The sequence below is a fragment of the Lathamus discolor genome, chromosome 6 (assembly GCF_037157495.1).
Source record: "Lathamus discolor isolate bLatDis1 chromosome 6, bLatDis1.hap1, whole genome shotgun sequence".
Taxonomy (NCBI): Eukaryota; Metazoa; Chordata; class Aves; order Psittaciformes; family Psittacidae; genus Lathamus; species Lathamus discolor.
In genome coordinates this window covers 25,133,326-25,188,970 of record NC_088889.1, presented here as the reverse complement: position 1 = coordinate 25,188,970, position 55,645 = coordinate 25,133,326, and the positions used below count along the sequence as shown (strand labels likewise).

At 41.4% G+C, this 55,645-nt stretch overlaps 2 protein-coding genes across 8 annotated transcripts; one reads left to right on the top strand and one right to left on the bottom strand.

Annotated features, from left to right (window-relative positions):
- The first annotated feature begins 204 nt into the window (after positions 1-204).
- DYNC1H1 (dynein cytoplasmic 1 heavy chain 1) lies at positions 205-48,068 on the top strand. The gene is made up of 78 exons (XM_065685226.1): positions 205-505; positions 3,112-3,199; positions 3,798-3,971; positions 4,209-4,464; positions 5,097-5,283; positions 5,467-5,738; positions 5,856-6,083; positions 6,588-7,664; positions 7,952-8,131; positions 8,719-8,868; positions 9,113-9,259; positions 9,406-9,546; positions 9,683-9,859; positions 9,972-10,082; positions 10,164-10,283; positions 10,490-10,729; positions 11,265-11,420; positions 11,793-11,906; positions 12,476-12,586; positions 12,669-12,878; positions 13,258-13,404; positions 13,617-13,783; positions 14,560-14,733; positions 15,451-15,616; positions 15,695-15,883; positions 15,967-16,158; positions 16,827-17,109; positions 17,357-17,457; positions 18,696-18,855; positions 19,132-19,375; positions 19,557-19,740; positions 20,182-20,394; positions 20,573-20,811; positions 20,918-21,074; positions 21,476-21,703; positions 21,931-22,161; positions 22,293-22,433; positions 22,696-22,929; positions 23,493-23,699; positions 23,794-23,915; positions 24,291-24,456; positions 24,684-24,847; positions 25,117-25,246; positions 25,975-26,108; positions 26,395-26,509; positions 26,636-26,797; positions 26,876-27,090; positions 27,178-27,382; positions 27,522-27,695; positions 27,795-27,914; positions 28,032-28,152; positions 28,774-28,969; positions 29,619-29,736; positions 30,706-30,921; positions 31,477-31,689; positions 31,890-32,017; positions 32,405-32,558; positions 33,342-33,488; positions 33,570-33,720; positions 33,927-34,180; positions 34,352-34,486; positions 34,581-34,675; positions 34,768-34,942; positions 39,324-39,399; positions 40,376-40,536; positions 40,805-40,916; positions 40,999-41,059; positions 41,451-41,574; positions 42,327-42,440; positions 42,723-42,893; positions 43,097-43,314; positions 43,507-43,610; positions 43,915-44,126; positions 44,970-45,123; positions 45,863-46,005; positions 46,622-46,790; positions 47,121-47,248; positions 47,698-48,068. The coding sequence occupies exons 1-78, from the start codon at positions 235-237 to the stop codon at positions 47,824-47,826; spliced, it is 13,953 nt and encodes a 4,650-aa protein (XP_065541298.1). The 5' UTR covers positions 205-234; the 3' UTR covers positions 47,827-48,068.
- A 383-nt stretch (positions 48,069-48,451) lies between these two features.
- On the bottom strand, positions 48,452-55,371 carry LOC136017172 (uncharacterized). Of its 7 annotated transcripts, none has more exons than XM_065685234.1 (5): positions 55,225-55,371; positions 53,510-53,580; positions 52,819-52,872; positions 51,229-51,288; positions 48,452-51,028 (listed from the first exon to the last, which is right to left on the bottom strand). In XM_065685234.1, the coding sequence occupies exons 2-5, from the start codon at positions 53,564-53,566 to the stop codon at positions 50,489-50,491; spliced, it is 711 nt and encodes a 236-aa protein (XP_065541306.1). In that variant the 5' UTR covers positions 53,567-53,580; positions 55,225-55,371; the 3' UTR covers positions 48,452-50,488. The 7 variants fall into 7 exon arrangements, with proteins under 7 accessions (XP_065541306.1, XP_065541310.1, XP_065541308.1 ...); XM_065685238.1 differs by having other exon boundaries at positions 52,819-52,869; XM_065685236.1 differs by lacking the exon at positions 55,225-55,371 and adding an exon at positions 54,902-54,975.
- Between the last annotated feature and the right edge of the window lie 274 nt (positions 55,372-55,645).

The following is a 55,645-nucleotide window of genomic DNA, read 5'->3' as shown; positions in this document are numbered from 1 at the left end:
GAGGGCGGAGTGGGGGCTCCTGCTTTCCCCGGGCAGCCCAGCCACCGCGCTGCGCTTGCGGGAGAAGCTACTGGAACGCCGCCTCCGCCAACAGGGGCTGCGCCGAGGGCGGCCCCGGCCCCGGCCGGGGAGGCGTGGCGGGCTGCCTTTCCCAGGCTCCCCGGCGGCGGGGCGTTGCTTGCCGCACCGCGGGCGGGCGGAGCGTGGCGTGCCTGTCTCTGCTCCTGCCTCAGCATGTCCGACTCAGGCGGCGGCGGGGGCGGCGGCCCCGGCGGCGAGGAAGGCGGCATGGAGGTGTCGGGCTCGGCGGTGCAGAATGTGGCCGACGTGTCGGTGCTGCAGAAGCACCTGCGAAAGCTGGTGCCGCTGCTGCTGGAGGATGGCGGCGAAGCCCCAGCGGTGCTGGAGGCGGCACTGGAGGAGAAGGGCGCCGTGGAGCATATGCGCAAGTTCCTCTCCGACCCTCAAGTCCACACGGTCCTGGTGGAGCGCTCCACCCTCAAAGGTGAGACGAGAGCCGGGCGGATGCCGCGCTCTCAAAATGGCGGCGGCGGCTGTCTGGAGCCGCCGCCCTGCCGCGGAGCGGGAGGGGCGCGGGGGCTGCGGGGTCCCCGGCCCCGGCGCGGCCCCGGTGCGGTAGGCGCTGACCTGCCGCCCGGCGGGCACCGCCCGGAGAGCCGGGTCGAGGCGCTGCCGCCGCGCCTCGCGCGAGGGCCGGCATCGGCGGGCGGGGCCCGAGCTGTCAGCCGCCGCCGGGCCCGGCCTCGCCCGGTCTTTGTTCTCCATGTCTGGGGTTTGGGCTGGAGCTGCTCGAGGCAGGTACGCGGCGGGGCCGTGGGCGCAGGTGCTTTGTGTGCTGCGGCCGTAGCCCGTCCTGCTGGTGTAGCCGTCGAAAGTGCTTCGTCAGTGGGCTGTAGGCGCTTCCCGAGGCGGCCTCCTTGCTGCTGGGGAGCTGACCTGGGCAAGGCAGGTAGCCGGCCTGAAACAGAATAACGAAAGCAAACCAGCCCTTGAGAAACAAACAAAACCGTTCCGCCCACACCCCCGAAAAAGAAAAAACAGAAGAGTCACCTCAGCCTGTAAAAAGCGTTGTTCCATGGTAAACTAGCGAGACTCCAGTTCATAAATCAGGATGTAGACCCTGCAGTGTCCTTGTTTAATTAGCAAAGCCTGGCGGCCATGGTGCTTGTAAATGGCCCTCGGAAACGTCATCCAATGCTGCATTAAATGCTATAGCAAAGTTGACACTCTTGGCTTGAAAAACATCTTTGTTATTTACATGCAGCTGTCACTGGGTCATTTATTTTGCAAACTACTTTCTTTTGTCAAGAAATCAATTTCTAAATAAGCACTTAAATTGTGACAGAATCCAGCTTAATGAACAATAATAGACTAAAACAAAGCTTCGTTAATAACACAGACTTCTACTACTAAACAAGACTTACAGTTTGTATATGGCTACATGTCTGCCAGTTTGAGCATGCAGAATTTTAGTACTAAACTTCTGGATTTCTGCTGCTGTTATGCTGTTGATTCAGTCCCAGTTGATTTATATCAAATCTTAATGTAGTCACGCTTCATAGTACATTATTTAACATGTCAGCAGCCGCAGTGTAAGATACTGGACATAAGCCCAGTGTGCAGTGCTGCACACTGATGGAAAGATGAAGAAGATTCTTCCACTCACTGTGTCACTATGAATCCAAAATGTTGCTTAAAATACCGTCTTTATCTTACACCTGTTTCTACTTACTGATTATCCTCCTCCTCCTTTTCCTCCAAAGTCTGAGATTTTCTTTTTCAGCAGGAATAACAGTAGAATTTTCTAGAGGGGAAGAAAAGAACAACAATCATTATAAATTCATGACACAGTGTTTACCAATATTTAAGGAAAATCCATTGGATGTTAATATGATATGCAGATGATTTCTGAATCTTTCTTGTCTGGCTCATGGGATTGATTATCCTTAGTCTGGATTGGAAGTAGTGAAAGAGTAGTGATCAGTTAGCTCTAGGCTTGTTGCGTAGGTATTGTTATGTATGTATGGTTAAAAACCAAATTGGGACATTTAGATATTTCAGGAGCTAAATACTAATTTACTATGGGCAGAAGGAATTTCCATCGATGTCTTCTGGTTTAATAGCAGTTGTTTAGGGAGAGTGGATTTTGTGATTCACAGCCAGTCTTCAGATTTAACAGATTCAGTACCTCTAACAGCATATGGAGATCTTATTTTCTCTAACACTATTAAAAGCAGTATTGTTATTGAAACTTTTGTGTGGACTATTAGTCCACACAAAATCCAGATAGCACCAAGTAAATTGGTGATTACATATACAATAAAACAAAGCCATATTTCTGAGTAGTGAAAACTGCTGTGTGGCATCACGATCTACACCGCCTGCCAACAGCTTTCATACAGGTTACTGTGCAGTGTTCTGTGACCAGGCTTCTAGTGTTCAGGATCACAAATGTGACACCCTAGGGTGTATCTCCCACAAATGGCCAAATGAAACTGAGGGAGGATGAGAGTCCACTGTAATGCTCTGTCAGGCCCATGCATGTCCCCCAACAGGGAGTAGTCACCTTCTGCACTAAAATGACTGCATTGCAGCAAAACTGCCTGCATTCCCAGGGATTACATCATTTGTGATATATTGGCTTTGGTAATGCCTGAGTACTTCCCATGGCTTGGGTTTCTGCTTTGTCGGGAGGTTTCTTTGTTCAGAGACTTAATTTCCAAATATCTTTCAAAGGTCAAAAAATACAAAGCAACTTTTAAAAGAAGAAGGCGGCTGTTTTTTTCTACTGTACTGAAGTGTAGCATACCTCTACAAATAAATGTACATTTTGTATTGCAGAAGATTTCTCTGAGAATGCGATTTAGAATTTGCTTGTTGTAATGTTTTATCTTTTTTTTATAGCAACCTTTAAAAGCCAATAGTTTCGTTGAAGAACAATGAACCCATTCTGAAACTAAGTGACATTGCAAAGCTGAGTTTAACTTGATAAATTGATGTAGAAATTAAAGGTTAAAAAATAGTCTGGTAGAGAGAGTGTGGCAGATACCTTAGAAATAAAATATTTCTTACATAGCATGTTTTTTGCAGAGGATGTGGGAGATGAAGGAGAAGAGGAAAAAGAGTTCATTTCCTACAGTATCAGCACTGACATTCATTATGGAATAAAATCAAACAGGTGAGACAGTAAAATAGATCTTGGCATTTCTACCCTATGAATGCAAAGCCTTTACAAGCAGATTTACCTGCTTTACCTAGAAATTTACCTCTAGTTTGCCATGTGGTTCGTGCAGTGGTTTTGTTCAGGTGGAGGAATAGCTTTGTAAGGTGGAGGCTCTGATAAAACAAGGGTGTGTCATGAGGCTGACAGGAATGGACTTAGGACTTCTAGTTCTGAGGTTAAAGAGACAGTCTTACTAAATTGGCATACATGCAAAAATAGCATACACAGTAAGTAGTATGTTGATTAGGTTCAGTAATACTTGGTTATGTCTGACTCTTACATATTTGTCACTTACCTTAATGGATATTTGAGTCTGAAGCTTCCTAAGTTGTAAGCCTCTTTAATATGCCCACACTTCTTACTGATACCTACGTTTGGCTGTTTACTGATTAAGTATAAAGATGTAGTTATTAGAAGACTTGTGTTCAGGTCTTTTAGAAGAAAGATTATATACAGTATGATGATGCAGGTTAGCATTTGACTCCTGTGACCTAAACTTGCAGTAGATTTTAAGTTTCAAATGTTTAGTTGGTAACTTTTCTCTTTTCTGCAGCCTGGCATTCATTAAGCGTACACCAGTGATCGATGCCGACAAACCAGTGTCTTCCCAGCTGAGAGTCCTCACTCTCAGTGAAGATTCTCCATATGAAACATTACATTCTTTCATCAGCAATGCTGTTGCTCCCTTTTTCAAGTCCTATATCAGGGAATCTGGCAAAGCAGACAGGTAATTCAGTATAAATGGTGCATTTCTCTGCAGGTGAGAGGTGTTTAATGGAAAAAAAGTAGGTGTTTAATGGAAAAAAGAAAAAGCAACTGTGCAAGGCAAGTCATGTGAAATTGTTTAAGCACACAGTTGCATCTGATGCTACTGCTGACTCCAGGGAAGTAGTTCATATGGCTTTAATGTATTGTGTGTCATTTATGTTTGGCCTCTTACATGGAAACATCTGCCCTTTTACAGGGATGGAGATAAGATGGCTCCTTCAGTTGAGAAAAAGATCGCGGAACTTGAAATGGGCCTCTTGCATCTGCAGCAAAATATTGAAATTCCGGAGATTAGTCTGCCAATTCATGCAACTATTACTAATGTTGCCAAGCAGTGTTACGAACGTGGAGAGAAACCAAAGGTTACAGATTTTGGTGAGAAGGCTGAGGATCCATTATTCCTCAATCAGCTACAATCTGGAGTCAACCGCTGGATTAGAGAGATACAAAAGGTAAAAAAAACCCAACCAACCAACAGAACAGCGCTCATCTTCACAGTAAATTGAGAGAAGGGGGTCTTGTTCGTTTGGCTTGTTATTTATGCAGGTGCATTCAGAACAGTTGCTCCAGTACTGTCCTGTAATCTCTTCTATGTCTGCTTTTTAATTTTCAAAAGAGCTCTGCTATTCTGCTGTTAACTCGGAAATAGCATCTCAGATACTACTCTGGCTTTTTTTCTTCCATGGGCACATTAAACGCCTGTTGCGTATGGAAGAGTGGTGCCTTTTCCTACTCCAGAGCATAAAACATTTGTTTTTTTTGCCTGGCTCTTCTGTCATTAACCAGAATACAAACAGCGATCAAGGAAGTAGACAGGTGGCTTTTTTAGACCATGCTGAAGATGCCACGTGATGTGCTAAAACCAACTTCCTGGGCCACTGTAATTAAACTTTGACTCTTGTTGCACTGCAGTTCCTACACTTATCAGAGAATGAGTGCCAAAACTGTCTAAGGTTCAGTTATTAAAACCTAGGAGATATTATGTGTTTCGACTCCACTTAGTAATAGAACAAGTTTTTACAGTTGACGCATATGAATTAAAAGCTTCTCTCCTTCCCTTCTCTTTCTCTCTATTACTTTTAAGGTGACCAAACTAGATCGAGATCCTGCATCAGGCACTGCATTGCAGGAGATAAGCTTCTGGTTAAATTTGGAACGGGCTCTGTATCGCATTCAGGAAAAACGTGAAAGTCCAGAAGTTCTTCTGACTCTGGATATCCTGAAACATGGCAAACGTTTTCATGCAACTGTGAGCTTCGATACAGACACAGGTAAAATGTCTGTTCAATAATTATTTTTTTTTTTACAAATGTTCTACAGAAACTTGCTATTTTGAACTTGAACATTGTGGTACAAAGAACAATGCTGTTTAGAGTAACCTTGGTCTAGTTAAAGCTACAGATGTGATTAATGAAATTAAAAGTTGTATTAAAGATATTTCCTCTTACATTTAGGTCTGAAACAGGCTCTGGAGACAGTGAATGACTATAACCCACTGATGAAAGACTTTCCACTGAATGACTTGCTGTCTGCTACTGAGTTGGACAAAATAAGGCAGGCTCTTGTTGCAATATTTACCCATTTGAGAAAAATCAGAAACACAAAATACCCAATCCAAAGGGCATTGCGTTTAGTGGAGGCTATTTCAAGAGATCTGAGCTCTCAGCTACTTAAAGTGTTGGGAACCAGAAAGCTGATGCATGTTGCCTATGAAGAGTTTGAAAAGGTATGTTACAGTTTTGTGATACAGGATATAGGGTATGGCTGTATTTTGCATTGAATAGTGACTTTTGGGAAGAATTTCATTTGAGAGCTAAAGTTCCTGTTGTAAAACTCTCTTCAGGTAATGGTTGCATGCTTTGAAGTATTCCAAACCTGGGATGATGAATATGAGAAGCTGCAAGTTCTGTTGAGAGATATTGTGAAAAGAAAAAGGGAGGAGAACCTGAAGATGGTTTGGCGTATCAATCCAGCTCATAGGAAACTCCAGGGTCGTCTTGATCAAATGAGGAAATTCAGGCGTCAGCATGAGCAGCTGAGGGCAGTTATTGTGAGAGTCTTGCGACCTCAGGTAATGTTCTTGGTTGTTATCAGACAGGAAATCTGTATGGCTTCTTCAAGAATGTTCACTGTTGCTTTAGAAAATGACCAGCGCAAAGCTAATCTAACAGTTTCACTATCTGCTTCCAAAACCGGTCTAGTTTTGAACCCTTTTTGATAGGCTTATCTTTTATTCTGACTTACATCACATACTACATGGCCATGCACCTGTTAACAAAAACAGCAGGTCCAAACATAACAGAAATTAGAGTGTAAATTCTTGAGCCTGGCTAATTCACAGTGGAAAATGAGATTATGCTGCACAGTGGTGGAAGTTTGTAAAGTAACTGTTGCCCTGTTCATAATGGAACTTAAATTAAAACATGACTGCAAGTTTGTTAAGGATTTGGTACAAATTTGTTTACCTATTTGTAAACGAATAGGGTTTTTTTCAGTGCTTGTTATAACAGACTTTTTGACTCTTTGTAGGTAAATTTTGAAGCATCCAACTCACTTAAATGTGATTCTAATGCAGGTGACGGCTGTTGCCCAGCAAAATCAAGGAGAGGTACCTGAACCACAGGATATGAAAGTAGCAGAAGTCCTTTTTGATGCTGCAGATGCTAATGCAATTGAAGAAGTCAATCTTGCTTATGAGAATGTTAAGGAAGTAGATGGGTTAGATGTTTCCAAAGAAGGCACAGAAGCATGGGAGGCAGCAATGAAACGGTATGATGAAAGAATTGATAGAGTTGAAACAAGAATAACTGCCCGTTTGAGAGACCAGCTTGGTACAGCGAAGAATGCCAATGAGATGTTCAGAATCTTCTCCAGGTTTAATGCCTTATTTGTCAGACCTCACATTCGCGGTGCCATTCGTGAATATCAAACGCAATTGATCCAGCGTGTAAAAGATGATATTGAGTCTCTTCATGACAAATTTAAAGTACAATACCCCCAGAGTCAAGCCTGTAAAATGAGTCATGTTCGTGACTTGCCTCCTGTGTCTGGGTCTATAATTTGGGCAAAACAGATTGACAGACAGCTCACCGCTTACATGAAGCGTGTTGAGGATGTCCTTGGCAAAGGCTGGGAGAACCATGTAGAAGGTCAGAAGCTAAAGCAGGATGGAGATAGCTTTCGCATGAAGCTCAACACACAGGAGATCTTTGATGACTGGGCAAGAAAAGTTCAGCAACGCAATCTTGGTGTGTCTGGTCGTATTTTCACCATTGAAAGCACTCGTGTTAGAGGTCGAAGTGGAAATGTCCTGAAACTGAAAGTCAACTTCCTCCCAGAAATAATTACACTTTCAAAAGAAGTCCGAAACCTGAAGTGGCTTGGTTTCCGTGTTCCCCTAGCAATTGTCAACAAAGCTCATCAAGCAAACCAGTTGTACCCATTTGCTATTTCTCTGATTGAAAGTGTCCGTACATATGAGCGAACATGTGAGAAAGTAGAAGAGCGTAATACTATCTCACTTCTGGTTGCTGGCTTGAAGAAGGAGGTGCAGGCTTTGATTGCAGAAGGAATCGCCCTTGTGTGGGAATCGTACAAACTTGATCCGTATGTACAGCGCCTAGCTGAGACTGTCTTCAGTTTCCAAGAAAAGGTTGGTTTTATCTTGCAAATTCTGCAAAATTTTTACATTGATACTTCAGCAACTTGGTTAACCAAAAGTGGAATGGGATAGCTGATGTGCTGTTCTATAGCTCTTTGGTTAAGTAGCTGATAGGGTTGTAACAAGTCGGCCAGCTAAATGGCTCTTTTAGTACTACTAAAATTGGTAGACAAACTGAATCCAAATTCTCTTTAGAAGTGACTAACCATTACTGCACAATATTGCTGCCTCTATCTAACTGTCAAACTGAACATCCCATTTTTCCTAAACCATTTTAGGTGGATGATCTACTCATTATTGAAGAGAAAATAGACTTGGAAGTGAGATCATTGGAAACATGCATGTATGATCACAGGACTTTCTCTGAAATCTTGAACAGGGTTCAGAAAGCTGTGGATGACTTAAATCTTCATTCATACTCAAATTTGCCAATCTGGGTCAATAAGTTGGATATAGAGGTAGGTTTGAGCTAAGGAGTTTGTATGTATTTACAAAAAAAAATCTTCATTGGGTAGAAATGTTTTTTTTTATTGTATTCTTCAGTCACCCAAGGAAAATTCTGTCTCTTAATCCTCTGCAAATTTTGTGTGCATTTCGTATGCAGAAGGTGCAAGACTTGTTTATTTTCTGCTGTTGACTTTTGGGATCAACTAGTTCAAGGGGAGTTTTGTCTTTTGAAGACAAAAAGTTTGATACAGCTTGACTGCCTAGAAGGTGCCCGGTGAGCAAGCAGGTCACCAGCTTTTATTTTTTTGAAGGGTGGTGTATTATTTGGTTTTGCTGTTGAGTAAAGTTTTAGGTTTCAGCCAACTTCAGAGCAGTTGAAATTGTTAAATTTCTTTAAAGTCCATGAGGACAGAAGAAGCTTTGAACTTTTATTCAGTGAAAATTTACCGAAACTCCTAAACTTCTTTAGTGACTTAGTAAAAGAGCACATGGTTCTTTGAGACACCATAGTATGTGTGGTGTCAGAATATATCAGTAGTGGGGATCCTTGTGCAGTGAATATACAGCTGTTTCCTCCAATGTGTTTTATGTTCTTTAGATTGAAAGAATCCTGGGTGTTCGTTTGCAAGCAGGACTGAGGGCCTGGACACAAGTTCTTCTTGGACAAGCAGATGACAAAGCAGAAGTTGACATGGATACAGATGCTCCTCAAGTGAGCCATAAGCCTGGTGGTGAACCCAAGATCAAAGTAAGTTTTGCTGTTGAAGTTTTCTGCTGAATTACTTTTTTTTTTAACCTTGTTGTCAGTTAATCCAAGGATTATATCTGAGGCTTATATGAGAGACAGATATTTTTTCTGCATGTGTTTTTGGAGGAGTACTTGCCTCCCCTTTAACTGCAAGTTGATTTTTCAGCAGTGTTTGCTGCTTCTTGAAGTCCAGAATTATTGTCTATGTGTATCTGTCAATAAAATTTGTTTACTGTTTCTGCAGAACATCGTACATGAACTAAGAATAACTAACCAGGTGATATACTTGAATCCACCAATTGAAGAGTGTAGGTACAAACTTTATCAAGAAATGTTTTTTTGGAAGACGGTAATCTTGTCTCTACCAAGAATTCAGAGTCAGAGATACCAGGTAAGTATAATGAAGCTGTATGTAAATCTAAGCAAGTATTTTCACTTTGCAGTTAGTTGTGCTTGATATCTTAATGTGTTGGTCTAGGGGTGAACCTGAGTGGTCTAGAAATTCACATATATCACACGTATAATTGTGTTTCTTAGGTTGGAGTGCATTATGAGCTCTCTGAGGAAGAGAAATTCTATCGTAATGCATTGACAAGGATGCCTGATGGCCCTGCGGCTCTGGAGGAGACATACTCTGCTATCATGGGAATTGTGACTGAAGTGGAGCAGTATGTCAAGGTAGGAGGCTGACACCACATAATGCTACAGCTAAAATGGAAGTGGACCCTTCTCTCAGTTTTCCTGAGGGTTGGGACACACACATCTTTTGGAATGTGCTGGAGAAATTCTGAACATTGTGAAATACCTCAATCAGGTTTGGCTGCAGTACCAGTGTCTGTGGGACATGCAGGCTGAAAACATATACAACCGTCTTGGAGAAGATCTGAATAAGTGGCAAGCCCTTTTAGTTCAGATAAGAAAGGCAAGAGGAACATTTGACAATGCAGAAACCAGGAAGGAATTTGGACCTGTTGTCATAGACTATGGCAAGGTAAAAAATTGTAGTTGGTCTATATGATAAACGGATTCAATTTCAGATTGAGTGTATAGCAGAAAATAGCAAGGCTGACAAATTGCTATTATGTAACTTTATTCAATCATAGGTACAGTCAAAGGTGAACTTGAAGTATGACTCCTGGCACAAGGAAGTGCTCAGCAAATTTGGCCAAATGCTTGGCCAGAATATGACAGAGTTTCACTCACAAATTTCTAAGGTAAGACAAGTCCCAATTCCAGTTTTCACTTTGAAGTCAACTGTTCCAGACTTTTGAAATACTGATTTGTGCCCCAAACAGTCCCGTCAAGAACTGGAGCAGCATTCAGTGGACACTGCCAGCACATCAGATGCAGTGACTTTTATCACATATGTGCAGTCCTTGAAACGTAAAATCAAGCAGTTTGAAAAGCAAGTTGAGGTATGTTGTCTTGCTAATGATACTTTATTCTGGAAATGCCAGGCTTAGCTCTAAAAATAGAGCTTCATAATATTCAAGTTCTTAACAGATGTGAGCTTTATAACCTGTGAATTCTGTAGTGAGCACTTGTTAAAATACATTGCGTATTTAGCCTTGCAACTTAACTTAGTTTTGCCTTTTTAACTTACAACCACTGTCTCTTGTAGCTTTATCGCAATGGTCAGCGCTTGCTTGAGAAACAAAGGTTCCAGTTTCCATCCTCTTGGCTGTACATTGACAACATTGAAGGAGAATGGGGTGCCTTTAATGACATTATGCGTAGAAAGGATTCTGCCATTCAGCAACAAGTAGCAAATTTGCAGATGAAGATAGTTCAAGAGGATCGCGCAGTGGAGAGCCGAACAACTGACTTGCTAACAGACTGGGAGAAAACAAAGCCCGTAACAGTAAGTCATGATTAATACTCATTCAGCAAATGTGGTAGATTCTCTGTATTCTGTAAGAAGCAGGCAGTTTATGCTTTTTTTGCATGTTTTTATTTTAGATGATGGTAAGAGTCTGTTTGAGGGCTCTATAATAATTTGCCAATATGCTGATGGTGGGGGAGTGGCATCAGGAAATTTGCTCTTAAAACATAGGCCTCTATTAGATGCAAAAACCTAGGCAATTCAAGCAACTAAGAAGCTTTTGCTGAAACAAGGGCAATGTCAGAGGCCCGCATGTAGGGGGATTTAGAAACAAGCTGCCTTTTTTTTTTTTTTTTTTTAACTTTCTTCCCAAAATGCTTTTTAGGAAAGCCAGAAACTGCTTGTAAAAGTGGGATGAGACTTACTCTGCATCAGTATGTAACCTTATTGTCAGCAAACTGAAAATGGGAAAATAATGAGACAAGCAAACATTTAGTATTTACGTATTGCTTTTACCTTGGCTTCAACTTGGTTATAGGATTTTTTGGGTTAATGTGTCCCATGCAACCTTTAGGGAAACCTGCGTCCAGAAGAGGCTCTTCAAGCTCTTACCATTTACGAAGGAAAGTTCAGTAGGCTGAAGGATGATCGTGAGAAGTGTGCAAAGGCCAAGGAAGCTCTGGAACTAACAGATACAGGACTGCTCAGTGGCAGTGAAGAGCGTGTCCAGGTACAACCTGATCAAACAATATTTTGTCCATTTGAGATAAAAGCATTTCATTTCCATCTCTCTCTCCCTTAAGAGAGAGTGACTTGTAACCTGCAGTGTACTAGTGTCAAGACACAGCCTCCACACTTCTTCATTTCTTGCCTTCAGAGATTGTGATCTCTTCCTTGACTGTCTTGTTCTTGTGAAGCTAATATGGGACCTGAGGTGCAAATATCTCGTGGGTCACTTTCTACTGCATTTCTTGACAATATGAATTGGAAAGCTATCTGAAGATTTTTTACATATTCAGAGTTTTCTGTTTAACTTCCCCGCACTCATGACTTTGAAGAAATTAGGAATAACTGCTGATGTTTGGTATACTTTTTATTATAGGTTGCCCTTGAAGAGTTGCAGGATCTCAAAGGCGTCTGGTCTGAACTCTCTAAGGTCTGGGAACAGATTGATCAAATGAAAGAACAGCCCTGGGTTTCAGTACAGCCTCGCAAGGTACTTCTGTATACATAAACAACATTACTGCAAGTATATGCAATTTAGGAATTGGACCTCTTTAAGATGGACAAGCTCAGTTGCCACATTCCAGATTATTTTCAGTGCTTAGGTACCTTTTTCAGTATCTTTTTAGCTTATTTCTTCTCATGCTAAGCTAATAAAAAAAAAAAACCAAAAATAATTCACAGGGTTTGTCACAACTTCAGTAATTTTGATGGGGATTTATGTAATTCCAGTAGTTTTGAAGTTGAGATTGAACTGCATCGACAGAGAAGAAACTGCTGGTTTTTAAGTAGGCCGTTGGACCTTATTATGGAAACTTCTTTATATGGTTGAAAGAACAGGATCGGTTTTAGTTCAATATTCAGGAGGTAGAGAGCACTAAGGCGTAAACTGCCTGTGACAATATCATGTCATACTATGCAAACATGCCTAACGCTAAAAGAGCTGTACTGCCAGTATCTCATTAGTAAGAGGTTTTTGTAAAAATACACTGCTTGAAACTTGTACAACTGTGTATGCAGTGCTTGAAGAGAAAGATTTCATTGCTTTTATGTTACTGACAGCTTCGACAAAACTTAGATGCTCTGCTGAACCAACTGAAAAACTTCCCTGCCCGCTTGCGACAATATGCCTCCTATGAGTATGTCCAGAGACTCCTGAAGGGCTACATGAAGGTAACTTATGCTTATTTCTAAAATGCATGGGTTCAAGGGTTTTATAGTTGAAGGATGTAACTTGCTTTCTTGTCTTCTGTAGATAAACATGTTAGTTATTGAACTGAAATCCGAGGCACTTAAAGATCGTCACTGGAAACAGCTGATGAAAAGGCTTCATGTCAACTGGGTTGTCTCAGAATTGACCCTGGGTCAGATCTGGGATGTTGATTTACAAAGAAATGAAGCAATCGTCAAAGATGTGCTGCTGGTGGCTCAGGGAGAGATGGCTTTGGAAGAGTTCTTGAAACAGGCTAGTATCAACCGGCATGTATGCATTCTATAGCAAATCAAAGGCTTGCTGTAGGGTGGCTGACACTTGTGTATTAAACTTAATCAATCTAAGCTGTTGATAAAAGTGCTGAGACTCCATGAGTGCTTTGTTTTGGGGAATAGAGTAAAGCTATGTAAGCTTCTGATGAAACTTGCATCATTTGGGAAATGCAGTTCTTGGTCATGACTGCAGACACTCTGCCTGGTTTGTTTTATCTAAATGCATCACATTTTCAATATTTCAATCAAAAAAACAGGGTACAAAAGTAAAATATGATTACTGTAATATGTTTCTCCTTTGTAATACATTGAAGCAGAAATTATTGATGTCATATCTTAAACATTTTTTTTTTCTTCAGATTAGAGAAGTGTGGAACACTTATGAATTGGACTTGGTTAATTACCAGAACAAATGTCGTTTGATTCGTGGATGGGATGACCTTTTCAACAAAGTAAAAGAGCACATTAACAGCGTATCTGCTATGAAGCTGTCGCCATACTACAAGGTAAAATAGAGAACAGGGCTGAAGAACCTTCATTTAGTTCTGCCTTCCCCTCTTGTTCAGTTTATGTATTTGTCATCAGGGGCTGATTAAGCTGACAGTTAATTGCACATGCATATTCTGTAACTCTCAAGCAATTGTTTCTGTTAATAATAAGTAGTAGTCAAACTCCTGATACTGTTAAAATGAGTTTTAATGCAGCATTTAAACTTCAGGTGTTCGAGGAAGATGCACTTAGCTGGGAAGATAAGCTCAACCGGATCATGGCACTCTTTGATGTCTGGATAGATGTCCAAAGGCGATGGGTCTACCTGGAGGGTATCTTCACTGGTAGTGCAGACATCAAGCACTTGCTCCCTGTGGAGACCCAGCGGTTTCAGAGGTAACTTTTTAATTGCTTTGTTCTTTTCTTGCCTCTCTTGGGGCACCATGTGGGCAGGCCTGCAACTTCATTACTTCACTGTAGCACTCTCTAAATTGAAAAACTGTATTCTATACTAACTGGTCCATATGAAATATATGTATCTCATATACGTGTGTGTGTGTATATATATATGAGAAATGAAGATACTTCTCTGATCCAGGTGGATTACAGCCCTGTTGTATACATTAAGTTCATCAAACAGATACAGCAAAAGCTGCATGTAGATAACTATGACAGAAAAAGGTTTGTAATAAACAGGCTGATGTACAAGTTTTAGATGATTGGAATTCAGTCAGGTTTTCTTGCTAGTTCTGGTCAGCTACTTCTAGGATTTTTCTTGCATTGTAGCAGCAACAAGCAGGTTGATTTCTTTTGCCGCAGCCTTCAGTCTCAACCTTCAAATATCATTTTCTTCCTCTGCTTTAAGTTGCCCTGGTTATCCTTATTCATTCCATACACTTCCAGTCAGATCAGAGAATCATATTTATGCATCTCTTCAGGAAATGGAGAATAAGTAGACCTTCAGCAGTTGAACCAGTAAATTGAACAGTGCAAAGAAGTTAGGTCATGTTGTGCAGGTAGATGAAGAGCTATTTTGGGACTTTAGCCTTGTGTTCCCTAGGACTGCTGCAGCACTTAGAGAGGCAGTGGTCATTTAGAGACTGGTAACTGTGGTGTTCTGCAGGCTGTGATTACTGAGTTTTCTGTAATGTACTGTGTTATTTTACTTGCAGCATCAGCACTGAATTTTTGGCACTCATGAAAAAGGTGTCCAAATCTCCACTTGTGATGGATGTTCTTAACATCCAAGGTGTGCAGAGGTCATTAGAAAGACTGGCAGACTTGCTTGGGAAGATACAGAAGGCACTGGGAGAATACTTGGAAAGGGAGCGGTCCTCTTTTCCCCGGTATGAAGTTGACTTCAGTTGACTCTTGAAGTGATTTAATGTTTCTGTGTGGGAATTGGTGTACTGTTCTGTAAAGCATCTGTAAATTTTTGTTTTGCATGTATGTAAGATGTTATGACTATTTAAATCTGTGGTGTCTCAATACAGAATTTAGTTACAGCTGCTTCTCAGGAAGTTTAACTAAAATTTCTCTTACTTGTTGTAGGAGTCAGATGTTGCTTAAGGAACCATTGCAGCTGTTTTCTGTAAACCTACAGGTTCTATTTTGAATGGCCTAATTTTGGCATTTGACTGAAGGAACAGTGTCTGTACTACCACAATCTGTTATTTAACTCATTGGTTCTGACCTACCTGTAGTCCTTAACTGGATTGTCACTTTAGCATGAGAGGGTAATGGTGAGGGAGGTACTGAGTGGGAGTTCTCCCTGCCTCATAGACCTGACTGAGTCTCAAGCTCTACTGTGGGTGTTTCAGGGATGGATAGGTAAGGAAAAGATCACAGTGTGGAGCGTATATACACTTTTGTATGGTACAGACAACATGAACTGACAGTTAATCTTAGAACTGAAGTATAACTTCTGACAAATTTGTGGTTTGTGCACTCTTGCAGTATTGGGGAAGTAAATGTCAGTTACTCTCATATAGTGGCCATCTGTGAAGCATAAATAAATTGGTAGTTGGAGTTCTGATACAGATTTAAATTTATGTGATTTTTAGGTTTTATTTTGTTGGTGATGAAGACTTGCTTGAAATCATTGGAAACAGCAAAAATGTTGCTAAGCTGCAGAAACACTTCAAGAAGATGTTTGCTGGCGTTTCTAGCATTATTCTCAATGAAGATAATTCTGTGGTTCTTGGGATATCCTCACGTGAAGGAGAGGAGGTATGGCTGCAGTGTTTCTTTTTAAAAAAGATTCTGAAAATAACTGAACATGGGCTGACTTAAACCTAATTCTTTCAGGTGCTGTTCAAAACACCTGTCTCTATCACAGAACATCCCAAGATCAATGAGTGGCTCACTCTTGTTGAAAAAGAAATGAGAGTGACCCTTGCTAAATTGCTTGCAGAATCTGTCACTGAAGTGGAAATCTTTGGGAAAGCAACTTCAATTGATCCAGCAGTCTACATCTCCTGGATTGACAAGTACCAGGTATCAGTATGGAACACTTAAGCATACTCCAGCTTGGTTACTTCAGTGAGGAAAACTGTCTGATGAGAATTTTTGTTACACAGGCTCAGCTCGTTGTCCTGTCAGCCCAGATTGCATGGTCTGAGAATGTTGAGTCAGCCCTCAATACAGGTGGAGCTGGAGGCAACAGTCCTCTCCAGTCTGTGTTAGCTAATGTTGAGGTCACACTCAATGTCCTGGCAGACTCTGTGCTGATGGAGCAGCCACCTCTTCGCAGAAGGAAACTAGAGCACTTGGTAAGTAAAAACTTCATTCCTCTTCTGGGTTTGCAAGTGAGGATTTTTAAAAGTTTGATGAAAAGATTGATTAGTCCTACGATTTATTTTCCCTCTAGGAGAAAGGTCTGTGTGACTTAAGCAGCTACATCAAGCCCTGATCCTGTAGGTGGTGGTAGTTTTTCATTATAGTCAGCTTAATGTATGATGGCATATTACAGAACAGGATCACTGAATTGATTTTCAAACTAGCTTTTTCAGATATGAAAGTTACTGATTTCTGTATTCAAACATGAGATACCTCATAAAGCCATTTATTATTGTAATATGCTTTTCTTTATGGGTAAAAATTTGGGTGGGGGTGGGGAGAGAAGTTAAAATCATCCTGGATTTAGGAGTACTTGTCTTCATAGTTTCTGGCAAGGAAAATACATAGTTCAGTAGTGTGGTGGGTTAACAGACTGACTGCGCCAGAGTGCTTTGCTGAAAGCTATGGAAGTCCTTAACAAGAGCAGTCAACAATGTTAGTTCCATTTTTGTAGCAACAGATTTTAAGGGAGAGACCGTTGGTAGGTCATGATTTCTAGGTGATGGCAATTTACTGTGGTAATCCAAGAAGCTGTAGGATTCCTGGCTTTGTTAGCAATGGGTTATATTGCAGTGGTCTAAGGAGTTACTTCATTCTCCAGATCACTGAGTTGGTACACCAGAGAGATGTTACAAGATCACTGATCAAAAGCAAGGTCGACAACTCCAAATCCTTTGAGTGGCTCAGCCAAATGCGGTTCTACTTTGACCCAAAGCAGACAGACGTGTTGCAGCAGCTCTCCATTCAGATGGCTAATGCCAAATTCAACTATGGTTTTGAGTACCTTGGTGTTCAGGATAAGCTAGTACAGACTCCGCTTACTGACCGCTGTTACCTGACAATGACTCAAGCCCTGGAGGCAAGACTTGGAGGATCACCATTTGGTAAGTTTGAAGTACAATAAAAATTTGAGACAGGTATATAAAGTTATCTCTAATACATAGCTTTAATGTAAGCATGCAGCACACTTAGAACTAAATTTTTGAAGAGCAAAACAGTCTTTTGGGAGAAGATGTAACAGGTCTAGGTTTCACTGAACCCTCTTGGCAGGGACCATCAGAATCAGCATGCTGGTAGTGAGTACCTCAGATGATTAAATATTAAGACATGTCTGTCTCACTTCAAAAATAGGTCCTGCTGGTACTGGCAAAACTGAATCTGTTAAGGCTCTTGGACATCAGCTTGGCCGCTTTGTGTTGGTTTTCAACTGTGATGAAACATTTGACTTCCAGGTAAGCTGTTTGATACTAAAAAAATGTAATCTTTGCTAATAAGCTGTAAGAGTCTCTTCAAAACTCTGAAATAGCCAACAGTGTTTATTTTCAGGATGATAAGTCTTAACTGAGCTGGAATCTGTGGATCATACAGATGCTCTGTATCAAAAAATGCCTAAAGCAGAAGTAGAGAAAAATGTTGGAGGGGAAGGTTCTGGTTGTTTTTTTAGTTCAATAGCAGCACATGGAGGGGAAAAAAGAGGAAGTACAGGGTGGTGGTGTAAGACTGGCTTAAGGAAAGTAACTTAAACTGTTTGGTTTGCATAGATAGTACAGGTTTAATGGAGAACATTAAACTCTGAGACTGCTAAAATAGCTGTGTTATTACCAAACTGTCCTTTGCAACATAACTGTGGAGCATACCTCAGCATGTGAGGAACTCTTCAAAACTAAGAAAATTTACCCAGATATTTCAAAAATAATGACATCTTCCAGCTGAGAACCACATGCAGTGCCTCCATAAATTATAACACAGCAAATGTCTCAAAATAAAAACCTTGGTTGGGTGTATATATATAGAAGACAATATGAAACGTTGTCAAGGAATCACAGTACTCTGCCAGGTTGCCCATCTGTTTGGGTTTTTTTCTGAAGAGTTGTATTTTGACCAGGTGGGGTCCATTTAGTCAACATTTGGCCTGTAGTGGTGACTGTGAAGATATTTAGGGAGCAGTAACATCACAGATAGTGTTTGTTACTCCTTCCTTGCCCCCAGTCCCCTACCTACCTCTGACAGTTTAGAGGAACAGCAGGTCGCAGGCTGAAATGGGTTACTCTGTTCATGCTTCAGTGAACCTTCTCCCAGGTGCTCGTTTCTGCCCTTAAATCCACACCTTTTGAAATATTTTGTAGTTCTAGTATCCTTCTTGCAATAAAGGACTGGAACTAATCATACCAGCAAACAAAACATTATGCAGTGGATTTATATTGACTGTTTTATGAATACACTGCAATACAGTATGTACTAATAGAAAGTTGTGATCATTTTCTGTGACTCTATGAAGCTGCGAACATCTGAAAAGTCAGTTAGACCCATTTAATAGCTCTCACAGCACTACAGAGATGGTAACCTACATAGAAATACAGCTCCTTCCTACATTAGATGCATTGTATAATGTGCTTTTCTCTGCTGCCTTTGCCTATTCATAAGCAAGAATGATCATGCAACTTCAGTGACTTTTGCCCTCTACGTGCAGGCAATGGGACGCATCTTTGTGGGACTTTGCCAAGTAGGTGCATGGGGCTGCTTTGATGAGTTCAACAGACTGGAGGAGCGTATGCTCTCTGCTGTTTCCCAGCAAGTTCAGTGCATCCAGGAAGCTTTGCGAGAGCATTCCAACCCCAACTATGACAAGAGTGCGTAATTTTTAATTTGTAATAGTGTTATATAGCATCTCTAACGTCCTTCATGGTGTTTTGTTGCCTAGTTACATTTCTGCCAATTACAAAGGCACTTGCGACCAAAACTTAAAAACTTGAAGTCATCTTTCAGCTGGTAGAAACCTGTATTTCAGTTGCAGTATTAGTGGACCTACTGACCATTACTGTAGGAAAATTAAATAAAATAAAGTATGATTGCTGTTTTCAGGGTGATTGCTGACTCAGGTGTAACTAAATGCACTCTGTTTTCAGCTGCAACACCGATTACTTGCGAGCTGCTGAACAAACAAGTCAAAGTGAGCCCTGACATGGCTATCTTCATCACCATGAATCCTGGATATGCTGGCAGATCAAATTTGCCTGACAATTTGAAGAAGTTGTTCCGTAGCTTGGCAATGACAAAACCAGACCGCCAGTTGATCGCCCAGGTCATGCTGTATTCCCAGGGTTTCCGTACAGCTGAAGTGCTTGCCAACAAGATAGTACCATTCTTCAAGTAAGTAACAAGTTTGGCTCCAGTCAGTAAAAGTAGAGTTGTTGTTCAAAACTATAATGTTCTTTGTATCTCACTAAGCACATTGTGCAGCAGTGTCATTTCAAGAAAATAGTGACATTTACTGAGTCTTGTATTTGTCTCTATTCAGAATCAAACCATATTTTGTCTCTTTTGCTTCTAGGCTTTGTGATGAACAGCTGTCCTCCCAAAGTCACTATGATTTTGGCTTGAGAGCATTGAAGAGTGTGCTGGTTAGTGCAGGTAATGTGAAGAGAGAGAGGATTCAGAGGATAAAGCGGGAGAAAGAAGAGCGTGGTGAAGTTGTTGATGAAGGAGAAATCGCTGAGAACTTACCAGAGCAAGAGGTAATGTGTGTGATAAAGTACTGGATGCACACTAAACGAAGAAGTAACTTTACAGTGTTTAGTGTTAAGCCATGCAAGTGGAGTAAAGTTAGTTCCAGAAAGTGGTAATTTGATAACTTAGAAGCACCTAGTTAAATGTGTCTTAGGAGTCCCTGAATGATAGATTGTGCATTATGTTTACTGCTGCTCAGTTCCTCAGCAGTTAATACCAAAAGCATAGTGAAGGGAGAGGCGTAATAAACTACAGTTGTATAAACTAAAAATCAATAGGAATTCATTGTGTAGTTTCAAAGTTGAAACCCCATCAATGGCTGTTTTTACTAAGACCACTTTGGTCTAGTGCCTCATCAGTGAAGCATTTAGTTGAAGTATTCCTTGTCAAACACATCAGGTAAAGCAAAGTTAACAAAAACCTTAACCTAAACGTGACTTTCTCTGCAGATCCTGATCCAAAGTGTGTGTGAAACTATGGTACCAAAACTGGTTGCAGAAGACATTCCATTGCTGTTCAGTCTTCTTTCTGATGTGTTCCCTGGAGTACAGTATCATCGTGGGGAGATGACAGCCTTGCGAGAGGAGCTTAAGAAAGTGTGTCAGGAAATGTACCTTACCTATGGTGATGGAGAGGAAGTTGGTGGCATGTGGGTTGAAAAGGTAAAACATTAAACTGAAAATGTGGAATTGAAACTTCATGTATAAGACTAAACTTCCTGTTTTATTATGAAAGTTGGAAAGCTTTTTCCTTTCTCTTGTCTGAAGTGAGCAACACATTGAAGTTTAGATTGATTACTTAAGTTAAGACTTAATTGCTGCATCATTTCTTGTGTCGCAGGTTCTTCAGCTGTATCAGATTACACAGATAAATCATGGATTGATGATGGTTGGTCCCTCTGGGAGCGGAAAGAGCATGGCTTGGAGAGTACTTCTGAAAGCCCTCGAACGGCTGGAGGGTGTGGAAGGTGTTGCTCATATTATAGATCCAAAAGCAATCAGCAAAGATCACCTGTATGGTACTTTGGATCCAAACACCAGAGAATGGACAGATGGCTTGTTTACACATGTCCTGAGAAAGTGAGTCTTTAATAGCACAAATGAAAAATGGCTAGTACATTTGCGCCATGAATAAGCTGGCCTTATTCTTTGTTCCCTACTGCAATAACTATTTCCTTTAATGTAGAATCATAGACAATGTGAGAGGTGAACTGCAGAAACGTCAGTGGATCATCTTTGATGGTGATGTAGACCCTGAATGGGTTGAGAACTTGAACTCTGTTTTGGATGACAACAAGCTACTGACTCTGCCAAATGGAGAACGTCTCAGCCTTCCACCAAATGTAATGTTACTTTTTTTACCTGATGCTTATGTGATGTCCTATAAACTTGTTGCTTTTACCTTAATCCGTACTAGTGCTGTCCGTCTTTCTCATTACAAGCCAGAGTAGTACTGAACTCAGGTAGTAGTTTGCCAGAGTTAGGATCTTTTGTGGAAACAAACATCTCACATTATAGTCACTCTGACCTTGTGAGACAAACTCTGTGGGATATATAAAAAACTAGTGTAACAGTCAGTGATGGACTTACTTTAGGATATTTTAATGCTGCTGTTGATTATTCAGAGGCTAAACACAAATCAACTTATTTTGAAAGGTCTCTGGGTGGAGGGAGAGAGGTTTAGGTTTGGTTTGCTTTTTTGGTTGTTTAGTTCAAACTGTTGTTCTGAATCTCTGTTCTTCAGGTGCGTATCATGTTTGAAGTACAGGATCTAAAATATGCCACTTTGGCTACTGTGTCAAGGTGTGGCATGGTCTGGTTCAGTGAGGATGTTCTCAGTACAGACATGATATTCAATAACTTCCTGGCCAGACTAAGAAGCATTCCTCTGGATGAAGGTGAGGAGGAAGCTCAGCGAAGGCGAAAGGGCAAAGAAGATGAAGGAGAAGAAGCAGCATCCCCAATGTTGCAGGTATAAATTAGATTACATTTTGGGATAAGGTAGTAGGAATGCTTGTATTACAAGTAGTAGTACGGTGTACTTAGAATTTATGACAGCCTATCATAGAAAAGCTGACATCCTCTCTAACATACTTCTTTTCTTTTTAAAGAATATTAAAATGTGAAGTATTTCAAACCTGCTGCCTAGTAATCAAATGAGAAGCAAGCGCTTTGAGCATTGTTTGTCTCCCCGAACAGATTCAGAGAGATGCTGCAACAATAATGCAGCCATATTTCACATCTAATGGCCTGGTAACTAAAGCTCTTGAACATGCTTTCAAGTTGGAGCATATTATGGATCTTACCCGCTTGCGCTGTCTTGGTTCTCTGTTCTCCATGTTGCATCAAGCTTGCCGCAACGTAGCCCAGTACAATGCCAATCATCCAGACTTCCCAATGCAGATAGATCAACTAGAGCGCTACATCCAGGTAAATATAATATGCTGCTAAGTGACTGCTGTGTTTGATGTGTTGCTATAGCAGTTGGATTTTATTGATTGTTCCTTAGGGTTTGTTCCATTGCTGTTAAACCAATAGCTGCTTTTACTGCTTCTTTACAGAGGTACCTGGTCTATGCAATACTGTGGTCTCTTTCTGGAGACAGTCGTTTGAAAATGAGAACAGAACTGGGAGAATACATTAGGAGAATCACCACTGTGCCACTGCCGACTGCACCCAACATACCTATAATTGACTATGAGGTAAACCTTTCTTATGATAAAAGTGTTGCTCTTTTGTATTCTTGGGAGCTTGCTGCAGATTTTAGCGATTAAACTGGAAAACAAAGCACTAGGCTATTTTAAATTTTACAGTCTCACAGTTCAGCTATCAAGCTGCCTGTTTAAATAAACACATCAAATTTGATGACACAAACTATTCTGTGGTTTAAAAAAAACATATTTTAACTTAAGATTAAGCTATATTCCTATTGTAAATTGTCTGATCATGTTTTTGTGCTGCTAGGTGTCCATTACAGGTGAATGGGTGCCATGGCAATCGAAGGTTCCTCAAATTGAAGTTGAAACACACAAAGTTGCAGCTCCTGATGTTGTAGTACCAACCCTAGATACAGTTCGTCATGAAGCATTGCTGTATACTTGGCTGGCAGAACACAAACCTCTGGTCCTGTGTGGCCCACCAGGTTCTGGAAAGACCATGACCCTCTTCAGTGCTCTGAGAGCTCTGCCTGACATGGAGGTATGAGTGTGTATGAATACGTGTTAACTACAGAGTAGTAGCAAGTCTCTAATCTCCTTAAAGATTAAAGCAGTCTTGATTTATCAGGAAAACAATTTGCTAACCAGAATTTGGTGATACATCCACCTTAGTCAGTCACTTGTATACATAGCAAAAACAGAAAAATTTATTGAGCAGAATCTGTATTTCTGTCTCAAAATTCTTAACCTAAAACCTACTTCCTTTGCTACTTCAATAATACAGGAGCATTGCTTCATTTAGTATTAAAAAACCTGTGGTAATGTTTAAGAATATCTCTCATCTTTCAGTGTATTTAGATGGAGTAACAGCTACATGAAGCTATAATATTCTAAGTACAAGGCTGGGCAGTAGATGTTGCTGCATGGTAAATGGAGAACATACAGTGAGAAGCCAACAGTATACAGTCATAATACAGACTTACCTGAAATATAGATAGTATACGTACTTCCACCACAGATAGCCAAGTTTTCAGGCCTCTTGATATACTCTTTTTCAAGCCTTAGTGTATTGTAACTATTTCTTTTCAATATTCTCTTTTTAAGGTGGTTGGACTCAACTTTTCTAGTGCTACAACTCCAGAACTGCTCTTGAAAACTTTCGATCACTACTGTGAGTACAGGCGTACACCTAATGGAGTGGTGTTGGCTCCCGTGCAATTAGGAAAGTGGCTGGTGCTGTTCTGTGATGAAATCAACTTGCCAGATATGGATAAGTACGGCACACAAAGAGTCATATCCTTCATTAGACAGGTTTGTTTTTCTTTGTAATCAACTATACCACAAGAGTTATTTTCAAGGAAATACAGCATTCCACTGATCTTACTTTACTTCTGTTTTTTTCCAGATGGTGGAACATGGAGGGTTCTATCGTACATCCGACCAGACGTGGGTGAAACTGGAGAGAATTCAGTTTGTTGGTGCATGTAATCCACCCACAGATCCTGGAAGAAAACCTCTCTCACATAGGTAATGCATCTAGTAAACTCCATATAGCAACAGAATAGGGGTCAAAATTGAAGCATTAACTATGTAATCTGTTCTTAATACAGTTGCTTAATGCCAGCTGTGCCAGAATTACTCCTTACTTGTGAACTAACTGCTAGTTGGTTCATTAGGACAGCCAGCCAGTGGACTCACTGCTATGCTCCTTGAACGATCTGTCTGAAGGGCTGTGGATACTTCAGTATGCTTTGTGGTCTGAGTCACCAAGGAGCAATCAAACCAACTGCTTTTACTAATAATAATTTTGAACCAAGATGTTAATTTAGTCTTGGCAAAACATAATGAGAATAGTACAAGTTGTAATTTGACTTTCTGGACTTTGTAATTTGCTATCTTCAGATTTTTACGACATGTTCCTGTGGTTTATGTGGACTATCCTGGACCAGCTTCACTCACTCAGATATATGGGACATTTAATCGTGCAATGCTAAGGCTGATCCCATCACTTCGTACATACGCAGAACCTCTTACTGCTGCTATGGTAGAATTCTACACAATGTCTCAGGTAAATTGTTAAATACAACCCCAATCCTCTAGTATTAGAAATCTTCCTTCATTTAACATGCATTGTTTGTCTTTCATATGGATAATATGTGTACAGGAGCTTGACTAACAGAGTTCTGGTGAAAGCTACTGGATGATGCTAACAAAATAATATCTTGCAGTGCCAAGGCCTGTAAAAAATACAATGCAAATTTAAGATGAACTAACCAATGAAGTTCAAATTTTTAGGAGAGATTCACTCAAGACACACAGCCACACTACATCTATTCACCTCGTGAAATGACTAGATGGGTGAGAGGCATATTCGAAGCATTAAGACCACTGGAAACCTTACCAGTTGAAGGCCTGATCAGGATTTGGGCCCATGAAGCCTTACGTCTCTTCCAGGACAGGTAAAATAAACATGAGATGGGGAACCAAAAAAACAAATAATTAAAAATTAATTTTCCCTGCTCCTTGCCAACTTTCATTAGAAGGCCAAACTGAAGTGTGCTTCATGTTAAATAGCATTAATACAATAGAATTTCCCTTCACTCTACACTCTTAAGGAGTAGTATCTGCACAAAGCAGAAACATACTTCAGTCATAGCACTGCCCTGTGATGTGAGTATATCCTCCTGTTACAGAGGATTTGTAGTCATTGACTTGTTTCTTTATTCAGACTCGTAGAAGATGAGGAGAGACGCTGGACTGATGAGAACATTGATATGGTTGCTCTGAAACACTTCCCCAATATTGACAAAGAAAAAGCTATGAGCAGACCTATTTTATACAGCAACTGGCTGTCAAAAGTAAGTAAAAATTTAAAAATAAAAAATAAAAAAAATTTGGGAGCAACAACTGAGTGATGCAGCTCTTACAAGCTATCTGCATGTATATTAACATGATAATTGGTGCCCTTCATTTTGTTAAGCTGATCCCCGAGAAGCTGTTACTATGATTATCTGAAGTGCTATTGTAAGATCTACCACAGTACCTACAAGCAGTATTAGACAGTATTTCTCAAGAACGGTAAAACACTTACAGAAAGTTGACGACAGTTACTGCTTATGGAATCTCTTGGATAAGGCAATGACCTTTGGATAATGCTGATGTTATACTCTTTATGGTGGACTGTTTCTTGCTATCTGAAGTCATACAGCTGTGCAAGCTGTAGAAATCTTCCAGGGTCAAGGCAAAAGTTCATCTAGCCTGCTGCCAAAAGCAAGTGGCTAGGAAAGGCTGTTTAAAATAAACTGAGGAAGTAAGGGAGGGGAGTAAGTTTGTCATGGTACTTCCCAAGTCTCTTTGGTGACTGGCAGCACAGATTCAAGCTATGATAGGTTCAGTAGATAATCAAACCCTGTGCTGCTATCTGTGGCAGTTTAGGCTGTGGGCAGTTCCTAAGCAAGTTAAATGAGTACAGCTTTTGTAAAGCATTGTTACTTAAGTAAGTATTTGAATAGTTCTGCTTTCATCTACTCATAAATTGGTCCCTATGTAATCTTAAAATCCATACTGTATTGGCTGATTCTTTCAGGATTATATTCCAGTGGATCAAGAAGAATTAAGAGACTATGTGAAAGCTAGGCTTAAGGTCTTCTATGAAGAAGAACTTGATGTACCACTTGTTCTGTTCAATGAAGTCTTGGATCATGTGTTAAGAATTGACCGGTAAGTTGAGACTTCAGTTGCTGATAGTGTAAATAGTATTTAGAGACTTTTTCTGAAACAAAAGGATCATGCTGCATTCTTACTTCCTCTGTAGTCAGGCTACTCTGAGAATAGAGCATGATCCTGTTGTTGTCCATAGACAATATACTGCTGGCTTCCAGATAGCAGGATCCTATCTGGAAAGGTGTGTCAGTTTTGGTACTAACTTGGAAGTTTAGCTGTTCAAGGGAAAGCATCAGTAAGTTGATAACACTTGCCAAACATACTTCGTTATGTTCTTTTTCAGAATCTTCCGTCAGCCACAGGGCCACTTGCTGCTTATTGGAGTCAGTGGAGCAGGAAAAACAACCCTTTCAAGATTTGTTGCCTGGATGAATGGTTTGAGTGTCTACCAAATTAAGGTTGGCATGCTAATTTAACTTCAAAAACCCTGTTAGTCAAAGCTCACACTTCTTAAATACTGACCTCTAAAAAAATACATTAAAATCTAAAGCAAAATATTGATAACCAGTGTTAAATCTTACTAGGTTCACAGAAAATACACAGGTGAAGATTTTGATGAAGACCTTAGGACAGTATTGAGACGTTCAGGCTGCAAAAATGAAAAAATAGCTTTCATAATGGATGAATCAAATGTTTTGGATTCTGGATTCCTGGAGAGAATGAACACTCTCCTAGCCAATGGAGAGGTAGGAGGATTTTTAAGTAAATACTTAAAGCACCTTTTTTACAACTATAAGCTACAACAAAACTATCTTTTGAATTAGGTTCCTGGTCTCTTTGAAGGAGATGAATATGCCACCCTTATGACTCAGTGTAAAGAAGGAGCACAGAAAGAAGGTTTAATGTTAGATTCACATGAAGAACTCTACAAATGGTTCACCAGCCAAGTTATTCGCAATCTCCATGTTGTGTTCACTATGAATCCATCTTCTGAGGGCCTGAAGGACAGGGCAGCTACGTCTCCTGCGCTCTTCAACAGGTAATTGCTATATATTCCAGCATGTATTGCAAGTACTATTAAAACAGTACTTAGGGGGAAAGTCTTCACAGATGCTTTGTGTTTCAGGTGTGTCTTGAACTGGTTTGGAGACTGGTCAACTGAGGCACTGTACCAAGTAGGCAAAGAGTTCACAAGCAAAATGGATCTTGAGAAACCAAATTACATTGTGCCTGATTACATGCCAGTTGTATACGATAAGCTACCCCAACCACCAACGCACAGGGAAGCTATTGTTAATAGTTGTGTGTTCGTTCATCAGACTCTTCATCAGGTATGCTATTATTACACTGCTTAACTTCTGTTGATCTTTAGGCCACAGCACCATGTACCAGTTTCCTAAAAAGTACGATCTTTGGCATCCAAATAGATTTAAAAACAATGCATAATCAACAGCCTTTTCTTGCCTAAAGGCTAATGCTCGTCTGGCAAAACGGGGAGGCAGAACCATGGCAATCACACCACGCCACTATTTAGATTTCATCAACCATTATGCCAACTTGTTCAATGAGAAACGAAGTGAATTGGAGGAACAGCAAATGCATTTGAATGTTGGTCTTAGAAAAATCAAGGAAACAGTTGATCAGGTACGTACCTTTAAAACTTTGCCCTCAATAAGTCTGGAGTGATTAAATAGATCTCTGTGCTTAAATGGATTTTCTCTCCCATCTTACAACCTATCTAAGGTGGAAGAATTGCGGCGTGACCTAAGAATAAAGAGTCAGGAACTGGAAGTAAAGAATGCAGCAGCCAATGACAAGTTGAAAAAGATGGTGAAGGATCAGCAGGAAGCTGAGAAGAAAAAGGTAAAAATATTTGTGGTTTTGTCTGTGTATTTGTAAATATTTTTGTTTACAAAACAGAGCCTGCAGAGCAAGTACTGGAAGAATTTCAACGTCTAAAAAGCAGCAATTTCCTTCTAGGTCATGAGCCAGGAGATTCAAGAACAGCTGCACAAGCAGCAGGAGGTCATTGCAGACAAGCAGATGAGTGTAAAAGAAGATCTTGACAAGGTGGAGCCTGCTGTCATTGAAGCTCAGAACGGTATGCTATCAACTGACATCACCCTGTGGGTTTGGGTCTAAAACTGCAGTCCATGGAAGTGTGTTTTGTTGTGGTCTGAGTTAGTCCTGTCTAACAGAAGTGTAGGCTCTGTTCAGAATATAGCTGAACAGTGTTGAAAAAATTCCTAGTGGTTGAGCTGTTTGTAGTACTGGTCTGATACCTGATACTCCTTTTATGGCCTGTGGCTTTCTTTCTAGCAGCCCAGCACTAGTTAGTTCTTCAGTCTATGTATTCATTAAAAAGCTCGTACTCAGAAAGGCCATTGATGCCTCATTGCTGCACATACACCATACAGTCAAGCTGTCCATTTGTTAAACTGGATAGAGAAATCACTGATTTAAGTGAATCATTTTTAGGCAGCAGAATAAGTTGCCTAAAAATGATTCACTTATTGTGGCCAGTTGGAAGTTGACAATCACAGAAGTTTATCTTGTGATATAGTAGTTTAAATGTTATCCACTAGTATCTGCTTCTCCAATAATCTCAACTTCCCTTTGAGAATCTTGAAATGCTTTTACAAATCCAAGGTACTTCAGTGGACTTAGCTAACTGTTTGTTTTTTTCCTAATCAATGTTCATCATCTTTCTGGCACTGGTTAGCTGTGAAGTCGATAAAGAAACAGCACCTGGTAGAGGTCCGTTCTATGGCTAATCCACCTGCAGCTGTTAAGTTAGCACTGGAGTCAATCTGCCTGCTACTAGGTGAAAGTACAACTGACTGGAAACAAATACGTTCCATCATCATGAGAGAGAACTTCATTCCAACCATTGTTAATTTTTCTGCTGAGGAAATCAGGTAAAGTGTAAGCGTGTGCTATTTATGCGAATAATCTGTTTACAAAGATACTGAAGGTCATAACTGGACTTCCCTCTGTGCAGTTGCTTTGGTAGCACTTCAGGTCTTTTGAGACCAGTTTATTGTTGCATGTAGTGAATGTGTAGGTAGTACAGGAAAAAGACTACTGAAGCAAAGGTGGCTTGTCAGACTGGAACAAAACAGCTGCTGCTGAGTAACCTTAAGGCATAGTTGCAAAGCAGTGTGTTGCTGTTCAAAGCTACATCATTAGTTGAAAGTAGTTTTGCGGCAATAACAGACCAAGTGGCTGAAGCTTTATCCAGGGACCCAGCTGGCTCTGAATCTGAGTAGAAGGTCAGATTAGACTATAGAGACACTGAATTCCCTTCCAACTCCAAATTTTTCTGAGCAGAGCTTAGCAATTTATGAGTGACTAATCTTAAAATACTGTTAAAATGCTTTTTAACCCTTGTAAACTGTAATTGCTAAAACAACATCTTGAACTAATTAAAACATCCCAGCTACCAGTCAGCAGAACTGCTAGGAAATGTTCATGTCAGCTGTGGAAGGCAGGCCAGATAAAGGAGTATGAACACATGTGCTGACATACAGTGTACTCGTGCTGTGTCTAAAAACATTTCCTTTGCAGTGATGCCATCCGGGAGAAGATGAAGAAAAACTACCTGTCAAATCCAAGTTACAACTATGAAATTGTAAACAGAGCATCACTGGCCTGTGGACCTATGGTGAAGTGGGCAATTGCACAGGTAAAGTCAGTAGTTTGGAGAAGCAAACATGAAAAGAGTGACCCTGAAGGTGTATAACCGTGTCTGAAGGCTCTGAATTTGGCTCTATTCAACGAAATACTACAAACTGCTTTGCTTCAGAGAAATCAGTAGATTATTCAGATGAATGCTGATGGGCTCTCTAGTACTGTGCCAGAGAGCTAACGGCCAGTTGTGATAAAGATTTTGCATGCAAAACTTCAGGTTTACGGTAAGCAAGATCTTTTCTGTATGTAGTGTCATTCTGCAAGACAAAGTTCACAACTGGAAAATGCAATGCATCCTCTTAATAGAGACTGCATAAGTTTCATCTTGCCTCAAAATGAGCATCACTCAAAAGCAGCTCTGTCAAGGTCTTTCAGGCAGACTTTTAAATACTTCACTAGCTTCCTAAAGGAATAGGCTTTTGGAAAGATGTCCCCAGACTGAGGTATTGAAAAATGGTTTTCCTTGCCTATTGGTGGTCAATACAACAATGCTTGGCTTGTTAAAGCTGTGCCTGCTGTGAATGGCATGATGTGGAGAGACTGTTTAGCTTCAGTGTTGCAAATAGGCCATATCCTAACTGGTTTTGACTTATATATTCAGTTCCTTAATAGGAAAGTCACATTAGCGCAGTAGTGGCTGGCATGGACACGCAGTCAAGTACTTACGCAGAACAGTGCTGTATACTAGTTCATGTGGTCTCAACCTTTCAGATTGCTTCCTGTATTATCTACAGAGCAGTAAAAGGATCTTGCAGAAAGCAATTACTTGGGTGTCTATGCTTGGTTTAAACAAAAGTCTTAGGTACTAGTAAACATTTCTAAGTTTCTGTTAAGTAGCTATTCATTGTCATACTGGTTGCAAGTTTCTAAGCTTGAAAAGATGCAGTCAATAACATATACCTGAATGCTGTGGTTCTTACTAACACTGGTTTAAAAGTATAAAGGGCCTGTTTACTGTTCACAGCTGAACTATGCTGATATGTTGAAAAGAGTGGAACCTCTACGCAATGAACTGCAGAAGCTGGAGGATGATGCCAAAGACAACCAACAGAAAGCAAATGAAGTAGAGCAGATGATTCGTGATCTTGAGGCCAGTATTGCTCGTTACAAAGAAGAATATGCAGTGCTGATTTCGGAGGCTCAGGCTATTAAAGCAGATTTGGCTGCTGTAGAAGCAAAAGTAAGACTCCTATATAATAATTTTCCATTCTTTAATCTTTAACAGTAGGAAATTGAACCATTCTTCATACTTGTGCCCAGACTTGGTTGCTTCCCCTGTGTAGTGCATTTGAGCTGTTTCACCTCTGGACATCACAAAGCTTCTTAAACTACTGAAACCCATGGCTTGAGTTGGAAATACCAACTCATGTTGCTGGTTGATTAACAAGACAGTTCACATAAGGCTTAATCTAAGTAGAAAGCCTTTGGAAAAAGGCATGGATGCAGGGTAATTGTAATGTCTTAACTGTGCTGCTTCTGGGAGGGTGGAAGGGGGAGAATTTCTCTGTCTATCTGATCTAACCATTAGCAAGTAGACACTGCTATGCTAATATTTAGCACTTTTAAGTTCAAGATAACAGTTAAAAACAACATAATAAATTAACACTGAAGTGTAGAAGCACTAATTTCATTCTGAGCTTTAAATCTAACTGGGGCCTAGAGATAGTATTTAGGTGTCCTGAAAGACTACCATAACAATTTGTCATCTGAAGACTACTTAACCACTTATTTCTAGGTAAACCGCAGCACAGCTCTTCTGAAGAGTCTTTCTGCTGAACGTGAAAGATGGGAGAAGACAAGTGAAACTTTCAAGAATCAGATGTCCACTATTGCTGGAGACTGCTTGCTTTCAGGAGCTTTTATTGCCTATGCTGGCTACTTTGATCAGCAGATGCGTCAGAATCTGTTCACTACGTGGTCTCACCATTTGCAGCAGGCAAATATTCAGGTAAAGATGCAGTTATGAGTTAACTGTGTATGCATTTACTGCAGTAGTAAATGGTAAATAGGAAAGAAGGTTTAAGATGGGTAAGTAAGGAATGGAGCTACTGGAAAATAATACCTTGTAGAACTGCATTTCCTTAAGATGTCCTCACCAGCTAGTTGGAGAATCTCTAGTCATGTACTAACTGGATGTACTTTTTGTAGTTCCGTACAGACATCGCAAGGACAGAGTACCTTTCCAATGCAGATGAGCGGCTTCGCTGGCAAGCAAGTTCTCTACCTGCAGATGACCTGTGCACTGAGAATGCCATCATGCTCAAGCGGTTTAATAGGTATTTCATTCTAAGATGTAGAATTCTAAACCAACATGCTCACAGGAGCTTTGCACATATCTAAAAATCACAGTGATTCTCTCAAAGCAGTTTCAGCAATTTCACTGCTGTGAGAACTTACAATGTTTGTAAAAGCTTCTTAACTGTGTGTAAACTGAAGAGCTCATTCATCTTTCCTTGCCTTTTTTATGCATAGCTGTTGAAATAAATTGGCCTGAACTGAAGCTGTTTTGTTGCCCTGAACTGAAACAAGTCACTGAACCTGGCCAGCTTATTCCTTCAATATACAGGCTTTCAGAGTTGAGACTTAACCTAAATTCATAAAACTGCTTAGAGACTGTCTGCAGTCAAAACCCAAATAATGACAGTGTTTTATTACCAACTTAGGTATCCATTGATCATCGATCCCTCTGGGCAAGCTACAGAGTTTATCATGAATGAATATAAAGACCGTAAGATAACTCGTACTAGTTTCTTGGATGATGCTTTCAGGAAGAACTTGGAAAGTGCCTTGAGATTTGGTAACCCACTTCTGGTCCAGGTTAGTTGTATGGTGATGTAGAAACTATTAAAAATTCTGCCATGTACTAGAAAACTTTATGATTGTTCTGTTACTAAGTTGCAGACAACTTTATATTCAAACCATGATTTAACAAGTAAACTAGTAGTCATGTATGAGGTGTTACTCCTTAGAAAAATATGGTGAGATACACAGAGGAAGGCTTTTTTTTTTTTTGCACCATTTCAAGATCAGATGCTTTTATTTTTAAATGATCTTTCTTTATTTCCATTTTACAAAACGACTTGCAACCTGTCTGTCTGTCCTTTGTTTTTGTTCGCTATCTCTAGTCATAGATAATAGTACCTAATACGGCTAATTATTTAGAACTAAGTCTACTCTGAGTAGCAGGAAGAAGTTTAATACAAAGAAATGGGCAATGGTAGGAATAGTGACTTTGACTTCAGATGGATATATTTTTTTGTTTTATAGTATGGAAGTGGGGAAGAAAAAGGATTAGCTTGCAGATGGGATCAGTAATTGTTGCCTCTGCTGCTTAGAAAAGGGCTTGCTGTGAATTAGAAATAACACAATTATGACCATTAATGATAGCCCCCTTCCAAGATTTTGTGTTGTAGTAGCCTCAGCTGTGGGCTTGTGTAGCTCAGCTACAGATATAAACTAGAAATACCTTTGAATGTGATCCATATTCCAAACCAGCCATAAATTGATTGCTCACCAAAGCTTTATGCCCTAGTTGGATCAGGTTTTTTAGCTTGAGACACTTGCAAGCAACAGAATCTTGTAACAAATCTCTGCTTCTAGGATGTGGAGAGCTATGATCCAGTTCTGAATCCTGTTCTGAATCGTGAAGTCCGGAGAACTGGAGGCAGAGTTCTGATTACTCTTGGAGACCAAGATATTGATTTGTCACCATCCTTCGTTATCTTCCTCTCCACCAGAGATCCAACAGTAAGTAAAACAAAAGGCTATCCTGCTTATAAAAATGGTATGTCAGAGAACTGAGAGAGTTTTTCGTGTTTCCTGTGACAGGTTGAATTCCCACCAGACCTCTGCTCTCGTGTTACGTTTGTGAACTTCACAGTTACTCGCAGCAGCTTACAGAGCCAGTGTCTGAATGAAGTCCTGAAAGCTGAAAGACCAGATGTTGATGAAAAACGCTCTGACCTGCTCAAGCTTCAAGGTATGCTTACCAAAATTAAACTAACTTCCTCCTGTTCTAAAACAGTACAGTGATTTTATGTAGCTGTAGAAATACAAGCGAAATATCTTTTTAGCTGATACTCTTGCTTTTTTAGAATGTCCAATGACAAAGTACGCAGAATTCATGTAATTCTTAGGAACTAATACATGTCTACAATATGTAACCTAATTTTTCTTCTCATTAAGGTGAATTTCAGCTTCGCTTGCGTCAGTTAGAAAAATCTCTGCTACAGGCGCTTAATGAAGTGAAGGGACGTATCCTGGACGATGACACCATCATTACTACTCTTGAGAACTTGAAGAAGGAAGCAGCAGAGGTCACCAGAAAAGTAGAAGAGACAGATATTGTCATGCAAGAAGTGGAGACTGTTTCTCAGCAGTACTTGCCTCTTTCTACAGCATGCAGTAGTATCTACTTTACTATGGAGTCACTGAAACAGGTAGGGTGAGTTGTTCTTCCTATCAGAAGCTTCATGTGTTTACAGTTCAAAGCTAAATAGGCACAGCCTAATTCCAGCCCTAGCTGCTGTATTGCAATTTGGTAGGCACAAACCATTGACTGTCAAACAGCAGGATTCTAGGAATTAAAAACAAACTCTTTTGTCTTTCAGATACATTTTCTGTACCAATACTCTCTCCAGTTTTTCTTGGACATCTATCACAATGTCTTGTATGAGAACCCAAATCTGAAGGGAATTACAGAGAATACTCAGCGTCTCTCAATCATCACAAAGGATCTCTTTCAGGTTCAGTTTTTTAATTACTAAATGTAATTCTGTATTTTTGAAGGGTCAGAGTTCAAGGCCTCTTACATTGCTGTCTTCACTATTTTGTTGGTAGGTGGCTTTCAATAGAGTGGCACGTGGTATGCTGCATCAAGATCATATAACGTTTGCTATGTTGTTGGCCCGGATTAAACTGAAAGGCACTATTGGGTAAATATTTGTTTTCTCTCTTCACTTTAGTTAGAAAAGTGAGAGTTGTCTTGAATGCACCTAGGCCAGCTCTTCTTTTTCCTTACCGTTAGGGAGCCTACATATGATGCAGAATTCCAGCACTTCTTGAGAGGGAAGGAGATTGTACTAAACTCTGCATCTCTTCCAAAAATCAATGGTTTGACTGTAGAGCAAACAGAAGCAATGATGAGGTTGAGCTGCCTTCCGGCATTTAAGGACCTTGTTTCGAAAGTTCAAGCTGATGAGGTAAGTGTCAGCTATGGTTTGTTTCTGCACTAAACTGTCTGCTTAAGCACTTTCAGTGTCTGCTTTAAGAGTTTCATGCTTACAAGTAAGTAATCCTAGTATGAGAAGGGAAGCCTTACAAATTAACTAGTTGTAGTTGTTGTGAAAATGAATGCCCCTCCTTCATTTGTAATCCAGCTATGAAACTTGACTTGTAAATACCAGTATTATGCATCACTTGGCCTTGGAAGCAGCTTCACTGTTCACCTAACTTTGAGGCCTGCTTTGGTTCCTGTGACAGCAGGAAGTGTGATACTGCGTCTCTTTTACTGTATCACTAATGTGATAATGATGCAGTAGATGAGAGCATCCCTAGCCATACATAGTATCGTTATGGTGGGCTCTTGGACATGACTATTTGAAATAAATTTGGATAGTGCTCTGTTTCTGGACGCTTTGCTCCTTGTCATGATGTGTTATAAGAATGCATCTGTGTCCTGACTGTGAAACTGTATGTTACAAAGTATGTCCTTATCTGAAATAGTACCTGTTTGGCTGCCTCGTTTTTATATTAGAAGTTGAATTCTACTTTTGAATTAGACATTGCTACCTCTAGTTTTCCTCAAATTCTTCAGCCTTCAGGTGTAAAAGAACATACAGCTTGGTAGAGATCTGTAGACCCAGGGCGGGTTGGAGGCAATGCAGAATTAAGGGAGATCATTGAACTGATTGGAGATGTTTAAAGTGTAATAGACAAAGCATAATTTGTGTTTTATGTGTGTTTTTTTCTTAAAAAAGGAAACAACAACAACATTTTGCTTCAAATACATTGAAGCAAAATGAGTCCAGAACTTAATAAATATGCTGGTCAAACTGCAGTCTTGCTCAGGGGAACATTGAAACCATTTATATATGAAACACTCAAGCCACACATATTTGTGGGTCATAGTGGTAGGGGACTCTACTTTGAAAGGAACAGAGGCACCCATCTGTCGGCCTGACCCATCTCAAGGGAGGTGTGTTGCCTACCAAGGGCACGGATCAGGGATGTTGCAGAGATGCTGCCTGGTCTAGTAAGTCCCACTATTGCCCACTTCTAGTGATCCATGTGGATGCTAGTGATATAGATAGCAGTAGCCCAGAGAACATAAAGAAGGACTACAGAGCCCTGGCAGAGGTGGTCAGAGGCTCTGGAGCTCAGGTAGTCTTTTTGTCAGTTCTCCAGGATAAAGGGGAATAATTTAAAAAGGCTAGGAGGATTTGCCAGGTTAATAAATGGTTAGAACAGTGGTGACATAGTCAGGGGTCTGGGTATCTAGAACGTGGGACTCAATTTAGGAGGCCAGGTCTACTGGGGGCTGGTGGAGCTGGTCTGACAATGAAGGGGAAGAGCAGTTTTGGTAGGAGGCTTGCCAGGCTAGTCAAGAAAGCTTTAAACTAGATGTGTTGGGGGAGGGGGGCATCATTCCATCCCAACACACCCAGTCAGTTGCCAGCACCTATAATAAATGCTCGGAGCAATGTAGAGATGTTCCAGCCCCTCCAGACAATGAGCTGGCTTCGTTCGGAGCTTGGCTCAGATGCCTCTATACAAATGCCCATAGCATGGGGAACAAACAAGAGGAATTAGAGATGTGTGCACATCTATGGGGTATGGAGTAGTAGGCATCACAGAAACATAGTGGGATGGCTCCTGTGACTGGAGTGTTGGAATGGAAGATTACAGGCTCTTCAGAAAAGACAGGCCTGGCAGGCGGGGAGGGGGAGTTGCTATTTCTGTTAGGGATAGGCTGGAGAATACGGAACTCTGTCTGGGGACACGTGAGCGAGCAGTCAACAGAGAGTTTGTGGGTCAGGGTTAAAGGGAGAACAGCGATGGAGGACATTACCTTGGGGATCTGTTACAGACCGCCTGGTCAAGAGGACTCTGTAGATAAAGCACCCTATAGATAAGAGAGGAAAAGCCTCACGCTCACAGGCGCTTGTTCTCATGGGGGACTTCAACCACCCTGATACCTGTTGGAGCAACAGTATGGCCCGGCACAAGCAATCCAGGAGGTTCCTCGATTGTGTGGAAGACAACTTCCTTCTACAAGTAATAGAGGAGCCGACAAGGAGAGGTGCCATGCTTGACCTCATGCTCACCAACAAGGAAGGGCTGGTTGGAAATGTGACACTCCAGGGCAACCTTAGTTGCAGCGATCATGAGGCGGTCGCATTTGAGATCCGCAGGACAGTGAGAAGAGCATACGGCAAGCTCACTGCCCTGGACTTCAAGAGAGCAGACTTTGGCCTCTTCAGGAACCTGCTTAGTAAGGTTCCATGGGATACAGCCCTAGAAGACAGGGGGGCCCAAGGCTGTTGGTTGATATTCAAGGATCACCTGCTACAAGCTCAGGAGTGCTGCATCCCAACTAGAAGGAAGTGCAGCAGGAGGGCCCTGGATGGATAAGGAGCTGCTGAGGAAAATTCAAAGGAAAAAAGAGGCTTATAAAAGGTGGAAGCAAGGACAGGCAGCCTGGGAAGAATACAGGGATGTTGTCCAGGAAGCTAGGAACCCGGTTAGGAAAGCTGAGGCCCAGTTAGAATTAAACTTGGCTAGGGATGTTAAGGATAACAGGAAGGGATTCTGTAGGTACATCGCAAATAAAAGACAGACTAGGGACAACATAGGCCCCCTCCAGAAGCTATCCAGAGAACTGGCTACCCTGGATTTGGAGAAGGCTGAGGTTCTGAATGACTTCTTTGCCTCGGTCTTCACTGGCAAATGCTCTGACCACACCACCCAAGTCTTGGAAGGCAGACGCAGGGACTGTGAGAGTGAAGACCTTGGGCCCACTGTAGGAGTGGATCTGGTTCGAGACCATCCTAAGTACCTGAACATGCACAAGGCCATGGGACCCGATGAAATCCATCTGCGGGTCCTGAAGGAGCTGGCAGATGAAGTTGCTAAACCACTGGCTATTGTATTTGAAAAATCATGGCACTCAGGTGAATTTCCCGGTGACTGGAAAAAGGGAAATACAGGCCTCATCTTCAAGAAGGGGACAATGGATGACCCAGGAAATTACAGAGCAGTCAGTCTCACCTCTGTGCCTGGCAAAATCTTGCAGCACATTCTCCTTACTCCAAGTGAGGTCTCACAAGAGCAGAGTAGAGGGGCAGGATCACCTCCTTTGACCTGCTGGTCATGCTCCTTTTCATGCAGCCCAGGATACGGTTGGCTTTCTGGGCTGCGAGTGCACACTGCAGCCGGCTCATATTCATTTTCTCATCAACCAACACCCCCAGGTCCTTCTCTGCAGGGCTGCTCTGAATCTCTTCTCTGCCCACCCTGTAGCTGTGCCTGGGATTGCTCCAACCCAGGTGTAGGACCTTGCACTTGGCATGGTTAAACTTCATGGTTGGCTTCAGCCCACTTCACAAGCGTGTCGATGTCCCTCTGGGTGGCATTCCTTTCCTCCAGCGTATCAACTGAACCACACAGCTTGGCGTCATCGGCAGACTTGCTGAGGGCGCACTCAATCCCACTGTCCATGTCTCCAACAAAGATGTTAAGTCCGGTCCCAACACCGATCCCTGAGGGACACCACTCATTACTGGTCTCCAGCCAGACACTGAGCCGTTAAATCCTGCTTGACCAATTTGGTGGCCTTCTATGATGGGGCTACAGAACTGATGGCCAGGGGTAGAGCAGTTGACATAATCTACCTGGACTTGTGCAAAGCGTTTGACACTGTCCCACACAACATCCTTGTCTCTAAATTGGAGAGACATCAATTTGATAGGTGGACCCACTCGGTGGATAAAGAACTGGCTGGATGGCCACATGCAAAGTGTTGTGGTCAATGGCTCAATGTCCACCTGGAGACCAGTAATGAGTGGTGTCCTTCAAGGGTCTGGAAGTCTTGGAAAAGACCAGACTGTCTTGAGCATTGAACAATATTGGGGGCTAAGTTTAATGTATGATTTAATTTCATTAATATAATGGTGCTTCTGTTTAACAGTGTTAGCCTTGTCTTATTTCTCAAGACTGAAGCTGGTAGTTAATCGAACTTTTTGTTCTAAAGACAGATAAGGTATTAGCATCAAATGGGAAAAATCTTACGAACTTGTACATTTTATTGTTTAAACACTTAACTACTTACTAGATTTTTTAAATATTTGCAAATCGAAGGCTAGTAAAGCTTGGACTGTACCTAGTTCTCCCCTACCCTTGCAATCTTTGTTTCCTAGTGGAAGTTGGTACGTAGCTGATAGCTTCTTCAGTACATTAAATTCTAGATTTTAAGGCTGAGATTGAGCATCTCTATTGCACCATGAACAGGACCTGCACTTTGCAGAAGATTTTTTGATGCCATGAAACTCCGTTTCATTTTCTTTGCATTTTCTTTCAATACAGCAATTCTGTATCTGGCTGGATAGCAGTTCACCAGAGCAGACTGTACCATATCTTTGGAGTGAAGAAAAGCCTGCAAGTAAGTTAAGTTGCACTATTGTCCACACCAATATACTGAGCTAATGTAAGTAGAATTATTGTGATTCCAGAGCAATTCTGAAGTGGAATTTTAATTTGGACCTTAATGCCTGGGAAGATCATCAAGTTGGGATTTTGCAAAGAACTTCAAGTCTGGTGGTTTTGGTTTCAGGTCTTCTGCTGTGGATGAAATGTACTTCTGCAGTCTCATTAGATTACATAATAGTTTGGATTAACCCTAGTCATTGCATATCTGGAGGCAGCTCCAACACACATTTTCTGAGGACAGGACAGGGCTAGTCTACTTAGAGCTTAAGTGTAACTATTGCTCTTCAGTTTCTCCCCTGTTTGAAAGGTAACATTAGGAAGTGTTTGCCGTCTGTGATCATTCAGGAATCATTCCCATAGGTGGCTTTCTAAATTAAGCATTCTAAGCTTGTGTTTACTAGCTATTGTAAAGCTGCTTGACTATTAACTTAAGATTAACCTAGAGTTAATGCTTAATATTAACCTTAGGTTATCTCTCCATGCTAGACAAGTACGTAATACTTCAAAGTCTAGCAGACCAGCAGATTATTGAATGAGAAGGAGAGATCTGGAAGTTATTCCAGGAAGTTAAAATCACTTAGTTGCAATACTTCTGGACTGTAGATTTTGGAAACCCCTAGCATTTCCGTAGAATCCAAAAGCATCTTGTCAGGGTAGCCTTTTAAAGGGTTACAACATGAGCAATTGAGCAGGTAATTAAAATACTGCAGAAGACAAACCAACTGAAGATGGTAAGTTTGTTATGACATCAAAGTGAAGATAGAATATAAGTATTCCATTAAAACCTTGCAGCAGAGCATTCAAAGGGATAATTAATTTTGTAAGTATCTAGTCTTCATAATAAGATGGGAAAAATGGAATGGAGAATTGAGTTAAGTGTTGAGGATGGTTTTCTTACCTGACCCTCTAATCCTCTCTCCTTTTTTCAGCTCCTATTGGACAGGCCATTCATCGCTTGCTTCTCATCCAGGCCTTCCGTCCAGATCGTTTGTTGGCAATGGCACATACATTTGTTTCAACAAATCTTGGAGAGTCCTTCATGTCCATTATGGAGCAGCCTTTAGATCTGACACACATTGTAGACACAGAGGTAACCCACTTGTTTCTGAAAAGCTAAAATCCTGGGTAATTTTACCTTAGTGCCATCTTGCATGAGTTTTCCATTGTGAATAAAGCTACCCACCAGAACACTTCTTTCACTTATCCTTGTCACCATGGAATGATGGTAATTCTTTTTCCTATTTGTTAATGTAAAACTTAAAGTAGCATAAAGTCTTTAGCTGGCCGGAGGGAAAAAAGACTGAGCTTACTGCATTCTCATATTCATGTAGTGACTGATTTGTATCTTTTTAAACCAGGTGAAACCTAATACCCCCGTGCTGATGTGTTCAGTGCCTGGTTATGATGCCAGTGGCCATGTGGAAGATCTTGCAGCTGAGCAGAATACACAGATCACTTCTATTGCTATTGGTAAGAACACACCTTATTTCATCATCTAAGCATAAATTAAATTGTTACCAGTAAGAGCTGTAGCATCCTGTCTGTCTTTCAGGCTCTGCTGAAGGGTTTAACCAAGCAGATAAAGCAATAAACACAGCAGTGAAATCTGGAAGGTAAGTTCTGTCTCCTTTTTAGCTAGCATATTGTCTAGTAGAAAGGTAAACGGGAGGGAAGGAGGAACTAATCTATTGGCTAAATAGATAAAATTGAGTAAAAAAAAAATGGGGGCCATATTCTGAACTGAAATTTGTAATAACTGAAGCTCAGCTGTTCACAATTTCTATTCGTTGTAAATATTTTCAAGAGAAATAGGTTGTACCTGAAAAACAGGGAAGTTAGCCCATTTACAGTACACAGTAACTGATTCTATGTAAAAGACAGGTTTGAAAGAGGAAGAAAAATACGTAACACTGATGCTGTATTCTCTGACTTCTTATTGTGATTACAGCCAGGATCCATAAGCTATACATTAAAAAGCACTTGTTCTGTTTCAAAACTTCACAGGTGGGTAATGCTGAAGAACGTTCACCTGGCTCCTGGCTGGCTTATGCAACTGGAAAAGAAGCTGCATTCCCTACAACCCCATGCTTGTTTCAGACTCTTCCTTACCATGGAGATAAATCCAAAGGTAACATTGATTTGAAGTCAGCAGGTCAGGGGATGTGATTCTGCCCTGTATTCCACTCTTGCGAGACCTCATCTGTAGTATTGTGTTCAGTTCTGGGACTCCAAACATAAAAGGAACATGGACCTGGTGTGGAGGGAGTCCAGAGAAGGGCCACGAAGATGCTCAGGGGGCTGGAGCATGTCTCCTACGGAGACAGGCTGAGAGAACTGGGCTTATTCAGCCTGGAGAAGAGAAGGCTCCAGGGAGACCCTAGAGCAGCCTTCCGGTACCTAAAGGAGCCTACAAGAAAGCTGGAAAGGGACTTTTTACAAGGGCATGTAGTGGCAGGACAAGGGGGAATCACTTCAAGCTGAAAAAGGGTAGATTTAGATTAGATACTAAGAAGAAATTCTCAGGGTAGTGAGACACTGGATCAGGTTGCGCAGAGAAGCTGTGGATGCCCCATCCCTGGCAGGGTTCAAGGCCAGGTTGGCTGGGGCTTTGCGCAACCTGCTCTAGTGGAGGTGTCCTGCCCATGGCAGGGGCACTGGGAGTAGATGATCTCTAAGGTACCATCCTGGAACTAGGTGATCTCTGAGGTACCTTCCAAACCAAACCATTCTATGATTCCTTTTGCTGTTTCCCCTACCTTCCAAAAGAAATGAGGTTGTTAGTGTGTGCTCACAAAGAGGTTTGGAAGATAATGCAGACTGTGCTGTTAGAGGGATTTAATTTAATACAGGCTAAAGGAGCTGTTTATTGATCTTTTCTAGGTGCCAGTGAATTTGCTACGTGCTGGTCGAATCTTTGTGTTTGAACCTCCTCCTGGTGTAAAGGCAAACATGCTGAGGACTTTCAGTAGCATTCCAGTTTCTAGAATGTGCAAGGTAAGGCTGCAGTATGCGTAGATGAAGGAAAACGGGAGAATGTCTTCATTAAAATCTTAACCTTTAGATGATAAAACCTCAGCTTCTAAGATGCACATAGTGTGTTGGGTTTTTTTTTTCTCACAGAAGTAAAGTAGTGGTTGCTTCTTCTGTTGATAGAATATGTTCCTTTTTGGTAGCAATCTGGCATTAAATCGGATGTTTTCTTTCAGCAGGCTTTGATTTTTATCAGATCACTCGAGCAACAGTTAATTTATTTTTCTTTTTCTCTCCACTTCCTAGTCTCCCAATGAGCGTGCTCGTTTATATTTCCTCCTCGCCTGGTTCCATGCCATTATCCAAGAGCGCTTGCGCTATGCTCCATTGGGTTGGTCCAAGAAGTATGAATTCGGAGAATCTGATCTGAGATCTGCCTGTGACACAGTAGATACATGGCTGGATGATACAGCAAAGGCAAGTATTGTGCACTTAAGTATAGGTTATTAGATTACTGAAGATCTTCACTAAAACAGTCTGTTCTGGAAACGTTTACTAAGTTGAACGAGTAGGCACAAATAATCTGATGGCAATTTAACTTAGTTCTCGAATTTGATTCCTCAATCAGAGTAAACATTAAAAGGTTTGTTTCTGCTAATTACGTTGCATGTTACTTACAGGGTCGCCAAAACATTTCACCTGATAAAATCCCCTGGTCTGCATTAAAGACACTGATGGCACAGTCTATCTATGGAGGTCGTATCGATAATGAATTTGATCAGCGTTTGTTGAACACTTTCTTGGAACGTCTGTTCACTACTTTAAGTTTTGATAGTGAATTTAAACTGGCTTGTAAAGTTGATGGACACAAAGATATCCAGATGCCAGATGGAATCAGGTATCATTCTTTCCTTAACCTGATCTATATGTACAACTTTTTTTTTTTCTTTTTTTTTTTTTTTTTTTTAATTAAAAAACCCTACCCTAACCTGTATGCTTGTGCTGGGATTTAGGTGCGTAAATATTTGTCTTGGGCAAAGAATTACCTTGCCATTTTAAAAGAGGAAACCTTTAAAACTCTTACTTACAGACGTGAAGAATTTGTCCAGTGGGTTGAGATGCTGCCAGATACACAAACCCCATCATGGCTGGGCCTGCCAAATAATGCAGAGAAAGTTCTTCTAACCACACAAGGTAAAGCCAGAACTATAACAATGTCTTGCATACATTACTATGCCACCATTAACTAAATAGCAGAAGAGAAATGTAAATCTGACCGAATAGTTGATGACTTCCCCTCTTCCCCCAACATATTTGGTTTAATTTTGCATCCTGATTCTGGAAAGCTTTATTGTTGGCTTTGGGAGCTACCTACTGCTAGGTAGGTCTGAATTTTAGGCCTAGACCAGGGAAAAATAGAAGTCCTAGTCATTGCATATAGCAGAATGTTTTCATCTTGATGCCACTGCTCTGACTAACAGCATATCTTCTGTATTAGGCATAGATATGATCAGTAAAATGCTGAAAATGCAGATGCTAGAGGATGAGGATGATCTGGCTTACGCAGAAACTGAAAAGAAGGCAAGAACTGATTCTACATCAGATGGTCGCCCAGCCTGGATGAGAACACTGCATACCACAGCCTCTAACTGGCTTCACCTTATCCCACAAACTCTAAACCATCTGAAGCGGACTGTGGAAAACATTAAGGTAAGAACCAGGTTTTATCTAATGTGGGCATAAGAAGTGTGCAAGTTTGTGTGCACTGGAACAAGTGCATTGTGATTTACAGATACTGATGAAACTGATGGGGGGAAATGGAACCTGTATTGATGCTGATTCTGACTGCCATAGCTATGTAGAGCCCCTCTGGATTTCTTGAAATGCTCTTAAAAGTTTGTTTATGTCTTGTGGGTATTACTTGAAGAAATACAATGGCAAACTGTCAAGGATATCACTTTCAAAGCTTCTCTGTGATCAGGTAGCAAGAAACAAGTGCTTCCTGTTATACTTTTAGCACACTGACTTCTAGTTTTGATACTGCCTCTACAGCCAGTGCACATTAAATACTGCTATAATTTAGTGAGGGGTGATAGGGTAGCAGCTTCTCTTAACTGGGAACAGAAGTTGCAAGGGCTGGGGGCAACTCTTGAGATCTAGACATTAGTACCCTAAGCTCTGACTCGGGAATAAGCTCCACAAATGAATGCGATCATGATTGCTTGACTGCTTCTGAAGACTTACTCTAGCATAGCAGGTGAGAACCTTTTGTTGCTGACTAAAATAAATCCAGAGTTGATTGGAAGGAGCTGCAGCAGGCAGTCTGCATTGATTGTTCAGCTAAGACTTCTACTTCCTTACTTCTCCAAGGGAGAGATGTTGGTTGTAAAGAGTCTCCAGAGTTACTTTTTGCACCGAAGACTGCATCTTCATGTTTAATGCTTGCAGTCAGTGTCACTGCTTAGCCCATCCAGGATTTTGGGGTTGCTTTTTGTAGCAGTTTTTCAGCAAGAACTTTGATCTGCAACTTAATTTCAATGTTTTGACCATCAGGATCCTCTGTTCCGATTCTTTGAGAGAGAGGTGAAAATGGGAGCTAAGCTGCTTCAAGATGTTCGTCAGGACCTTGCAGATGTGGTGCAAGTGTGTGAAGGAAAAAAGAAACAAACCAACTATTTGCGTACACTTATAAATGAACTGGTGAAAGGTATGGTAATTCAAATTAGCACCTCCCAGTGCTCTTTGCCTTTTGCGCTCTGTAAGTTAGAGGTTGTTACGGTCAGCAGCTTAAAAAAAATTGCAGGAAGGTTGGCGTTGACTTCACAATTTGACACAAACAATACTTTTGAGTCAGGCAATAAAATCCCAGTTGGTTTGGTTTGGGATTTCAAGTTGAGGTAGTTAATATCTGGCTTTCTTGTACAGTTTATATCAGCAGCTAAATTTCTAAGTTGAAATCTTACTGAATTTTTAGTCTCTGAATTGTGAGTGAACAAAATTATTTATATGACAAAGTGAGTAATACTGCTCCTAGAAAATATTCAAATTCCTAAACTCCTGTTTCAGGATTGTACGTAAGCGTGGAATTTTCAGACATCTTGTTTCTAGCAATACACGGTCATCTTCTGTCTGCTTGGAACAAAAGCATTTCCTGAAACACAGATACTTGATCACTTCAGTCAGTTACTGGAGTATATAGCTGTGTGTAACTGAAGTTGCTGTTGGTTTCTGTGAATGGCTTTTGAATAAATAGTAGACCTGGAGGCCTTTTGCTTTGTAATCTTTCAAAGTGAGAAAAATCTTTCACTTACTGAGGAACCTTTTAAGATAGAGGCTTGTATCCTGGGTCCAAGTCTTAAATGGCTATTGGAAGAAAAAATGAAGTGTCAGAATAGTGCATAATTCCAACTTGTATGTCAACAAAACTTAAATCACATTTTTCATAGGCATCTTGCCTCGGAGCTGGTCTCATTACACAGTGCCAGCTGGTATGACGGTTATTCAGTGGGTGTCTGACTTCAGTGAGCGCATTAAACAGCTGCAGAATATTTCCCAGGCAGCTGCTTCTGGTGGAGCAAAAGAACTAAAGGTATGTAGTGCTGAGTTCTTCTAGAGTCATTGGTGAAGCTGTATAGCTACTTCATGGAGTCTTCACATCAAGGCTTCTAAATAGTTCTTCAGGAAAAACAACTTCAGTGTTCTGTGAAATGTACTTTGTAAATGATAGAATCATGGAATGGTTTGGGTTGGAAGGGACCTTCAAAGTTCATCTAGTCCAACCTCCCTACAATAAGCAGGGACATCTTCAACTAGATCAGGTTGCCCAGAACCACATCCAGCCTAACCTTGAATGACTCCAGGGATGGTGCATCTACCACCTTTCTGGAGAACCTCTGCCTATGTTTCACCACCCTCGCTGTAACAAATTTCTTCCTCACATCAGGCCTGACTCTCCCCTCGTCTAGAATACTGTTGAGTATCTCCTCACCTCAGAATGGTGAGGCTTAAGCTAAATTGTTCATACAGAGGGAAACCTGGTATTTTAGAACGACAAAAGACATAGCCTTATGAGTAAAAAACAGCTTAGCACTTAACAGTGTGTTCCAGTAGCAGCAGGAAAATTGCAGTGTTTGTGGTAACCATTAATTAATACTGCAGCTAATAGCCTTTTTTTTTTTTTATATTCCTCCTCTCGCCCCAAATAGAACATCCACGTATGCCTTGGTGGCCTGTTCGTACCAGAGGCATATATTACTGCTACAAGACAGTATGTTGCACAAGCAAACAGCTGGTCCCTTGAAGAACTCTGTCTTGAGGTCAATGTTACAACTACACAGAATGCAGTGCTGGATGCATGCAGTTTTGGAGTTACAGGTAAACTCAACCAGAAAGGGGTCCTTCATATAAAGTATTTTCAGAAGCTTCTGGTATCAAATGTGTTACATCAGATGAAAAAGATATTGCAACAGCTTTCTGAAATTGTTTAATTAATAGGGAAGTACTTACAATGCTAAGAAACTTCAAGACTCGGGCCAGTATGTATTTAAGTGGTATTGGATAGAACATCTGCTACAACCGCTTTTATTTTGCAGTATGAAATACCTCTCATTTACTGGACTTAGTCATTAAATGATACATAGGGAGACAGTCTTTGTTTGAATGTATGAAAGCTCTTAGAGCTCTAAAGTGTATTTCAATTTCCAGGCCTGAAGCTTCAAGGAGCTACATGCAGTAACAACAAGCTGTCCCTTTCAAATGCTATTTCAACTGTATTGCCCATTACGCAGCTTCGCTGGATCAAGCAGACAAATGCTGATAAAAAAGCAAATGTTGTAAGTATTGATAAAAACAATTTTTAAAATAATTCTCATAATTATATATACCTAGCAATACTTTTTCCTGAAGCTTTATGAAAACTTCTGTTGGGCACCACATTCTATGTTTTTTATTAACATTCTCAGAGACATTTGGTACTTGAATTCCAGGCTAGCAGCAAACAGACCTAGTCTTGACTAGGTCTTTCCTTTGTAGTTAGATAAGGAAAGGAGGAGGACAGGGATCCAAAAGTACTAATGCTGTTCAGGCCAAAAGTTGAATTTACACCTCTGAAGGTGCCTGTGCTTCAGGTAGATTTATGAGGCCTGGGCTTTTTTTTTTCATCTTTTGAGTATTGAGTTATCCGAGACTAAAATCCCATCTCATAAATACTGTGTTGTAGTACAGAAACTTCTTAACACACTTCAGCTGCCTTACATAACTCTTCTTCTATGTTCTTCCCCAGGTGACTTTACCAGTTTATCTGAACTTCACTCGTGCTGATCTGATTTTCACGGTTGATTTCGAAATAGCTACCAAGGAAGACCCCCGTAGCTTCTATGAACGTGGTGTTGCAGTTCTGTGCACTGAGTGAAAATACGTGTTTTGACTAGTTAATGCTATAGTAGTTGTCAGTCTTCCGTGTAGCATTCACCTGTACTTTTGTAACCTGGTTATACTGTCAGATGGATTTGTGTTGAGTAAAAAGAGAGCAGTGCACTGGAGAGCCAATAGGCTAGATTTCTTCTAAGGAAAATTGGCTGAGATTTTTAGAAGGTAATGGGTACATGTGGTATTTGATGGGTGATCATATAGTAAATAAAATTTGTAGCAAGACTGTTGACTCTGTTTCTGGAAATATAATTCTTACAGGAATTTATTTCAGTGGTCTGGAAAAACTATACCTGTGATCTTTTCAGAGAATAAGAAGTGAGAAGTTAGTAATCAATCAAGCATATTGTTAACCTTCACACAGCTCAGCAGCTGGTTCAGCTAACCTCCAGTAACAAGAAGCTTGGAGTGTAAGTAAGTCTTCAGTGCAGTAAGACACAAAGCCTGACATCATGTGCTGTGACATCTGGTGCCATTGCATGAATTATTTGCAAAGAACTGTCTGTTGCTTCAAGTAACCTGCATTTACACAGCGACTGACATGCACTCAGAAGCCAGAGTATCCCAAGCCAGACTCTCTTGTGCTGTTGAACACAGGGTTTCCTCTTGCTTAAGCTGCTCTTGTGACAAAAGTCTCCAGTTTCATGTCTCATAAAACCCAGGAGGGTAGTATTAAATGCTTGAACAAGGAGTTACAATGCCATTTCAGACGCACACATGACCAACTGTTACCAAATCAGGGGAGTTGAGAGTTCTGCTAATTGCTTGCATCATTGTGTAATGGTTTGGGTATTTATTTGCGTGCTTTCTCTGATCTAAATTAACTGGGTAAACACTTCTGCCAAGCCTGCCGAACAACTGAGTTTACCTTTATCAGCCACTGTAGCACTGGCTAATATCAAGTGTTCAAAGAATACAGGTGTGTAGCTTTTCAGTCTCAAAACTGAAATCTCAGGAGCTCCGTCCTTCCAGTGATTTCTCCTATGAAAGCAGTGACTTCTGAACCCCCATCAGCTATTTTTTCTATGATAAGTGGTTCTACAGCACACACTTGTGATGGGAGGAAAAACTGTTTTTACATACCTCACATACTTGTTTCAGCTGATGCTTACTAGTTACTGAAATAGAGAATTCTTGCTCTCTACTCTCACCATACTGTTCATATAGTTAATCTGTGTAGGTTGAACTGTCCTGGCTGGTTTTATTACCTTTTAAAGAATGAATCCTAGACCAGTGTATCATGTAATCTTTGCTGCTTGTAGCTCTCGTGTCATAGTTGTGAGGAACAGATGGGAACTACATCCAGCATCCATTGTCCAAGATGAGTTTTAACCATACATAATGCTCTTGTTCCGTTTCAGCTTCCTGGAGTTGCTGCCGTTTCTATCACCAGAACTTCAGACATTACACAATAAGGAAGTAAAATCTCCTGCTAGCAGTGTGCTCTGGATACCAATTGCAAGGGAAAGTATTAGCTTAAATATGTAAAAGATCTGGCTCTTGGCTGCTCAGCTGAGTGCACCTTTCAGCAGCTACTTTTTATGCATACCTCAGCACCTGGGATGTGGGACCAGCTTACAGCTACTATAAAAATAATCTTCAGTTAAACCAGTTCTGCCTATTAGCAAGTATTGGTGATGAGAGCAAGAGAGTCTTAAATATGCCTGAAGTAGCTAGAGTTTCCCAAACCATTCAGCTATCTAAATGTTAGCCTGTGCATGAGGCCTGAATTCAGGTGCCTTAGTTCAGTGGCTAATTCATAGATTCTCATACTGAATAAGCATACTTTGAGTGTCTGAGAATGTACTGTCCTCTGGGGCTTCCACTTATTTCTGCCCTGTATTGTTTTTTCCTAGTGAATTATATGTTTCATTGTGCTGTGTTAAACCAACCGGATTAAGTGAAAGCCTCACTAGGTGAGGTTAGGGTTCTTGGCTGAAGTTTGAAGGTCAGTAATTCAGTTTTATAGTTAGCCTCAGACGAGGTGGTTGAAGACCATGCAGCGGACATGGTACAACCTCCCTGACACAGGGCTTTGGCCAATACAATATTGTGTATTTGAAGCTTTCCACAAGTCTTGATTCCAGCAAGACCTGTGGCCTCATTGCAGTACACACACATCTACGCCTGCAAGGAGGCTTTTTTGCAGTTAACTTCATAGTGTTCACTGCAGCATTCTCTGCCACTGGCACAAGTCAGAGAGCAGCCACAGCAGCTTATGCCTTAAAGGCCTCTTAATTTTACTGTTCTACCCACTTTTTTCCCAAGCTCTTTAAAAAAGCATCTCCATATCTCCACATAGGTGATATGGATGAAAGCAAAGTTGTTTTAATAAAGTAAATATGCTGCTGGTGGTGGAAGGGTGCAAGGCTAGAAGGTCAGTAGTATTTTGGGTGGCTTTCCAGCTTACGAAAGAAACTGCAAGTTAAAACAGTCATACAGAATTAATGCTTTCCCAAGTAGCTGGTACCAACATATTTCAAGGTTGGTATCATTATGCTTTAATAAATAGTAGCTTACAGAACACAGCGAGGCTTGCACTTCGTTGTTTAAAGCTTGTGCAGGTCAGGTAACATCTGCAAAAGAAATCTCTACCAGGTGCATTATTCAGAACAGCTTGTCCAATGATTTATTCATACCTTAGATTAAGAGACACAGAATTTCTTTCTTCCTAGTTTTTCACTAGCACCCTCTGGAATGGGAACCCTTTGTTTTCTTTTAAGTAGGGGCTGTTTGGCCACTGTGCCATCACAGTCGGCTTCTAGTATGGGCTGTGGAGCACTGTCATCTGAGCTTGCAGGGAGATCTGCAGAGGCTGAAGGGTTAATACTCATCAGTAAGGAATTTTCAGGTGTCAGCCTCATGGAGGTAAATGCTTCTGTGCCTCTAGGCAATTCAGAGGATTGCAGCAGGCTTCTTGGGAAATCCTTCTCTTGGCAGGGAAGTTCCAGAGGTGCTTTACAGTCATTTACTGCCTGAACTTCAATCACTTTTGTTTCTGGGCAGAGCCAGTCTGGAGGTTCAGGGAAAGACACTTCCTCTCCTGAAGTATCAGCATCCTCCAAAGCAGCTGCCTTTGGGGCACATTTTGCCCATCGTGCAACTTCTAGGTTATTTAAAGTATTCAAGCTGCAGTCAGAAGGAATGGATTCATCTTCTGAATCACCATCATAAGGATCTAAGAACTAAAATAAATCTCTAAATATGGTGGGTGATTATTAGTCCATAAAAAATAACAAGAGGCAACATACAGTGGCCTTTAAAACCACTCTCAACATAAGTCACAGACTTGCTACAGAAGTTTTTCTGTTTATCCACACATTCTCACCTATATTTTTTCAATGCTACACTGAGACCAAGGCTGTTGCATTATAGCCAAACCTACCTGGAGTCCCCTGGAGTCTCTTGCTTTCTTGAGTCTTCCAGCAAGTGTGCTAGGCACAACCTATTTAAGAGAAGTTAACATAGGTTTATAAAGCACCTTCCTATGAACTATTAATCCAAGTAAAACCAGAGTAGGTAAAAATACTAGAGAAGAAGAAACCAGGTTGTCCCCTTGCTGAAAGGTGGGAAAGAGTGTATCTCAGTCTAACTTTCAGAGGTCTGGTAAAGTTAGCCTAAAATAGAGGGCTGAGGAGAGCTATGGTAAATCTTACTGTACTTAAAACATTGCTATAAAAGGAACAATGAGTAATTGTATATTTCACCACTAGAAAAGTAAACCAAAACAGCACTTAACTAATAGTAGAAAGCGTTTCTAGAGCTTCCCTCCCACTTATGTTCCTTTTTGGTCTTTTCTGTTGACATGATCTGAAATTTTTCCTTATTAGTTGGATTACAAATTTGCTGTCATTTGGAGACTTTTGTAACTAGCACAGGCAGACTGAATCCTTTCAATCAGTCTCAGTGTCCCTGCTGTAATACTGAGGTTTCAGGTTTCTTGTCCCACGTGTTTAAACATGGCCATGTCCAGACTCGGCCAAAGAGCCTTCTTCGTGATTTCATGCTCAAGACCGCGTCATTCTGAAATAGTGCATTCTTGTGCTGGTTCGAGGACACAGAGACATCCCCCCAAAGCCAGTCATGAGGAAAAGCAGCTTCTCCTTCTTTAAAGACCCCAGAAATCCCCCAGCCCTGCCCTGGCACCTGCCTCAGCCCCTCTGGTGAGAGCAACCAGCTTTTGTCCAGGCTGGCACCTGTGCAAGCCCCTCTTCCACCCAGCCCAGCCACTGGAGTACAGCCAAGCTGGACTTCCAGCTTTGGTTCTCCCAGGAGATGACCAGGGACAAATCCAGCTTTCCCCTGTGCTTTCTGGAAGATAAAGTCGGGGCTGGTTCCTGGCAGACAGCTTCTCTAAACCACAGAGCACAGCCATTCATTCACACGGACTAACAGCGATCATCAATTCTGAAGACTTGTACCCAGAAATTAAGTACTCAGTTCTCCACTGCAGAATCAGGTCTTTTTTCATCCCCATTAAACACACCGATGTAACACAACAATGGTCAGGAAGCTGCCAGTATTCATAAGGAACTCTCACAGCAACAGAGCTGCTCTCTCAGTCTCACCCCAAATGGACAGTCAGAAGGCAGAGGTTCTCCTCCCAGAGCTGTGGAAATCCTGCTGCTCAAAGTGAACCATCAGAAACATCCCAGCTTTGCTTTCAGCACTTCTTAGCAGAGCAGTGCTCATGCTACAGTTGTCTACCGAAAACACCAGCACTTTCCTGCCTCACCCCCTCGGAATCAATTCTGATACAATGAGTAACAGTTGTGAGGAAGAACCTGGTGGGCAGAACAACGTTGGGTTTGGGGTGGTTGGGGTTTGAGGGGTTTTTTGGGCCCAGTTTACCATCACAAACCCAACAATCCCAGCAACTATCCCTCCGACTGTCCCTGCTGAGACTGAAGGAAGGTTCGGATACCCATCAGGGAACCTCATCACCATCAAAATACTTTAGGAAGTCAGCTCTTACCTCCATGCTGGATTCAGACTCAGACTCTGTGCTTGACTCTACTATGCACTTCTGCTGCAGAGGAGGAAGGGAAAGAAATGCTACTCAAGCAGAAATTACTGCAGCTTCAGATTGAAGCTGAAGTCCTACTACAAACTGCAGACACTTTCTCCAACGCTTTCCCATCAGAAACCAGCTTGTCCTTCCAAATATCCCACATTTGTGCTGCTGGTTGGGTTGTGTGAGTGCGGCACAAGGGAAAAATAGAAGTTCATCTCCATCCCCCCCAAAAAATACAAAAAGAAGGCAGCCAGAACATGCCTTGTATTTGCTAGGAGCGGTTACTCCAAGTTTGTAAGTAACTTTACAAGATGCTTTTTGACTTGCAATGAGGTTTTGGTTGTTTCTTTGCTTTTGGTGGGCCTACATCTCAGAAATGTAACTACAGATAATAACTAACACTACACCCTTAGAGAAACCTCACCAAAGGACAGCCCCCGAATTCCCCAGGTGGCAGCACAGAAGTGGAAGAGCTTCCTCGCTCCCTTTCTGCCTCTTTGCAGGTGACACCACTTGAATTAATGCATTCCCACCTGCTCTTCATGCTCTCTTTTCCAGCACAGCTGGCTGCAGGCTAAAGACAAAGCAACTAACACTTTCTGAATTATATTTTAATACAGAGAGAGAGAAGCAGCAACTAGAAGCAAGTTACCGTGTATTTACATGCCAGTCCTTCTATGTAGTCTGGGCCTTTAACAGAATCCTTCATTTCCTGAGCGTGTACTAAAACAGGTAGAAGGTAGGAGAGCACATTAGGGGAAATCTTCTCATAGATAAATTGCGCAGATACGGTAACTCCCTTTATGCTAGAAGGGTTGGTCAGTTAAGTTCTCAATCAAAGGCAGCTTCTGTTTAAAACAAAGGAGCCACTGTCTTCTACCAGAACAATGACTTGGTTCGCTGGCCCTTCGTGCAGCATGAGAAAAATACATACTTTTTTTTAAGGCTCGTACTCCATCCAGTGGATTTGTTTTCTATTTTTAAAAGCAACCACAAGCCTTCGGAACCCCAAGGAGATATTTGTACTCAAGACACCAAACCAGACCAGAGGAGTTGCAACACAACGCAGTGCCGAGAGCTGTCCCAGCCCCCCACCCCAACACTCAGTCTCCGTACCCCCCTCACACCCCCAGGCTCTGTTACAGGGCACTCCCTTCCTCCTGTACCCTCTAGGGGCTGCCCAGCCCCACGCCGCTTCCGCCGCCGCTGCCTCTTCTCTGGGGAGGCCATCCTGCCTCCAGCACCTTCACCCTCCAACAGCTTTATAGCCCGGCCCCTCCTCCCCGCAGCCTCTCACACATGCCCCGCTCAGCTCCCTCGGCCTCACTGCCTCCCTCCGTTGAAAAAGATGGGAGTGAAGCAAGGAAAAAGAGAGGAAAGTCCCAAAGGAAAAGTGCTTCGTGCCACTGCTAGAGGCTCTGGGCTGCTCTTCCCAATGCCTTCACCAGAGCCGACTGCATGGAGACCTACAGCAGAGGCATGCACAAACTGGCACAGCAGTGTGAGCTCTCTAGTCACTACATTTATCTCTGTATAAAGCACATGCATCCACAGACAAGCACGCACAGCCACAGCTGGGTCTGCAATGCCTGGTGGCCAGAAACACAATGCTCCCCCTCTGCTCTTGCACATTTCCTTTCTGTAGCCCATGTCAGCCATGCAGCCTTCAGGCTGGCAGAAGATGGTCAACAGCCAAAGGGAAAAACACCTTCCTCGACCAGAGACAGCCAGGACAGTCACAGAGGCTTCCTCCTGCCTTTTGCTGCAGCAGAGGATCGCCCATCTATTGTGGGGACAGTTGCGCTCAGACACACAGCACTTTTAAACATCTCTTAAACACTTAAAATCCATCATTCATGATTTGGAGGACTCAGATACCACCACCCTTACGTGCTCGCTGCGAAAAGGAACACCAGTTTTGCAATTTTTAAACACCTGGAACTGTATGTTTTCAGATTTACCAGAGAACTATGAATCAGGTCCACTTTTCACAAAGAAGCAGATCTGATTTCACCCTTCAAAGGCCGCATCTCCATTCCCTTACTTCTTTTAACAGGGAAACAGGAACTCTTCAAATCAAATCCCTTTTCTCCCCATTATTTTCTTCCTGTCTGGCTTTCTTGCATCTTCTCGTAGAGTGCAGAAGGCACAACTGGTTTCGATAATTTTAAAGGGAGTGTAAAAGCCTCAGTAAACTAAGCACATCACTCTGGAGCCAGCAGCAAGTTGTTGCTTTGAAAAGGCACCAACATCAAGCCCTCAGGGAGGTAATAGTGAGAGCAGGTCACAGACTCCTTACACCCCACTTCTGCCCCAGCTGAGATAGGCCATCACACACACCACTTTTCCTCCCTGACATCTCCTTACCTTCTCTACCCAGGACAGGACCATCTGATGGTTATTCCTCCTCTTTGGAGCCTCCAACCTCTTTCAAAACAAAACAGAGCAGCCAAAAGCCTCATCCAACACCCTCCCACCCCTGAGGTGGAAGCTAAAGGAGCTGTGTTAGCACCTGCAGTGACAGCTGAGTTGAGTGACCACATACAATCATCATCCTTCATCCAAACACAGGGCTGGGAGTCATTACTTCCACAAAAGCCTGCCCAGATGCTTTATTGGCCACAGCTGTTGGCAACATGGCCCCAGCAACTGGGGCTCAACAGAACTGTTGGTCTGTGATGGACTGTGGATGAAATTGTGACTGTAATTGAGACCAGACCAAGCCTTGCACAATGAACCCACTGCCAGCACAGGCAGCTTAAAACCTGGAATCAAATGACTGAGGCTG

Coding starts and splice junctions, on each gene's coding strand:
- DYNC1H1 (XM_065685226.1), top strand. CDS start 235: ATGTCCGACTCAGGCGGCGGCGGGGGCGGCGGCCCCGGCGGCGAGGAA. Junction 3,200..3,797: donor TATGGAATAAAATCAAACAG/GTGAGACAGTAA, acceptor TCTTTTCTGCAG/CCTGGCATTCATTAAGCGTA. Junction 21,704..21,930: donor CAGCATCCCCAATGTTGCAG/GTATAAATTAGA, acceptor CTCCCCGAACAG/ATTCAGAGAGATGCTGCAAC.
- LOC136017172 (XM_065685232.1), bottom strand. CDS start 54,087: ATGGCCTCCCCAGAGAAGAGGCAGCGGCGGCGGAAGCGGCGTGGGGCT. Junction 52,873..53,509: donor GACTGGCATGTAAATACACG/GTAACTTGCTTC, acceptor CCTCCTCTGCAG/CAGAAGTGCATAGTAGAGTC. Junction 51,289..52,818: donor AGTCTGAATCCAGCATGGAG/GTAAGAGCTGAC, acceptor TCTCTTAAATAG/GTTGTGCCTAGCACACTTGC.